Source organism: Sceloporus occidentalis, unplaced genomic scaffold (assembly GCF_023333645.1).
Source record: "Sceloporus occidentalis isolate IW3139 unplaced genomic scaffold, rSceOcc1.0.p SCAF_8, whole genome shotgun sequence".
Classification (NCBI taxonomy): domain Eukaryota; kingdom Metazoa; phylum Chordata; class Lepidosauria; order Squamata; family Phrynosomatidae; genus Sceloporus; species Sceloporus occidentalis.
The window spans coordinates 25,113,606-25,183,243 of NW_028316988.1; the positions used below are offsets into that span (position 1 = coordinate 25,113,606).

Below are 69,638 nucleotides of genomic sequence, written 5' to 3' on the forward strand. Positions count from 1 at the left end.
TTGCTATTTCTTTTGGCTTTGCTTCTGTATGAGCTGGAAGGAATAGTTTTGACAGCTGTCACTGAAATGCCTGGCAAGCTTTTATTTTTATTGAGAGTGTGGGTGCGATTGGAGTGACTCATGGTCCTCTGTGTCAACATCCTATTTCGAGACCCATCGGATGCTCGGCGTAACTCACCCTGCATCCAATGTGCTTATAAATAACGCCGTAATGCAACAATTTCCCCGACATGTGGGTCTATAATGGACCTCTGATCCGGAATGCTTCCCAGCTCATCTTTGCAGTGATTTGCAAAGTCAAATTTATGTACCGCTTCTTCCCCCAATGTTTTTAATGTACAATAGAGGTGCCAGGGATATACAGCGGTCCCTCCATATTCACCAGGGTTCAGGGTGAAGGACCCCCCCCCCCCAAATGAATGTGGCAAAACCACAAATAAAAGTACACTATTCTTTTTATCTCTCTAGTAATTCCCAGGTCCTCTAGTGCAAATCTATGGTCAACATCTGTCAGAGGTTGATCATGGAATCATGCTGGAGGAACTACAACTGCCTAGAGAAGTGTTTTTTCTAAGGTCTCCAGCACAACTCTATGGTTAACTTCTGGCAGAGTTGCGCTGGAGGACCTAGAGATTCCTAGAGAGGACATATTAATCTAAAATGTAAATAATCAAATCCACAAAGAACCAGAACAAAAGTCAAAGCTGCAAATGTGGAGGGCTGACTGTACTGACTGTTGGATTTGGTGGGACATTACCTCCGAGTCCTCGGGCAATGGAAACTTTCTGGTCTAACCAAAACAGGATAGGGTTGTAGTACGACTTTCTTCAATAGCCAGAATGGTGTAGTGGTTTGAGTGTTGGACGATGACTCAGGAGAACGAGGTTCAAATCCCCGCTCGGACATGGAAACCCATTGGGTGACCTTGAGCAAGTTGCACACTCTCAGCCTGAGAAAACCTCAGGGTTGCCATGAATTGGAAATGTCTTGGAGGTGCACAACGATGACTTTTCCCAACTGGGGAGTTATACTCCTATTCATACAGCTTGGAATTACATTGGTCTTTTTGACTGCTGCATCACACTGTTGGCTCATGTTCAGCTTGCATTCTACTTTTGTTTGTTTTGTTGTGTGCCTTCTAATTGCTTCCGACTAAGGCGAATCCATGACTTGAGGGCACACAAAAACAAGAATTTAACAGCTTTAACACAAAGAATTAACAGTTTAAATCAAAAAGGGGAGCCAGCGTGGTGTAGTGGTTTGAGCATTGTGAGTATGACTCTGGAGACCAGGGTTTGAATCCCATCTCAGCCATGTAAGCCCCACAGCAAGTCACACTCTCTCAGCCTCAGAGGATGGCAATGGCAAAACCCCTCTGAAGAAACTTGCCAAGAAAACCTCATGATAGGGTCACCATAAGTCCGAAGCAACTTGAAGACAAACAACACACACAACAACTCAAATAAATAAAGTAAAACTTTGGGCTACATCCATTAGGCACCTGTTGACGATGTCGTCATTGTAGTTGTTTTAAATCTCCCATCTAAATGTCCCTCACCGGAATGTTTTTACGTCTCCATCCGTCGAGTGACACAGCGTGGATGTTCATGGTCAGCTGTGCCTTCTTTGGCTCAGATAACCTCAGTTCCTATTTCTGGATGCGGGTGAAAGTCTATCCTATTTATAAAGTGCCCGCAGGAGCGGAGACTGGAAGTTGCTGGATTATTGGCTCACGGTTCCGCTTCGGGTAACTGAGTAAACAGAAGGTGACGAATCCAAGGCATCCCTTCGTCAAGGCACAAATATTCCATCCAGGCGCGGAGCTGGATAAAAAGGCGAGCGGCTTTGAGAGCGGCACAACAACACAGTCACAAAAGAGGACCACCGCAAAGCCTTCCCAAGAAAGATGCTGTGCCGTCTCCATCTCGCTGCACCTCGGAGTCCTCTCCGGAGCCGGATTTTGTGGCCAAGAGCTGGCTCGCTCTTTAACGAAGTGGAACGAGAGATGGATGCCTTGTGGGACTTTGTGACAAGTAGCTGGAGGCCTACCACCACCAGTAGCAGCACGATGACCACCACGTTCAGAAGCAACGCAGGCTGTGGTTCAGATACAGCGGCGAACCCCGTCGGTGCCACGTTTGCAGTGACCCAAGACATGGCCGGGTTCGACCCTCAAGAGCTGGTGGTGAAGTTGGTCGGAGAGAAGGTGGTGTTGACGGGGAAGAAAGCCACACAGACGCCCGACGGACCCTTCCGCTATGAGATTTTCCGGAGGGAGTGGGACGTCCCAGAGACCATCGACCGAGAGCGCCTGAGCTGCTCCATCTCCAGCGACGGAGAGCTGCGCATCGAAGCCCCGTCGGCCGACCCCGCCATGCGGACAGTGCCCATCACGGTCAACCGGGAAGAAAACAGCGCTCCGGCAGAAGCCGAGTCTGAAGCCAGAGACAACAGCCGGGCCCAAGGTTAAGAGAGACTGGATTCAGAGAGACTATTTGAAATTCCAAAAAAGTTATATTGATCAATGTCTTTTGTGAATAAATATTTCAAATGCAGACCTGGTGTGGACAGTCGATTTGCAGATATCCTATAGGTAAATGAGCATGCCAAGGTAGTAGCTTTAGGGTCTTCGGGTGGCTGGTTTTGGGTCTCTTTGGAAGAAGGAGAGCCTTGAATCATAAAATGCATGTTATGGAAATGGAGACTGAAAAAGTGGGTACCAGATATAACAAACCTGAAGGTGACTCTTGTATATTGATCCTACCATAGATTGGGATTTGCTGGGAGATAAATAGGGGGAAATATGATGTATCATCAAGGGCTTCTTTCTCCTTAAAATGAAAGTAAGTTGCACTGCTGCAGCCGGCTGTATGCTAAAATAGCTGAAAAGTATTCCTGTAAAATGGGTATATTAACCTATTACTCAAAACTCTGGTTCTGAACAGACAATTATATCAGACTTGGCTTATCTCACTTTTAGATTGTTTAAAAATCTCATGTCCTTTCCCTTCTGGATCTGAAGAAATGTGCAAACATATTGTTATTTTCCTAAACCAAAAGCGAACCAAAGTAAAAAACGCTCCCCTTCGATAGTCCCACTGAGTTCAGTCGCAACTCAAAGTCAGTCCTAATTACTTGTGAGTTGCTTTGTTGTTTTCAGATCTGTTTCAATGCCTGGCCAAGTCTGGATCCGGTCCTTTCCCCTGCAAAGATTCTGCTTTGATTCTCCAAGGATCTTTATATTCACACACACACACACACACACACACACACACACGTAAATCTATACACAAACACGTCTGTATACGCATACATACACAAATACATATATATCTATATACACAAATACATATCTATACACACACACACATCTATATAGATGCATACATCTACATGTATACACACACATACATACATATCTACACATGCATACACAAATACACACAATTTATATCTATATACACACATACATATCTATACACACACACACACACAGACACATCTATATGTATACACACACATACATATATATCTACGCATGCATACACAAATACACACAATTTATATCTATATACACACATACATATCTATACACACACACACACAGACACATCTATATGTATACACACACATACATATATATCTACGCATGCATACACAAATACACACAATTTATATCTATATACACACATACATATCTACACACACACATACGTATCTATATACACACATAATATCTGTATACACACACACACGTCTATATATACACACACATGTATATTATATGTGTGTCTCTAGATATATATGTGGCCATGATCTGATATTGCTTGGCCACATCTGTGCAACGTTGGGAGCCCAAGCACTTCCCGGTCTTGGAAAAGTGGAGGTGTGTTAAGTCCTGTGCTTGCTCACCTTGGCTTTGAAGAACTGGAACTTTTCAACAGATGAACTTCCCTTGTTTCCTTCTCCTTCTTTTTGCATTTTGGAATCAAGCCCAGAAGAATGATGCAATAAGGTGTAAGAGATAATGGTACTTTTGACCAACTTGGCTCCCCCCCCCCCCCCCGAAGGAGTTTCCTATGTCAAAACTTGCAAGTGTGAACCAGAGCTTGGAAAAGTAACTTTGTTGGAGTTCGGATCCCAGAATCCCCAATCATCTATCAGGCATGCTGGCCTGGGAAATTCTTTATGGGTGCTATAGTCATTCGCCCAAAAGAATCATTTCCCAAGAAAAAATTCAGGAAATTAGGAAGTACCATTAACTTCTATTATTGTTGTCGCGTGCCTTGAAGTCGTTTCCGACTTGTGGCGACCTGAAGACGAACTGATTTTGGGGTTTCCTTGGCAAGTTTCTTCGGAGGGGGTTTGCCAGTGCCATCCTCCTGAGGCTGAGAGAGTGTGCCTTGCCCAGGGTTCATCCAACAGGTTTATATAGCTGAGCTGGGATTCGAACCCCAGTCTCGAGTCACAGTCCAAAACTCAAAGTCACTATTTTACTATTATTTTTATTGTATGTCATTTTTTCCCTTTATTGTGAGAGCCTTTGTTTTTGGGAAGGCTGGTTCAGCTACACCATTTGCACTATTGCAACGTATGGGAAATCCAGCAATAGAAAATCACTGTGGTGTCCCCCTTTCCTTGAAACCCTACGAGTTTTTGTTTTGCTTAATGGTTAATCCAGCCCTGTATAAAACACCTAACAATGGGTTGCGAGAACAAGGAAAAAGACAACACAGGGTTGTTGTTGTTGTTGCTTTTTTGGAGGCGGACAGGCCTTTTCCCCTTAAAATAATGACAACCAAAAGTTTGATCCGTGTCGGAAGAAGAAGCGGGGAGCGCAAACTGGACAGTGGGTCCCTGGAGTGGGACAAAAGAGGATTTATTTTTCGAGAAGCTGCCAGAAGAGCCGAAGAATGTAAAGCTCCTTTCTCTGTGTGAAGCCGGTTGGAAAGCTGAAGGCTTTGACATTGAGCGGTTTTGCTTTCCTCCTTTTGCCAGCTCTGGCTATCTCTGGAACGGCCGCCTTCCTTCCAGGCGCATGTGGAAACCTCTTGCGAGCCGTTGCGTCAGCTCTTGAACTCGAGCCAAGGCCTTCCCCCTCGCACTGTTTACAAGGCCTGAGTCACGCTCACTGCTTTATAAAAGCACAGCTGCACCATCTTCCCCAAACACACGTTTTTCGCACAGACGGAGAAGCAGATTTGTGCACGGGATTGCACCGTACCGTCATGGCAAGCTCTTCCCGTTTCTGGCTCCGGATGCTGCCGCTACGCCATCGGTGGCCACTGGCCGGCTTAGGCCCCATGTGGCTTGAGGAAGCGCAGCCAGCTTGCAGGGTCCTGTGGCCGGCTAGCCATAACCTCTTCGACCGTGTGGCCAGAGACATGGAGAAACAAATGCAAGAGATGGAGAAGATGAGCCGGGCTTTCTTTCAAGCTTCGCCGCTCTGGGCCTGGGAGCACGAAAGAGAGAAGGCAAGGAGCGAGGAAAATGGCGTCGCTCAAGCCGAGGCGAACAGTCAAGGGGATGACGGGAAGTACCACTTTGCCGTGGACACGGCCGGCTTTTCACCGGAGGAGATGACGGTCAAGTTGGACGGGAGGAAGCTGACAGTGACGGCCACCCGCCACCGGGAGAGCGAAAGTGAGGAGCGCGGCTACTGGCGGGAGGACCAAGAGTTGCGCCGGGAGACTCTCCTCCCGCCCGACGTCGACCTGCAAAGCGTCACTTGCTCCCTGGCCCCGGACGGGAAACTCCGTGTGGAGGCGCCACGGTTGGCTTCGACAGCAACCACGGAAAAGACTATCCCCATCGACGTCAAGCCGGCTGCCCAAGCGACTCCCAATGGTGGCGGAGAGAAAGAACTGGGAGAGAAGCCCAAGGACCCTTGAGGTCATGGATGCTGTTCCAGAACCTTCCGTGAGAATTCGGGTATATCTCTTGTGACTTAGCTGGCCTTTTCCTCCAGCCTTCCTGAGTTCCAGCCAAACTTTCATTTTTATTTGTTCCTTGTGTGCAATAAAACTATATATACATATATCCCATGTTTGGAGTTTTCTAATTTGTCATTGTTGTTTTTGCAGTCTTGGACAGCAACTCCCATCATTCCTTGGCTGGGAATGGTAGTCCAATAACATTTAGAGGGGCTTGAGTTGACCGTCCTTCATTTCAAAGGAGGTACTGGGAAAACAGAGGCAGCAGTGTGAGGATGTGTTATCTGTTTTATTTCAGACAAACACAATTTGGATTGTGTATATATTTCAGAAAGTGGATCTATGTGCACTTACGGTACGTCAGCTAAAATGGTTGCAAAAATTTGCTTTAATATATTATTTTGGGGGTAAAAAGAGTGTAGTTCTTCCCTTTCTGATGTGCACTTAAACTTGGCATTTTGAAAAATTACAAATGCAGTGTGTGGTCCTAGGCTTAGCATGTATTTGGGAGAGGCGCTCCCTCCAATGGTGAGCAATGTCTCTTTGCCATAGCATTGAGTGCTTTGTTTCGTGACTGGATACTCGAAAGAAAACACATGCTTTCTTATCAAATTAGGACTGCATTACAGAGGAAACTGCTCTATGAGAGAGTAGTGGGTTGATATATACTCCCCTTAACACCTAGTTTGTCTGAAATAAAAGCAGCAGAGATAATTTTACAGCTTCTTATTTTGAGAAGGACCGCAGGAAAAGAGAGGTATTTGGGGCTTTGTGGGGGTCCCATGGAAAATCTGGCCCCTGGCACCCCCTAGTTGTCTACTCCTGCCTTAGCACTTACCACATGAGTAGGGAACCTTTGCTTTTACAAAGATGTGCGACTTCAACTCCCAGCAGCCCCAACCAGCATGGTTAATACAAAGGGACTCTGATAACCATATGCAAAAACATGTAGGGGCAAAGGCTCCCCTCTTTGGGCTCAGGATGCCTCAACTTTGCCTTGTAATTATTCTGCCTTCCATAGCTTGCTGCCCCCAGATGTTCTGGACTACAATGCCCAGCATTCCCTAGATAACAGCTAGGAAGAGAAGGGCTAGGAAGAGATCCAGAGACATTATCCCTTGTCCTCTTTTTTCACCTAATCTCCTTAAACGCATCATTGAAAAAAAAAACCACATCTATCTTCAAGTTTACTTACTGATTAATAATAATAATAAATATTATTATATAATGGCATCCAAACCCAAGACAGACCCAGCACAAACAAGGCCATGCTGTTGAGAGGATTTCACTTTATTCCATGACTTTTGTCGGGGAGGAAGAGAGGTGTTGTCGCTCTTTCTTCACAGTTTTAAAAATCGGTGGAAACCAAAAAGAACGAAGCATCTTTGAGGGGGGAAATTTGCACTTCGGCAAAGCTCAGCCGGCTGGGGTTGGCACGGGGTGCTGCCAGTGTTTAAGACTAAGGGGCATGAGGAGGGAGGAGGAAAATGTAGAAGAATTTGGGGTGGTGTGGGTTGACCCCTTATTTTAGGGAGGAGAGGGGGCACATCCACACACTTGCATTTGCCCCCCCCCCACCTGAGATGCTTCATCTACCCGGGAATAAAAGAAGAGGGCAAGAAACCAACAAGCCGGGAGTTGGCAAGCCAGACCGGGTCTGTAGCCCCTTTACAACAGTGTTACACAAAAGAAAGACTGGAGAGGGTGTTAAGCTCTAGTACAGACAACAACAACAACAACAACAACAACGCCTCTCTAGTCAGTGTGCGATCGGGGCTCTGCCACACTAGACAAGCACAGCACCCATGATTCCAGTTTCACTGCCTGTAAAATCCTGGGATTTGTAGTCTGGGGAGGCACTAGAGTTCTCTGGCTTGGAATGCTAAGCACCTGCTGCCTAAAAATCCAAACCCCAGGATTGCATATGGGGCTGCCGTGGCAGTTAAAAATGGGATTGTTGTGCAATAAATGGGCAGTGTGAACTTGGCCAAGGTTGGTCTTACAGCTATATACATCCTTCTCCCCAGCCTGGCTGTTAACAGGATCCCCTCATTCTTTCTTTCCAGCACAGTACCAAACCTTTGGAGGACCACCACCCCCAAACAAAATGCACACCTCAAGTACCCCCCAAAAGAGAAACAGGAAGCAAAGAGGAGAGGGGCTGAGAAATCCCCCATGCAACTGAAAAAAAGAGACAGAAAATTGTGCAGAACATCCCAAAAAAATCCAGGTTTCTTGCCCCCTATCCCGAAAAAAAAAATACACCCACATTTCTGGGTCCTTTTTTTCTCCCCGCACCCAGTAGTCCATCCCTGTGGCCACGGACAGCACAAAGTTCTCCTTTCCTGCCAAGAGGCCTCTCTCGCACATCAGTCCCACTGGTGACCCACATCGACTGTGGGTAGGTGATCGTCTAGGAGGAGCAAAGCCCCACCCCGCCATGTCCCCCCGATCTGCAGTCCGAAGTTGCATACTGGTCATGGAGAGCGGAGCGGAGGGGGAGCAATGTGGGGCATCAGGTGGGGAGGAAGAGGAAGGAAGGCTGGTCTGGTTCCTCAAACAGTAGCAAGTGGGTCGACACTAGTTCCTGGCTGCGATGACGACGGATAAGGCCACTCCTCCTAGGGCCACGGCGGTGGCCCCAAAAAGCCACTTCCACGGAATAGACTGGAACAAAGATTTTTAAAAAGAAATCATGAATGTCCAAACACAGGCAACGTACCATATATGCTCAACTATAAGTCAGCCCCATGTATTTCGAGGGCAGGTTTTGAGACCAAAATTATGGATCTTGATATCATCCTTGGATAAGTCGAGGGTAAAACTTAGGGGCATGTAATGTAGGATGTAAAGAACGAAGGAAAGGAAAACAATGGCAAAGAACTTACAAAATTACAGCAGGTATAACTGTTTGTACTCATACTAAAGGCTGATGGATAGAGAGTGGAAGGAGGTCAGTGTTTCCTGGGCAAAATGGTATACACACACACACGATAAGTACTTATATTGACCCATGGATAAGTTGACTCACGTTTTTGGGGTCAATTTTTAAACCTAAATTTCTAGACTTATACATGAGTACAACTACTGAGTATATACAGTAGCTGCAGCTGGACATCCTGAACCCTGGTATTAACCACCTTGCGTAGCCATGTTGTGTTCCATCCAATTTACATTCCAACATTATTTATAAAATCCTTGATTTATTGGTGATTTATTTATGACCCCCGCCTTTCCTCTGATGAGCTCAAAGTTAGTGATCAAGTTCCTCCTCCTATTTATCCTTACTGCAACCTTGTGAGGTGAGCCATAGAACGGAAGAACTGGAACGGGAAAGGCCACGAGGAACACTGGCACGTCCAAAATTTTAGCACTAGACCCCAGGAGAGGAATAAACCCAATCCCCACCCCCTTATCCGTCCGGTCCTGAAACCACCAGACACATTCCTCTTTGCCACCTACCCACGACGACTTGTCTTTGCACTTGGCGGGGAGGCTGCTGGTCCCAGTGTTGCCCAGCATCTTCCGGTACATCTCTGTCTCCACGCTCTTTTGGTCGGCATGCTTTCTGGCCAGTTTTGAGAGCTCTGTGTGAATGGTCTGGAGGCCAGCGAGAAAGACAGAGGCAGAGAGAGAAAAATGTTCAAGACAATTTGACAGGTTTTTCCAGGGAACCAACATGAAAGTCCCTTTTCTAAACTAGTATGGGGCTGTGCAGACCGACAGTTTCGGCTGGCTTGGGAGCGGCGTCAGGGCGTAGCACCTACAAGACGCACACCCCAGCTCCACCCCCAGGGTACTGTGACGCCGTGTGCCACACGGCATCACAGTGCTCCTCCGGTGCTGAGTCCACACAACGCGGCACCATAAAGTCACAGCGCCGTGGCTATGGCGCCCTGGAAAGGCCAGATCAGGGCCGCAGCATGTGGTTGCCACAGCCCCGATCTAGGTGGAACAGGGCGGCTCCAGGCCACCCGTTCAGGGCTGTGTGTACAGCCCTATGTGTGTGTAAATTCACTGTGGAGGATTAGAAGTCCCAGATTCCCCCAATTACCTTGGTCAGTGGGACATTTTCGTTCTCTCTTTCCCCCAAAAAAGTGTCCCCCCCTCCAGCTTTGATTAAATCTGGGACTTCAGAATGAAAAGCTGGGACAAATGAAGCTGACTCCATCCCTTGGGGTCCACTCCACTGTTATTTTTTTTTAAGCTGCCAAAGCTAGCTGCCATCACCACACCTTGTGGCTTGAAGTTCCACAGGCCAACATGGATGCCAGGTTTTGTCTTTTGCACAGTGGCGGAAAGAAAAGAAGGAAAGGGAAAGCACCTCCTGCATAAGCCAAGAGTCCCAAGTGGCACCATGAGTCCAGTTCTGGCTAATGTTAAATCCTGTTTACAGCGCTCACCTTGTTGGATGGCTCCAGCTTCAGAGCAGCCTTCAAGATGGGGATGGCTTCACTGTATTCTCCTTGCTGAGCCAGGACCTGGAAAGGAACAGAAAACGAAAAGGTTCAGGAAATCCCCAAAGCAGTAGCTGAAGGTGGCAAGCTGCCTCACACTGAGTCAAGTCCTTGGTCCATTGAGCCCTGTATTGTCAGCACAGACTGGCAGTGGTTCTTAAGGGGCCTTGGGCAGCAAATAAAATAACATTTCCAGAAAATGGTGCTGCCCTGCAAAGTCTACTAAGAAACTAACACTCCCATGTTTGTTCGCCAATGGACTACACCAGAGTACTTTGACTGTGTGATTATTTCATTTGCCTTTTTGACTGTATTTCTTTTGGTTTGCTTTTAAAAAAAACAACAACCAAAATATCTTGTACCTTTCCCTTCCGGAAGAGGGCCTTTATGTTGTCCGGCTGCTGCGCCAACACCTGGTTACAGGACCGCAGAGCCGCCTCGTAGTGATCCAGTTTCAGCTGAGAAGCTGCTAAATTGTTCAAGCATTTCACCTTCACGTCCATCAGCTCTGTCTCTTCCTCGGGGCTGAAATCCACTGGAGGAAAGGAAAAGGAAAGTCAAAGCCAAGAAAGGTGAGGAGACATTGTATTGGTACACAGTGGAGATCTCCCAACTATGACAAATGTCACTTCCCTAGCTTGGTGCCAGATAGACTACAACTCCGATAAGGCTGCAGAAGGCAGACATGCAATAATCTTTCAAAAGGAAAAAAAGAGGGGAAAAGGCTATATGACTGCTGAAGGCCACTGGCTTCCAGCTTGTAAGTCAATGTTTCCCCCTGACTTTTAACTGTTGCGTGCCTTCAAGTTGTTTCTGACGTTTTGGCCACCTTATCGCCACGTTTTCTTGGCAAAACTTGTTCAGAGGGGCTTTGTCTTTGCCTTCCCAGAGCTGAGAGAGTGTGACTTACTCAAAGTCACCCAGTTTCCATGGCTAGGTGGGATTGACCCTGGTCTCCAGAGTCCTAGTCTGACACTCAAACCACTGCACTCCATCCTAATCATCATTTATTTAAAACTCCACCATCTCTGAATATCTCCCTTTAGAAAGTGACACTCTTGGTTTCTAAAGGAAAACAAGAAGCAGGATGCTAGTCCTCTTGAGGTCAGCCTTGTGCTGCAGGAGCCAGTTACCTTTCGAACTGGAGCCAACCACCTTGAGGGCAATGTCATAGGAGTTGATGGCCAAGACATAGTCGGCTCGCTGGTAGTGGAAGTTGCCCCGTTCCCTCTTCTGGTTGGCCAGCTCAATCTTCTCTTTCCCGCTAAGGAGCTCCAAATCTGGGGCATCCCGTGCTTCCAGAAGCTCCACTTCAAGGGACAGGTTCGCACCCGGGGGGATATCGGGGCTCCTGATCAGAGAAATCGAGGAAACATTGTTCAGAGGAATTTGGGGAGAACGTTTTTGGATTAGTTCTGCCTTGCACTACCTCTACATTCTACCATTCAGGAATATAAAATCAGGGAAGCGAAAACTCCAGTCTGCACTTATCTCCCTTCAGAGATTGGAGACGAGCACTGAAAAGCCAAGAACTAAGCCCAGCTTTGCTTGGTGGGCCAGAGGTAGAGAAAGTGTTGCCAGTGGGTTGCATTAGGCCAATTTTGCATCCCTTACAAACTTCCCCATGTTCCCAACTAATAAAACTGTGGGGTCCCCTTAAAGCTTTTCTCCTCTAAGATAGCCAACGCTGTCCCCTGATACTAGCCATTTCGAGGGCTTTACAGTCAGCCCTCCTTGTCCACAGATTTTTTTTACCCACGGATTCAAGCATCCACGGTTTGAAAATATTCAAAAACAATACAACTTTCAAATATCAAACCTTGATTTTGCCATTTTATATAAGGGACACCATTTTGCTCTGCCGTTATATTTAATGGGACTTGAACATCCACGGATTTTGTTATCCATGGAGGATCCTGGAACCAAACCCAACGGATAACAAGGATCTATTGTATAGGCTTCTCATGGTTTTATCTTTTTTTGCAGCCTGTGTATTTCTTCTTCCATTGGAACAAGAAGTGATTGTCCAAACTTCACCCACTTTTGTTTCCGGTTTTTATGGCCTGTCTGGATCTTTCCTCCATGAACGGAAAATGAGTGTCCAAACTCCACATTCCTGTTCTGCTTGACATGGGGATGAGGCCCCTGACAGATTCCCTCACAGGACATGGGGCTCTGGATTCAAAATATTTCTGTCCTACTATTCCCAGCCCACTTCCCAGTCTCCTCAGGGTTTGGCAGATCCTCTTTCCCAGGGGAAGAGGTCTTTCCTGAACCCATCGGGATGTCTGCACTTCGCCACATACTTCCCCTGTGGGCCGTAACAGTATTTTGCATCCGAAATAATAAGCGCTGTCTCTCCCATCTCCATCAGCTGTACGCAGAGATCAAGGCCCTATGAGGAAGGAGGGAAAGAGCAAGATTATTTGGAGGATCAACAGGCATCATGGGGTAGAATTGCAGCTAGATTGCTAACACTTGTTGTTCAGGTGCTGGTTTTGACCTACAAAGCCCTGTATGGCTCAGCTGTTTGAAGGACTGCATTCTCATTTTTGAACCTGCCTGTGTTTTGAGATCTTTGGAGAAGGCTATGCTCTCTGCCCCACCACCTTCACAGATAGATCTGGTGGGAACACAGGGCACAGGGCCTTCTCCAAGGCTGCTCCCAGGCTCTGGGACTCCCTTTCCAGAAAGGCTAAGACTGGCAGCCTCCCTCTCTCCTGGGATGATGGCACACACCTGAATGACGTCACAGTCTCCCAGTGTGAAGGTGAGTTTGGGGTCCTCTTCCACCACCGTGCCATCCTCCAACATGGTCTTCAGCCGCACGGTCACATCCTGGCCCTTGACTGGCCGGCTTTCCCGGCCGTGACCCGCCACAAGGACTTTCTTCTTCAACAAGCCACTTCCTGGAGAAGGGGGGGGGGGAATAATAGAGAAACACATTCACAAAGGAATGGGAAAGTCTGGCTCATGGGTCAGATGTGGCCCTGGGCCCCTATGGCAATCCTATGTCCCTTCTCCAAAATAAAAACACAAAAAAACCTTCTGAAGGAGAAATGAGCAAAATCATGACTTCTCTATTGTTAACTGCAACCAAGGCAAAGGCCTGACAGAGGCTGCATCTGCACTGCAGAAATAATGCAGTTTGGCATCAGTTTAACTGCTGTGGCTCAATGCTATGGAATCCTGGAATTTGTAGTGCGGTTTAGCCTTCACTCTTAGAGACCTCCAGTGCCTCAACAAACTACAAATCCTATGATTCCACAGGATGGAGCCATGGCAGTCAAAAGTGGTGACAAACTGCATTAGTTCTGCAGTGCAGATGCAGCCAGTGAAAGGGAGGGAAGGCTTGGACTTTGCAGAAAGAAATCTTCCTCACTTTAAAAACATTCCTTTTTGTGCCTTTCGGGGCCATTTTGACAAGCAGCGAAAACACCCCATGAGATTTGTCCACCCCAGAAGAACCTTGAAAAGGAAAAAAAAAGGGCCCAAAGACAGCCAAAAGGGTTGTGGGCTCAAAACCTTGCTTTGCTACCCTGCTGCGTAGTTGCCAACACATGTCTTAGCAGGCAGCAACTCCCTTGCCCCATTGTGCAGACAACAACCTAACTATATTTTATGTGATTTTATATTATATTTTATTGTATATATTTTATGTGATTTTAATATATAAATGTTCTAATTGTTTTAATTTTATAATAATTTTAAAGGTTTTATCTTTGAGCCGCCTTGGGTCCCTCTGGGGAGAAGGGCAGCAAATAAATAAATAAATAAATAAATAAATAAATAAATAAATAAATAGTGTGGTTGTGAGGCTGGGTGGGAAATCAGCCTTGGTCTCTAAACAACTGTTCCCTTCCCCTTGCTCTAACCTAATACATCAAGCCATTCTTGGGTCACTTCCGAGCCTTCCTCCTGCGCAGGGGCGTCGGGTGCATCTCCTGCGCCATCTTCTTTGGTCTTGCTGGGCGGCACGTCCTCCAGAGGAGGGAGTCCACTCAAGTCCTCGTCTCCCTCTTCGTCGTTGTCCAGGACTTCGAAATCTTCCCCGCTGTCTATCAGGGAGGGGTTGGCCTTTTCCAGCTCCGGGGAGGTCAAGTCGACAATGCTGGCTCCTGCCCAGTCCGGAGAAATGTCATCCACGCCTTCCCCTTCGGAAGCCATGGCGCCGGCAAAGACAGGGGAGCTGCGGGGAAGAAGAGAGAAGTAAAGAATCTGTCCCCTCCTTGGTGGCACAAAAGCAGGGGGCCTAAGGGAGTAGGACCCCTCTGAAAGTGGAAAAACCACTAATAAAAATCCACTAATTTTTTTTCTAGGAGAACACCTCTCTAGGTATCTCTAGGTCCTACAGCATAATTCTGTGATCAACACCCACCAGATTTTAACCATAGGATTGCGCTGGTGGGCCTACAAATGCCTAGAGGAGTATTTTCTCTAGATCCTCCAATGCAACTCTATGGTCAACATCTCTAGATGCTGACCACAGAATTGCACTGATGGACCTAAAATGCCCTTCTGAATAAATCACGCCATGAAAACCCTGAGATAAATTTGCTTTAGGGTTCAAGAAATGATTCAAGAAAAGCAGCAACAACTATAATAAATGTAATATAATATACAGAGCCAGTGTGTCATAGTGGTTTGAGATCTGGACTAGGACTCTGGGAGAACAAGGTTCGAATTCTCAATCAGCCATGGAAACCAACTGGGTGACTCTGGACAAGTCACATTATCTCAGCCTTACAGAAAGACAAAAGCCAACTTCCTCTAAACAAGAAAACCAATAAAACTCCATGGCAGAGCCGCCTTAGGGTCGCCATAAGCCAGAAAGCACTTAAAGGCACACAACCACCACCACCACCAGACAAGTCAGACCTCCAGGCTCTGAGTTCAAAACAGAGCATCAATCCATGCCCCTACAAGCTCACCAACCAGGTCTTAAGTCACTACTAGCTTTGCTGTTGTTGTCATTTTTTAAAAAGGAAGCATTACCTAGAGCCCAGAGGGATCCTAGCCAGTTCTTGTCCTGCGACACCAAGAGAGGATGTGAGTGCAAATCCCCTACCGTCCCTGAAACTCTGCCTTCAGCGCGTGTGGGTTGATGATTTGCCACCAAGAAGAAGAAAACAGCTCAGGCTTGATGAAGACAACTCCACTGGGGAAACAGGTTTGGCCGGATCAGGGCCTGCATCACATCCAGCACTTCTAGGATCTCCCCAGAGTCAGCCTTCACAGCGGCCGGGCGAGATGCAAGAGGCTGATAACTTTAAAAAGCTGAGGAGGTTTTTATCCCAAGCTTTTTGGGCCAAAAACGCGGAGAGAAGGAAGGAACTGTTTCACACTCTCCACAATCCTGTGGGTTTGGTTAGGTTCAGACAGAGAGAGAGAGAAAAGTTAATCCTGTTTGGCCATGGAAACCCACCTTGGACAAGTCACATCCTCTCAGCCTCAGAGGAAAGCCTCTCTGAACAAATCTTGCCAAGAAAACCCCATGATAGCTTTGCCTTAGAGTCACCATTAAGTCGGAAGTGGCTTGAAGGCACACAACAACAACGACAACACAAAAATGCAACAACTCATTTGCACTCATCTGTGCCATTTCCAATGTTTTGTCGGCACGCAAGAACATCAACATCTGGGTCTTTGATGTTTTTACTCCAAAGCCAACTTTGGGAGACTGTGGAGCCAAAGGAACCAAGGCACAGAAGCAATTTAGAAGTTACAGGAGACATTTCGACAATCCTGCATCAAACATGCAGAAGGCCTAGTGAGACGCGAAACGTAAAGAGCCAAAGGAAGACATAAAAACAAAAAATCTTTGGCAAACCCAGAAAGAGCAGAAGGCCTTTGGCCGGCACCTTGAGGACTAGGAGACTGACTGATGGGGGCAAAAAGCTTTTTCACAGATCAGACGGATCGACCCGGAAGCAACTTGCAAAATCCCTAAAACTGTGCATTCACCTGGAGTGCAAGGCTTGCAGGCAAATAGTATGTGCAGCCAGAAAGCGAGGAGGAACCCTGTGCCGTGAATGGAAAGGAAGGTTTAAAGATGGATTTAACTGGGGAGGAGACTGGTTAGGGCTAGCTTTCAGTGATACACACACACAAATACACACACGGCTCCCTTGGCAGAGCTTTCAGCTTTTAAATCCCTAAAGCTTCCTCGGCATTGGATCTAAAAAAAATACATTTAAAATTGGAAAGCCAGCTCGAATGCCAGTCCTTTTGGTGCCTTCTGGAAGGCAGACACTTTTAGCTCCAACGTCAGCACCTAAACCCCCCCTTTGCAAAATAAATAAGGGGCTGAAAGTTTAAGGCAGGCGGGGGCCAAAGCTTGAAGAGTCTACGCAGGCTGCAAAGACCCAGCTGGAGTTGCAATGGGTCCACTAGTCCTGGGCTCCCCTTCTCAGATCTCTGCCTTTTTGCAAAACACTCACCTGGACCCAGGAATTAGCCCTTTCTTCCCACCCCCTTCACTGTCCCCCCCCCCCATAAGTTCAGCTGACAGCAGGCGATGGAAGGGATAGGTTGGATCAGCTGCTTGTCAAAGCTTGACCAGACTAACCTCCACCTCCTTTCGTATCTGAAGCCTCTTAAAGGGAAAGAAACAGAGTTAGGAAGAGCTTGGCATTGCATGCATTCACACTGCAGAATTACAGCACTTTGGCACCACTTTCAACTGCTGGGATTTGTAGCTCGGCGAGGTTTTTTTTGGTCCTCCAGATGTTTTGGACTTCAGCTCCAAGAATCCCCGACTGTTGGCCAAGCTGGCAGGGGCTACTGGGAGCTGAAGTCCTAAACACCTGGAGGGCCAAAGTTTGGGGAATTGCTCACCGTTTTAAGACGTACTGATTTTTAAGCGCTTTTCTCTTTTAAATGGCATTTGGGTTTTTCTTTTTTACGATATGCATTTTAATCCTGTCTTAGTTTAATTCTGTTTTAACGCCCGCTTTTGTATGTTTTTAACTGGATTACGTTTTGATTTGTAAGCCGCTTTGTGTCCCAATTGTGGGGGGAAATAAATATGAATTCTATGACACAGTGCTCTCTGATGGAGCAGGTTGAATAATAATAATAATAATAATAATAATAATAATAATGTCAGCTTGGTCGGTCAGAGAGCTCTGGTGCCTCAGCGAACTACAAATCCCAGGACTCTGTAGGAAAGAGTTGTGGCAGTTCAGAGTATTGTTGTTGTTATTATTTTTATTTATTTAGGATATTTATAGCCTGCTCTCTGACAGAAAGGCTCTCAGAGTGGCTTACCATTATTATCATTTTTAATTAGACGGTTGCTATCGTTGTTGTGTGCCTTCAAGTCATTTCAGACTTATGGCGATCCTAAGGGCAAACCTAGCACAGGTTTTTCTTGGCAGGATGTACACTCATCCCTCCATATTTGCGGCTTTGATATATATATATATATATATATATATATCAAAGCCGCAAATATGGAGAGATGAGTGTACATCCTGCCAAGAAAAACCTGTGCTATATATGTTCTCTCTAGGAATCTGTAGTTCCTCCAGTGCAACTCTATGCTCAACTTTAACTAAAGGTTGCACTGAAAGACCTAGAGATTCCTAAAGAGGATACTCTACTAGTCCTTTGTCGCTCCTCCAGTGCAACTCTATGGACAGTGTCTGTCAGACGTTGACCACAGAGTTGCCCTGGAGGACCTAGAGATTCCTAGAGAGTATACTCTATTAGGCCTTTGTCGCTCCTCCAGTGCAACTCTACGGACAGTGTCTGTCAGACGTTGACCACAGAGTTGCTCTGGAGGACCTAGAGATTCCTAGAGAGTATACTCTATTAGGCCTTTGGCGCTCCTCCAGTGCAACTCTACGGACAGTGTCTGTCAGACGTTGACCACAGAGTTGCTCTGGAGGACCTAGAGATTCCTAGAGAGTATACTCTATTAGGCCTTTGGCGCTCCTCCAGTGCAACTCTATGATCAGTGTCTGTCAGACGTTGACCACAGAGTTGCCCTGGAAGACCTAGAGATTCCTAAAGAGTATACTCTATTAGGCCTTTGGCGCTCCTCCAGTGCAACTCTATGATCAGTGTCTGTCAGACGTTGACCACAGAGTTGCTCTGGAAGACCTAGAGATTCCTAAAGAGTATACTCTATTAGGCCTTTGTCGCTCCTCCAGTGCAACTCTACGGACAGTGTCTGTCAGACGTTGACCACAGAGTTGCTCTGGAAGACCTAGAGATTCCTAAAGAGTATACTCTATTAGGCCTTTGTCGCTCCTCCAGTGCAACTCTACGGACAGTGTCTGTCAGACGTTGACCACAGAGTTGCTCTGGAAGACCTAGAGATTCCTAAAGAGTATACTCTATTAGGCCTTTGTCGCTCCTCCAGTGCAACTCTACGGACAGTGTCTGTCAGACGTTGACCACAGAGTTGCTCTGGAGGACCTAGAGATTCCTAGAGAGGATACTGACTAGGCCTTTGTCGCTGCTCCAGCGCAGTTCTATGGTCAGTGTCTGTCGGGCGTTGACCACAGAGTTGCACTGGAAGACCTAGAGCTTCCTAGAGAGGTGTCCTCTCAGGTAAAAACATGGTGTTTTTGTTATTTGCGGTTTTTCCATATTGACGGGGGTCTTGTGCCCCTAACCCTAGCCAATATGGAAGGACAAGTGTATTACCTACAATGGATCCTTCCTTCTTCAGAGACCTCCAAGCTCTGCGAGAAGATAAAACGAAAAGCCGAAGCTTGTCACCTTCATGGCTTCTGGAGAAAAGTCACACAGACAGACCTTTGCCCCGAAGGAATAAATGTCTGAGGTTTTTAAGCAAATGCAGACTCACGGTTCCTTTGGCGGAGAGACAGCGTCGAGTTATAGATTAACAGTGAAAAGGTTCAACGCTGGCGATGTCTCCTCCGAGCCGATTTCAGACCGGCAGCGTCCATCTTCTAGCTCTCTACCGTTCCAGGAAAGGAAAGGCAGCGCACAAAGAGAAACATACAAAGAATAAAGATAAATTATACCACATTGGATTTTCGCATCTCCAGCATGCGACACACAAAGGTTTGGATTGGACTTTTCGTTCATAGGTCTGTGATTCATTTCTAGGCACTTTCCTCTCTATTGAGCTGGTTCTCAGGTAACATTTCAAATATTAATAATAATAATAATAATTTGATCGTTAGTAATAAATACTTTTGATAGTAATCGATATATTAATGAGAGCCAGGGTGATTTGGGTGTCGAATGAGGTTCGAATCTCGCTTGGCAATGGAAACCCATTGGCTGAGTCACACTCTCTCAGCTTTATAAAGGAAACAGCAAGTCCTCAAGGCGACTGGCTGTCCTCCTTTTCTAGGACATGCCCTACATTTGAACGTTGAGGTTTGGGAAGTAATTAGTTGTCATTGCCGTTGTTATGAACTATTGTAGAAGGAAAGGCACTCTGCACATGCCCAGGAACGCCAAAGGGGAGGTTAATCTTCCCCTATAATTGCCTGGCTGTAAGGAAATGCGCTCTGCACATGCTCAGGAGCCCTGAAAGGGAACTAATTCTTCCCCTATAGTTGACTTGGATGTAAGAAAATGCGCTCTGCACATGCTCAGGAATCCTAAAAAGGACTTGATTCTTCCCCTATCATCGCTTGGGTTGAAAAAGAGGAACTCTGCACATGCTCAGGTACCCTGAAGGGGAGTTAGTTCTTCCCCTGTATTTCCTTGGGTTGAAAAAGGAGCACTCTGTCCATGCTCAGTAGCTCCACCTGGCCGCCCCCGAACACTCGCATTCTGCCCATGCCCAGGAACCCGACTCTCCTTTAAAAAGGGTTAAGAAGGGTTCCCTTTCAAGGAGGCGGGGCCACCTCTCACCTTTCGACCAATCAAACCGTCGCACCCTCCCACCTTTCCACCAATCACAACGCAGCGAGGGTGGGGCCGGCGGAGCAACGCGGAAGCAGGCAGCGTTGCCAAGGTAACCCTCGCCCCTCAACGCACGCACGGCGAGGGCACGACGTCCTGACGTCACCACGCCCCTACCCGGAAGTGAGCCTGTGCCTATGGGAAGCGGCCGCGGCGACGAGGAAGGGAAGCGTTGCCTCACTCCGCCGGGCCTTCCGTCCCACCTTACCGCCCTCCGCTCGCGCTCCCTTCAGGCATGTGAGCCGCTGGCTTGGAAAAAAAACCCTCAGGTACGGCGGTGGGCGGGGCCTCAACGACCGTTTGGCCCCCAAGGGGGCGGGGCCTTGCCCCAACGGTTGCCTCAAGGGGGCGGGGCTAGTTCTGAGGCGGAGGCATTGGAGGAGGAGGGGCGGAGCTTCCCTATCATTGGATATAGTGGAGAGGGGGCGGGGCTTTGCAATAGGGAGGGGCTATGCCTCCTGGGGGCGGAGCCTGTTGGGGACTCTAGGAAATGAGAGAAGGTCCAATGTGGGCGGGGCTTCTTGGCTTTCAGTAGGGGACTGTAGTAAAGGAGAGAACGTCCAATGTGGGAGGAGCTTATGCTGTGGGAGGGGCTTGTTTTGTGGGCGGGGCTTCTTGGCTTTCAGTAGGGGACTCTAGTAAAGGAGAGAAGGTCCAATGTGGGAGGAGCTTGTGCTGTGGGAGGGGCTTGTTTTGTGGGCGGGGCTTCTTGGCTTTCAGTAGGGGACTCTAGTAAAGGAGAGAAGGTCCAATGTGGGAGGAGCTTGTGCTGTGGGCGGGGCTTGTGCTGTGGGCGGGGCTTCTTGGCTTTCAGTAGGGGACTCTAGTAAAGGAGAGAAGGTCCAATGTGGGAGGAGCTTGTGCTATGGGCGGGGCTTCTTGGCTTTCAGTAGGGGACTCTAGTAAAGGAGAGAAGGTCCAATGTGGGAGGAGCTTGTGCTGTGGGCGGGGCTTGTGCTGTGGGCGGGGCTGCTTGGCTTTCAGTAGGGGACTCTAGTAAAGGAGAGAAGGTCCAATGTGGGAGGAGCTTGTGCTGTGGGCGGGGCTTCTTGGCTTTCAGTAGGGGACTCTAGTAAAGGAGAGAAGGTCCAATGTGGGAGGAGCTTGTGCTATGGGCGGGGCTTGTTTTGTGGGCGGGGGTTCTTGGCTTTCAGTAGGGATACACTGGGGCAATACTTGTTTGACTTTGAGGTATACTTTGGCCAAGGAAGGTCTTTTGCCATAAACAACATTGCCAAGTTATCATAATCTGATTATTGTTGTGTGCTTTCAGGTCCAGGGTTATTGTTGTTGCTGTTGCCTTTTTTGCCTCCCTCTGAGGCTGAGAGAGTGTGACTTGCCCAAGGCCACCCAGTGGGTTGCTGTGGCCGAGTGGGGATTCGAACCCTGGCCTCCAGGGTCATAACCCAAGGCTCAAACCACAGCATCGTGCTGAGTGACCTTATAAGGGGCGTCCCTTATTTGGGGGCCAGAAAGCTTGTCCCTTATGGGCCTAGAATGCGTCCCTTATTATAAGGAATGATCAGTATTTGAGTACTGGAAAGCTTGTCCCTTGTGGGCCTGGAAGGTGTCCCTTTTTAAAGGAGATATCCTTTATTTCAGGGCTAGAAACGTTGTCTCTTATGGGGCTGGTGGGTGCCCCTTATTATAAGAGGCATCCCTTATTTGAGGACTGGAACACCTTTCTCTTATGGGGCTGGCATATGTCCCATATTCTAAGGAATGTCCCTTATTTGAGGGCCAGGAAAAGTGTCCCTTACGGGGCTGGGAGGTGTCCCTTATCATAAGGGATGTCCCTTATTTGCAGGCCAGAGAGCTTGTCCTTTATGAGACTGGCAAATGAAGCGTTTGGGGAGCTGTAGTTCCAAAATGTAACTTTCCTTTCTTCTGAGTTCCCACATTGGTGTGCCAAACCAATGACTATCTGTGGTTCCCTCGGGATTTGGTTTTAAAAAGCTGTTTTGGGATTTAATTCTCCAGTGACATGGAGAAAGCGGGACACAGCTTGGCTGGCTTGCTTGCGGGGCCAATTCTGGCAGCGTTTTCGTCCTAAGAACACCCCCCTCTTCTCTCTCTGAAATGCCTTTCTCCTCCAAGAAGATCACAATTGCCAATGTTGGTTCTGCGAAGCTGATGCACAGTTTCCTTGGTCTTTATGTCCACCTTGGCTTCTCTTCACAGGCTGCGAGCCCCTCGGACGATGGAGCCCACCGCCTCAGGCGTCTTCTGCAGCCGGGTGCTCAGCATGGTGAACTCTGAAGACGTTAATGCCATCATTCTGGCTCAGAAGAACATGTAAGTGTTCAGGGAGGTTAACTGAGAAGATGACTACGGCCCCATACAGACAGGCCAAAATAAAGCTGCTTCAGGTCACTTTGGAGGTATGCTGTTTCAATCATGCATGCGTACTAAGAGTCCGGAAGCCGTGCCAAAGCCACAATCCAGTCCTAAGGACTAGAGCATAGCTTTGGTGCAGCTTCTGGACTCTTAGTAGGCATGCATCGTTGAAACAGCATACCTCCAAAGTGACCCGAAGCAGCTTTATTTTGGCCTGTCTGTATGGGGCCTACATCTCTCTTTTTTGTACGTCGAGAGATCTTTTAACACTTTTGAGACCAACTGAAAGGAAGGAGTTGGCTGCATGAGCTTTACTAAAGGCATCCGAGAAAGTAACTTAAATCTGTAAGAGCTCATACTCTTATAGTCCGTTTCTTTTTAACAGACCTGTGAAGAAAACGGAGGCACGAACACGCCAGCTAAATGGAATATAATTCAATTTATTTCATCGGGCGGCAAGGAGCCGAATCAAATCTTCCCAACCCTGAGGAAGTAGACTGAACTCTACGAAAGCTCATGCTGCCAATTTCTTTTTTGAGTCTCAAAGGTGCTACCAGATCTCTCTACACACTGATTCTACAGACTAACATGGCCATATCTTTGAATTCTACATCTTTTTCTTTTAGGAAACATACCTGAAAAGCATTGTACTTGATACATCAAATTTTTAATTAGCTTTTAATGAGTTGTAACTGTAGTACAACTCAGTAAATGTTGCACAAAACAGTTCTTTCCAGATGCATACCGCTCCTCTTGATGCTGCTTATCAGTTCCATTTCAAGTTGTGAAAATACTGATTCAGGACAAGTAGTTGAATTTTACTAAAGGATGGGTTCTAGTCTGGGGGCACAGGGAATTAATTCTTTCTTGATTACTTGTATGTCACAAATTTTTGGCCCCTACAGACAGGCCAAAATAAAGCTGCTTCAAGTCACTTTGGAGGTATGCTGCTTAAATGATGTATGCGTCCTAAAAGGCTGGAAGCTGCACCAAAGCCACACTCCAGTCCTAAGGACTGAAGCGCAGCTTTGGCACAGCTTCTAGCCTCTTAGGATGCATGTGTCATTTGAACAGCATACTTCCAAAGTGACTCGAAGCAGCTTTATTTTGGCCTGTCTGTATGGGCCCTTTGTGAAACAGGAAGAAGCTTAGCAGTGCGGTCATCTGTTAGTCTAGTCCTCTCAAGACCAGGGTTTGTCAATGCTTGACTACTTAGAAGTATATCTAGGACTTAATATCCTGCATTTAGCCCACTAATAGTGATTGATTGCAATACAACAACCCTCACTATGGATAAAGACACACACACACACACACAAGCACTCATATATAAAGTATGGGGAATTTTCCATGAAAAAAAGTAGCACCAGAAAATTTTCTGCCCCACGTTTCTACTTTCCGCTAGTCCTTGCTTCCCTCTCCCTCCATTTCCCTGACTTTCTGCGTTAACCTTCCCTGTCTCTCACTGTCATCTCCCGAGGAATGGGAACTGCCTCCTTTTTATTTATTCCGCTTCTGTCTCTCCTGTCACAGAACCAACAGGCATGAACTTATCAACAAGGTTTTTAAAATGGGCAGCTTTTAGCTTGTGAACACAACCGAGAGGAACAGACCACAGAGATTAATCCCCCTGGGTATGTTTCTGTCAAGCCAGGTATTGACAGTACCTGGCAAGCCAGACCTTTTGGCTCTTTGCATCCAAAATAAGCGTCAGCCAGGGAGCAGAGATGTCTGCTTGGCTGGCTCATTACTTTGCTTACAAAAGCTTTTACCGTGTGGCGGTCTTGATATTTGAATTACCAGTTTGGGTACACCCATGATTCCAGTTGTAATTTGGAGTTGTAATTCAGGGTCTTTATACAAAGGGATTGTGTAGCACTTTCGAGACAACCGTGCAAAACAAGTTGTAGCAGAGGCTTTTGTAGACTTGGGCTATTTCCTCAGATGCAGAAGTAGATGAAGTCTATGAAAGCTTATGGTCTACAACTTTGTGGCACTGTTAGTCTCAAACATGCTACAAGATCCCTTTGCATGCTGATATCCCGGACTAACAAAACTGTCTCTGAATTCTACCCCCATCCATGTCTTTTTCCATGATGGCTAGGAGATTCAAGAAACTGGAGTCCACAAAAGTAGTTGGCTTGACTCAAATTCTAGGATCTTTGACCTCAAGAAGGTGCATGCAACATTTTTGTGCCAGTCTAGTCAAATCGCTTTCCTTCTTGTCCCAGGCTTGACCGGTTTGAGAAAACCAATGAGATGCTGCTCAACTTCAACAACCTGTCTAGTGTCCGCATGCAGCAGATGAATGAACGCTTTCTCCATCACACCCGGACGCTGGTAGAGATGAAGAAGGACTTGGACAGCATCTTCCGGAGAATCAGGTGCGTTTGCTTCTCCACCAGCCTTCTCACTACCACCACCACCTCCATTTGCCTCTCCAGGTTTTTTGCTGAACCTTACTTATCTGTTCCCTTCCTCAGAGATCTCAGAATGAAAAAATAAAACATTAAAATATTAAAACACTCCAGTTACAGCACGCTTTCCTCCAGTATTTTGGATTCTCAGCCAGAGCGCTCTTGTTTCTCCCCAAATTACAAATCTTCAGATTCCACAGGATGCAGCCATGGCAATTAAAGCATTATCAAACTGCTCTAATTGTGTTAATTTGAAAGAGACTTTAGTTTCAGTCCTTATAATAACAATCTCATTTCAGTGGGAAGTATTTGGGGTTGGGTTGGTCTTAGAAAAGGCAATTAAGTCCCATTATGTTTACATAAGATATTCCTCTTTTAGAACTGGTTTCTTGATAGAGATCAGCTCTGTGGCCAACAGTTCCTGTACTCATCTTTCTGGCTTGGCTTTGGGGATTGTTGCAATGATATTCCAAACTTACCATTACACCACTGGTGTGCTTCTTGTTCTTTGCAGGACACTGAAAGGGAAGCTAGCAAAACAGTATCCAGATGCATTTAGCAGTGAGTATGCTCAGTTTGAAGTTCTCTTTTTTCCTCTGCTTGTATTTTTTAAAGCTCCTTAATGACTTCAGGCAAGAACGTTGCTGAACAATTAGTAATGGCACCAATCATTAGTACAAAAACATATTATGTAACATTGTTTAGAACACATCACACATTCAGTGGTTGTGCTCCAGTTCTGGAGAAGGTGTGGCTCTCTAGAGGTTTGTGGGCAGTAGCTACCATCATCCCCCATTGGCTTGGTAGGATGGGAGACCAGCAACCTCTTCTGGATCACATAATCCCTTTTGCACTCCTTGCTGTCAGTCTGTTAAGTCAGTCCAAATTATTAAGTAGATCCGTGTTGTAGGTTGAAAAAAGCTGAGGCTGAAAGAGTAGGACAGGCAGACATCTCAGTATCTTGTAGAATTGTCATACATGTAGGTTGGTTTTATTTATCCTGCATTACATATATCAGCTTAGATCAAGACTGAGCAAATGCCTTTCTTCCGGCGACCAGTTGATGCCGAGCACTTTACCCTTTCCATTTTGCCCTTCATTTTTTTTAAACAGATCTTTTCTCCATCTTCTTCTGTCCTTTTCCTTTTCTCCTTTCCAGATATTCACGAATCTCCCATCCTGGAGGATGACGATTTCACCCCGATCCCCAAAAGCACGGCCACAACCATTGCTACCTCGGAGCAGAGCACCGAGTCCTGTGACACAAGTCCGGACATCATCTCTCCTGCCACCAGCCACGACTTTGAAGACCTGTCCCAGGGTCCTTATGACTCTCCGGCCATGAATGGCCAGAGTGTCACGGATGATGACAATGAGACGGACTAGTTCGCTGGCTGAACTTTCAGGTGGGCCTGTCTCCCCACCTGCAGCCAGATGCTTGAAATGGAGACCTTCCTGGTTTGTTTTTCTGTTTTTGTTTTTAAATATGTATTTTCTGCATAGTCTTGGTCAACTTTTTCTGTGACTGGGAGAAAAAAAGAGGCGAGCATGAGCGATGCAGCTTTTGCATGAAGCCACCGTCTTCCTGACCGTGCTGAGCTGTGATTTATGCCCAGTTGGCAAAGCCTTGAGAGGGCGTCTCATACTTTCTGTAAAACCCAAATTGTGGAGATGGGTGAGAGTCCAACTGAAATAACTAGATTCTGCGCAAGGGACGGGGAATTTCTTTTGGGGCTACAACTTCCAGAATTGGGACTTGGCCGTGCTGGCTGGGGGATTCTGGGAACTGTAATCTCAAAATAGGTTTTCCTATTTCTGAACTGTTGGGCTGCTTAGAAGCTTCAGATCAACAGCAGTCACTTTGGACACTTGCCTACTCATATTGTCATGCAAACGCTTGAATGTGGATACAGCCCAAAGGCAAGCAGTTTCACCGAACACCCCTGTAATTCACAATTGGCTCCTATGATTATTCTCCAAGGGGCAGCGTTAGCCCATGAAATGCAACCCCCTGGTTCAGCTATCTTGATAATAAAAAGGGAGCTAATGTTCAGGAGCAAAGTTCCCACTGAGAAGAAGAAATATCTTTCTCCAACCCCACCCCACATGGTTTCCCTTAAAACATCCATGGCCAAGCCTCTCGGCTTCATTCAAATAAGCCCAGTTTGCAGATCCTTCTCTCCTTTGGAGTTCACTTTGTTGTATTCCTTCGTGTTCTCTATTCATGCATAGGACTGGAACAAGTGAGGTGTCCAGGTACCTTTTTGTTCCAAAGAGCATCCCATCACCACTCTGGGGTTCAGCCAAGCTCAGTTTCCTTTTCCCCACAGATCTGCTTAGTCAAGGTTCACAGTGCTGTCATCTCAACACCACCTGTGCTCCGAAAGTACCTTTCCCCTCATGTGACCTCTTTGATCGTCTAATGATGCACCTTATAACAACTACGTAAAGGACTATGCGCCACTTGCATTTGCCTGCGCCGGCTTCTTACACGGAAGCTAGTGACTGTTGCCTCTTTCGTGTCATGTTTTACAGTCCAATAGTTCTTTCTCCCCTTCTGTTCAGACCTTTTACAATGCCTTCAGTTACTGTAACGCCAGCGTGCGTCTTATGTTCCCTGCTATGGTTTTAAAACCCTCTCTGTCTAATATTAACGGTTCCCTTTGCCGGACCTTGGTACAACTAAATGTGTTGCACGGAGGTTGGGGGCAGACTGCTTCCTCCCTCCATTCTCATCTCCTGAAATGCATTATAATTCAAAGAAAAAGAAAAATATTTTTGTACTGCTACAAGTTTACAGAGGTGACTAAAGGAAGTAATAACCAATAAAAGATTTAAGTTAATTGATAGCTTGGAAGTGGCTTGTCTTGTCTTTGGGAGTATTAATTGATTGCATCTTTTAAAGATGGAAATTTGATGGGCTAAAAGCAGAGCTCCCCAAACTGTGCCCTTTAAGAGATTTTGGACTTCAGCTCCCAGAAGCCTCTGTCATGTTGGCCAGGATTCTGGGAGCTGAAGTCCAAAATCCCTTAAAGAGAACAGTTTGGGGACCGCTGGGCTAAAGGGAAAGAAAATAAAGATCTTTTCAATTTTAATATACTTCGTTGTTTTTTGTGGGCCTTCCAAGTTGTTTCTGACTTACGGTGACCCTAAGGCGATTGAACCTATCATGTGGTTTTCTTGGCAAGATTTCTTCAGAGGGGATTTGCCATTGCTTTCTTCTGAGCGTAGTTCACCAAAAGCCACCCAAGGGGTTTCCATGGCCAAACGGGGATTAGAACCTTAGCTAATGGTAACAATGGGAGAGCCATAGAATCTGTAGTTTTACCTATATGTTAACTGACCAAGTGATTCAACCTTGTGGCTTGTCCCAATCCATCAGTTCAGCCATTGGTTCAATCCAACCACTAGCTCTTCTCTAGTCAGGTCTGGCAATTAGATTAAGGACCTAGAAGTAACTTTACCAAGTTCCAGCCTGTGCACAAAGTCTTACAGTGGCCTCTCCTATCCTGGAGTACCACCCCCATCATCCATACTAGCTACTCTGGCTGGGGATGGTTATGCTATTATAATCCTATTATAATTACCGTTTATTCATATAGTCCCATCAATTCACAAGGCACTTTACAGTCAATTGGTCTTTATTGTACCGTCACAGACCACTGCGCTTTACAAGTACGACAGCAAAAAACAGGCGTTGTTGTTGTGTGCCTCCAAGTCCTTCCCGACTTATGGCAACCCTAAGGCCCACCTATCAGAGGGTTTTCTTGGCAAGTTTCTTCAGTAGGATAGTTTCTTTTATTTTTATGTGGATAACCTGTTTTATAATTATGCCAAAGGGTCTTGTAGCACTTTTTGATATATTGTATAATTTTATATTTAAATATTTAATATTTTTTTCTTCAGGGGAGCTTTGCCTTTCTCTGAGGCTGAGAGAGAGTGACTCGCCCAAGGACCCAGCAGGTTTCCAGGGCCCAGATGAGATTCGAACCTTGGTCTTCCAGTGTCCTAGTCCTAGTCCAATGCGTAAACCGCTACACTATGCTGGCTCTTATACTAATTATTAATTTTTCAACACTGATTATTATTTTTGACATAGCACCTGAGTGTAAGCAGGCATACAATCCAAAATTTATCTGTATGTGCAAATAGAGGGAAGGTCTTGTAGCACTTTTTGATATTTAATATCTCATTTTTCCTTCCCTCTGTATGCATATACAGATATACTTTAGATTGGATGCTTATTTGTAGGTGCTGCTTCAAAAATAATTGGTACACTTGTCCCTCCACATTTGCTAGCGTTAGGGGCACACAACCCCTGTGAATGTGGAAAAACTGTAATTAACAAACCACGTTTTTACTTGACGCCTCTCTAGGAATCTCTAGGGGTCCTTCAGCACAACTCTGTGGTCAACATACGACAGACACTGACCATAGAAGGGCACTGGAGGAGCTACAAAAGCCTAGGCTTTCGGTGAAACTTTTAAAGTTGACCATAGAGTTGCACTGGAGGACCTAGATATTCCTAGAGAGGACATACTAATGAAATCCGTGAATAATCAAATCCGCAGATATCAAAGCCGCAAATATGGAGGGATGAGTGTATTAAATAATTAATAACTGTAATAAAAGCCAGCATGGCATACTGGTTTTGAGCGTTGGAGTGGGTCACTGGGAGACCTGGGTTCGAATCCCTGCTTGGCCCTGGAAACCTGCTGAGTGACTGTGGGCAAGTCACACTCTCTCAGCCTCAGAGGATGGCAAAGGCAGACCTCCCTGAAGGGGGAAAACCTATTAAATATAAAACTATGCAATACAGTTACTAAAAAGCTGCTACAAGAGCCCTTGGCATAATTATAAAACAAGTTATCCCCATTAAAAAAAGCCCAGTGCAAAATGAAGGCAACTATCCAATACAAACACAGCACTACAGAGGCCCAAAACACGTGGCAAGGAAACCTCCATCGCTTTGGTTCCCTTATCATAAAAGGAAAGCGAAACCGGAAGTCCCTTCTAGGAGTTTTTCACTCTATGGTCTCCGCTGAAGCGGCTCTTTCTGTGGAAGAAAATTGAAGTCCGCGCATGCGCATTTCGGCGCGAGAGGGGACAAAATGGCGGCGGCCAGCGGCCCTGTGGAAGTGGCGGTTGTCTCGGCGGCCGAGGTTTCGCCGGGGGCCGGAGGCGGCGGGTGCTGCTCGGTGTGGGAAGTCGGCTCCGGGGCGTCGGTGGCCGGCTACCGCGGGGGCTGCTGTGCCGCTCGGGGCCTGGTTCTCCTCGGCGGAGAGCATCTCCTCGGGGCCCAGCTCGGGAAGGCTTTTGTGGGCGCCTGGGAGCTCCAGAGGAAGGTATGGGGAAACGCGCATGCGCGGACTCAGAGCCGAGCGGAATGCGCATGCGCGCGCTCAGGAATAATAGAGTTGTGCGCATGCGCGGCCTCAGCTGCTATAAAGCTACATCCTTAATGCAGAAATGATCCTGCAATAGGGATCCAGAGCAAGATTCCCCAAACTTTGGCCCTCCAGATGCTTTGGACTCCAGCTCCCAGAAATCCTGACTTTTAACCAAGCTGGCTGGGGGCTTCTGGGAGTTGTAGTCCAAAACACTAAAGTTTGGGGAAATCCCTGATCTACATTGTAGAAATAATTGATCTAAATTATATTTTATTAGTGTTATGTTGGATTTTTAAAATGTTTTTGTGTAAGGAAGGAGGGAATAATGGGATTTATTTATTTTATGTTGTATGAATTTTATTATCCCTGTGGTAATAAAATAAAATAATCCCCTATGGAAAGGTGGGATAGAAATAAAATTATTATTATTATTATTATTATTATTGTCAGACTACAACTCCCAGGATTCCCTAGAATGGAGCTGCCACACTTAAAAGTGGTGTGTTTTAAAAAACCCTCTTATTTCTACAGCTCAAAAGCATCCTTAAGTCTGCTTTGGGTCCTAGACTTGGGAGAAAAGTGGGATAGAAATAAATACAACAACAATAATAATACTAAGTCTCATGGAGAGGAATGAACTAAGGTCTAAACACACTGCAAAAATAATCTTAATTTGAGACCGCTTTGACTGCCCTGGATCAGTGCTAGGGAATCTTGGGAATTGTAGTTTATTGTGGGACCAGAGCTCTCTGGCAGAGGAGGCTGAATGTCTCACAAAACTACAGTTCCCAGGATTCCCTAGCACTGAGCCAAGGCAATTAAAACTGGATTATTTCTGCAGTGTGTTTTGGACCCGAAGGTGCATCTACATTGTAGAAATAATGCAGTTGTTGACACCACTTTTAAGGTTTTCAAGTTTAGAAATAATGCCGTTTTGGGCACCACTCCATGTAACACACTGCAGAAATAATCCATGTTGAGACTGCTTTAACTGCCCTGGATCAGTGCTAGGGAATTCTGGGAATTGTAGTTTATTGTGGGACTAGAGCCCTCTGACAGAGAAGGCTAAATGTCTCACAAAACTACAGTTCCCAAGGGCAATTAAAGCGGTCTCAAACTGGGTTATTTCTGCAGGGTGTTTTCGATCTTAGTGTATTCCTCTCCATGAGACTTTCCCTTAATATTATTGTTGTTGTTGTTGTTATTGTATTTATTTCTATCTTTGCTTTGCTCCCAAAGCGGCTTACAGTCTAAAATACACTATACAGTACAATTAAAAGCCTTTAATGACAATGAAAATGGCATTAAACTGTTACAATATTCTTAAAAAACCATTCGTTTAAATTCCACACTAGGAACACATTCTCTTTTCTGGGAACGCCGCCACAGAAGAAGACTTCCCTAGATCACCTTCTTTATTTTGAACCATATTATTGGGCCCATACAGACAGGCCAAAATAAAGCTGCTTTGGGTCACTTTAGAGGTATGCTGTTTAAATGACACACACATCTTAAGAGGCCAGAAGCTGTGCCAAAGCTGCGCTCTAGTCTTTAGGACTGGAGCATAGCTTTGGTGTGGCTTCCGGCCTCTTCGGACGCATGCATCATTTAAACAGCATACCTCCAAAGTGACCCAAAAGCAGTTTTATTTTGCCCTGTCTGCACGGGATCATTATATCCCCATAATATTACAGGTGGAAAAGCAAAGGCCAGAAGTGTAGCTTGGAGGAAGCTTCTTTGGAAAAGGACTTTAATACAGCAGAGCCTTATGGGTTTTAAAGAAGGAGCCCTATATAAAGATAGGATAATTTTTCCACCCATGGTTTGGAGTTTGCAGCAGACTTATTTGCTCCTATTTTCTTCCGCTGAAAGAGATTTTTAAAACATCAAGCCTTTAAAGCAGCCGGGGAGCCCATCTTCCCCAGGGGGCTCTAGATCCTCTTTTGGCTTTCCCCCCTGGAATATAGTTCACTACTTTAAAGTGCGCCTTTCTCTCCCTTTCTCCTGTCATAATCTCCTTAAACTCCTACTTTCTCTCCCTCGGATGTACTTTGATTACATTTCTAAGGATTTCCCCAGTATGGAAAATCCTTATTTTTTTTTATTCTTATTAAAATGGGTGGGATGGGGGCACAGCAAAAGCAGCCTCCTTTCTGAGATGAAATGCTAATAGCTAAAGGCTTGGCCTATTTAAGAAAAGTTCCTCTCCTATTATAGTGTGGGTATAAGCTGTGAAGTTTCTGATGCTTCAAGTGGAAGGGGCAATGAGTCTAAAAACACACACTGATCCCAATAGCCTTTTATTTTAAACAGGTAGGTAGGTCCTGTTGTTGAGATTGTGTGTCTTGAAGTCCTTTGCCAACTTATAGAGACCCCTGGAAACCCGCTGAGTGACTTTGGGCAAGTCACATTCTCTCAGCCTCAGAGGATGAGGCTCATGTGGTTTACGTGTGGTTTACAACCATGACTTTCATCGCAACAAGAAATGGCAGCAAGAAGATGCTGTGAATTTTTTGCTCTTTTCCCCTATTGATCTGAAAAGCCAGCTTGTGAGGACAGCCCCTGCTGACAAGTTACATGTGGTATCATGTGCAGGATTATTTATTTAGAGGAGGTTTGCCATTGCCTTCCTCTGTGGCTTAGAGGCTGTGACTTGGCCAAGATCACCCAGTGGGTTTCCATGGCCAAGTGGGGATTCGAACTCTGGTCTCCTAGAGTCCTAGTTCAACATAAATGTCAACACCATGCATTACACACAGCCTTGGAAACCACTGGGCAATTTTGTGTAAGTCACACTATCTCACCTACAAAGGAAGGCCAAGGTAAATCAGCTCTGAACAAATCTTTGCAAGAAAACTCCATAGGTTCACCTTAGGATCTCCATAAGTGAGAAATGACTTGATAGCACACAACAACAACAATTCTGTGTTTATTCAAAGATTTAGCTGTTTTAGTCTGTAGAATCAGAGATGTAGAGAAATCTTGTAGCACCTTTAAGACTAACTGAAAGAAAGAAGTTGGCAGCATGAGCTTTCATAGACTAAAGTCTACTTCCTCAGATGCATCGTAGACTTCAGTCTACAAATAATCATGCTGCCAACTTCTTTCTTTCAGTTAGTCTTAAAGATGCTACAAGATTTCTCTACATCTCTGATTCTAGGGATGGATGGATACATAGATAGGGTGTGTAAGATTTTCCTTGGAAAACAGCATCACACCACCCCACATTTCTGACTGGAGGTGTCAGAGATTGAGTATGGCATCTTTTGCCTGCAGGAGCATGTGTTCTACCTGCTGTTGTCCATCCCCAGGGAAGCTCATCACCCCAAGTTTCAAATATCTACCAGGTGCGTTTCTGTGATCTTGAAACACTTAGGAGGTTGAGTGCATCCTAACACATCCACTTGTTTTTCTCCTGCCTCCCTAGGACCAGCTCCAACAGAAGATCATATGCCCTGGCCTGGTGTCCTGCCTGACAGCAGCTCCCAATGGTCTTTACATCTTGGCGGGGATTGCCGATAGCATCTACCTCTGGGAGGTAAGGCAACAGAAAACAGGGCAGCGAGGTTTGCCTTTTCTCTATCTCAGTTTGGCTGGTATGAGGTGATATCCGAAACATTTGGAGACCTCACCACAAGAGGGCAGGCTCTTCCTTCATCTCAATTCACAGAAACTAATTTCATTTTGTTAGTGAGGGAGGTACGGGGGGGGGGGGGGGCAGATCTTGGATTCTCAGAGCTATGTGTCTGTCCTAAATTGGATATCTTTATCCTAATTCCTGTGTACCTGGCATTTGAAGGGCTTTTTTTGTTAGGTGTCTTGCAGAAGGACAAGGAGGAGGTGGAGGCTTATATCTCCTACACACTAGCTGTTCCCCCTTTGCCTTCCAAATTCCCCTTTGAAAACTCTCATGATCCTATTGGAGAGGTGCAAAACTGGAGAGAGCAGCAGAAAGGGGCGGACAGGAAAGAAGATTAAAAAACAGGGCACCCAGCTCAGACAACTAAGCTGTAACTTGTCAGCAGGGGCTGTCCTCATAAGCTGGCTTTTCAGATCGATAGGAGAAAAGAACAAAAAATTCACAGCATCTTCTTGCTGCGGTGAAATTCAGGGTTGTAAATGTCCTTGTTCAAGACAAAAGAAAAGGGCTCTTTGCCCGTGTTCAGACTACAGTGGACTTTAGCATTAGCTCCCAAGTTCACTTGCAATCTGTTCACCCCTAAGCCTAGTAAATCTTGCATTTAGGAGGTCCTGCATGCAGGGTCTGCTGTCTCCAATTTAGAAGGATCAGAGGGAAAGAGACATGAGACATTTCTGTACATCTGTTGGTCTTGGGGATAGATCATCTGTCCAGCTGTAAGGCATCGTCCTTCCCTTCCCACTCACCTCCAACTGTGTCTTCGTCCGAAATTATATTCTTCAGAGTCATGCTCCACTTAGCTATGAGTTCTTTTTCTTTCAGCTTCACAGCCTGCTCTCCAAGGGTTCCTTTCTGCCTCCTTTTTTTCCTGCACAGAGAAGCAGAGGAGGGGAGCAGGGTCAGGGAGAAGGATGAATAATCCAGAAGCTGAGCCTCCCAGAACTGCTGATGCCTTCTCTTTTATTTTGAAGTTGTACATGCCAGCCTGGTCTGTACTTTCGGCAACCTTTCACCCAGGGTTAAGGAGTACCGCATGCATTTAATTCCAAACGCTGGCACGTTTATTTCCTTGGAGAACTGATGAAGCACGCATGAGGGGAGGAGAGATTGTAGCTCCTTTTGATTTCAAATACAGGCAAAACTCAATTGACAAAGCCTCTGACAAAGAAGTGTTAGTGTCATAAGCTTGACTCAGAATATGTCAGTTCTTTTGCCATCCTCAGAAGTGCCGGCATCAGCAGCCATGAGACAGCCGGGCCTTGGTCTTTTGTCCAGGTTGGGTCCAGACTCCATGTGGCTCTTCTACCAAACCAACCTCCTTCAACTTCTTCCTGTATCAGCAGCCTTTCCACTTGGCTGCACTGGGAGAAGATATCTCCTTCCCATACCAACCTCTGTCAGCAGCCATTCCACCTAGCTACCTTTGAAGGAAAGCTGAAGTGTACATCTGCCTGGAGAGACCCAAATGCTGTTGGGGTACCTGTCCTCCCAAAGCTTCTTCCATCAACAGACTTTCCACCTGACTGCACTTGGGGAGAGACAGTAGGCCCACATCTGGGGTTATGCTGACTTGAGCCATCTGTTCTTTGGATGCACAGACATTTAGAATTGGAAAGACCCCTCAGTGTGGGAATATGCAATATCCACAATCATAACCATGGACTCCATCCTCTGTCCAGTCTCAGAAATGTCTTCTGCTCTGGCTGTGATCATCCTGGATTTACTTACTCCACTTTCCCTTCTGTGTTCCCCCCTCCCCCTTTGTGCCTTGTCTGTGAAGTTGTGAGCCATTGTTTTAAACCAGCAATGGGAGGCTGCAGAACCTGGGCCATAGGCGCCCCAGGACGTAGTCCCTGGACTGTCCTTGTGGATAGGTCCTGAACCACTGGATTCAAATGACAAGAAAGAAGATTCTGTTAACATTAGGAAGAACTGCCAGAGGGTAAAAGCTGTTCCAACAATGGAACAGACGACTTTGCATACGAAGGATTCTTTGCCTAAGACAGCACTCTGACTTGCATGGGGACTCCATAAATCAACAGGCAACTTGAAGGCTATATATACACACACACATAGCAGGTGTCCTTATAGTAGAGTGAATAGAGTAGTGCATGTTTAATTCTTTCACCCATGCCTGACTTAGAAGGGCAGAGGTGTTGGCATGAGCATTTCCCCTCCAAGAAGCCTGATGGGTAGAGCATTAAAACCAGTAAAACTGAAGACTCTGCAGTATTTAGGGCTTAAAGGTAATTGGCACAGACAAATTTTTACTCTTAATTTCCAGCTGCTGAGTAGCTCAAGATCCATGCTGCATCATTGTGAAGGGATACCTCCCAAATCCTTTGTTTAACTTTGATTTTGGAGACTTTTAGTTACACTACAGCTATCCATTGGCTTATGAAAGCAACCAGGACATGTCAGACCTTCAATTCTTCTATTTTTCTGTTCTCCGACACCTTCATAAATGGCAGAGGTACATTAATTGGCAATAACAAATGTACTGTTGTAAAATGGTAGCACGAGGCATTTCATCACCACCATGTGAATCATCATATCCTTGAGAACATAAAATACATTTATTTGATTAAAATTTCTGAACGAGGACACTTTCCTCAATTCCCCTGAAAGTAAATGTGCAGCGAGCTGGTGTCAGTACATTTCTATAAAATCCAGCTTATCTCAAAATTGCTACAATCCTTGAAGTAACAGTAACTCCCAAGTAACTATTTTAGTTACTTTTGAAAAAAAGCTGCATTTTTAAAAGGAAACAATAATGGCCAACTGGAGAGGGCATCCTGTATTTCAGCCATTGCAATAAAAGTAATTTCCCAAGCTCTGGTTCCTAGACAAACAAGTTGCCTGGCCTTGGGCAAGTCGCACTCTCTCAGCCTCAAGACGAAGGCAAAGTCAAGTTCAATCTGAACAAATATTGTCAAGAAAACTTCATGATAAGCCTTAGGATCTCCATAAGTTGGAAACAACTTGAAGTCACACAACAGCAGCAGCCGTTCACACTACAGAATTATAGCACTGTGATTCAACTGTAACAGCCATGGTTCCATGCTATAGATTTCTGAGACTGGACATTTAAGGGGTGGGATTTGGACTTCTCAGCCAGGTTGCTCTAGGGCCTCCTCAACCCAATGGAACCTGAGTTAGTTTAGATTCAACTCCATGTCTTCGACATTTTAGTTGTTTCCAACTGAGGGTTTTTATTACACTTGGCTGGTGGAATTTGTCTTTGCATGAATCCTTTGGAATATTTTTATTCATTTTGATTCTAATGGCAAGGAAAGTTCCTGGGCCTCTGGAGTACCTGATCTCTTCTCTTTATTTCTCTCATTCATCCCCCCCCCCCCCAAAAAAAAAAACCTCTTCCCTGTCTACAGGTATCTAGTGGAAACCTGCTTGCAATTCTAAACCGACACTATCAAGACCTCTCTTGCTTGGCCTTCACAGACGACAGCAGCCATTTTCTGTCAGGGGCTAAGGACAGTCTTGTGATAGTCTGGAACCTTTACAGGTACAAGTTGGGCCCACTTCTATACATCTCCTCTCCCTCTGTTGATACATCTGTGCTTCAGGAATACACTGGACCCTTTGTTATACACTGGGGTTTAGTTCCAAGATCCCCCATGGATAACAAAATGCTCAAATCCCATTAAATATAATGACATAGCAAAATGGTGTCCCTTATAAAAAAAAAGGGAAATCAAGGTTTGATATTTGAAATTTATACTTGAACATTTTCAAACTGTGGATATTTGAATCCATGTATAAAAAATCCGTGTATAAGAAGAGCTGATTGTAATATGGTTTGACACCACTTTAACCCCCATGACTCAGTGCTGTGGATTCTTGGGATTTGTAGTGGCACTAGAGTGCTCTGACAGAGAAAGCTGAATATCTCCCAAAACACTCATGACTTCCTTGGCTGCTCTCTTTTCCCACTACAACCAGGAGAAGCGGCAGTGGTGATAGGGCTGAAGAGACAAGCTTCCTTCTCCAGGAACAAGAGGCTCCTCTGTTCCAGAAGTTTCCGCCAGGGATGTTCTGTTCTCTAGAGCAGCATTTTGATAGATGCTCGAGGGAACACAGTGCTGGAAAGCCATCCCCTTGGAGCATGCTGGACGCCAGCACTTTCCTGGCAGCTTGTGTTTTTAATAAGCCAGGATGTAGGATGACAGGCACTCACTCTCGGCTCCTTTGCTCTTTTTGCAAAGGCGACTTCAAAAATCAGAATTTGGGGGTATTACATTTTTGGACTAGAGGTCCCATTGTCTTCCAGCCAGTATAATCATACTAGCTTGGGAGGAGAGTGGGAATCCTGCGAACTGCGGTCTTGAAAAGTAACTTCTGAAGGCTCCTCCTGACTGCAATAAGCAACCAAATGGTGGCCATATTGACCGCTCATTTTGATGGTAGCATGCGATCTCCAGGTTTAGAAGTAGCATGCCCCTGAGTTGTGCTGAAGAGCAACGATAGGAAAAGACTGTTTGTTCCCTGACTGTGAGTTTCTTGATTTATTTATCGTTTTAAACTTTTGTATTTCTTTTAAACACATAGCTAATACCACCAAGCCCTAGGAGGAGCAGCTTAGGGAGCTAGGTATGTTTAACCTCCAATAGAGAAGGTAAAGGGGTGACAGGATAACCATTGTTAAATATTTCAAGGCATGCCATAATGAGGATGGAGCAAGTTTGTTTTCTGCTGATTCAGAGACTAGGGCACAGAGCAGTGAATTCAAGCTGCAGGAAAAAAGACCCTACCTAAACATTAGAAAGACCTTCCCGACAGTAAGAGTTGTTTGGCAGTGGATTATGCTTGCAGTATGGTGTAGTGTCCTTCTTTGGTTTTCCAACAAAGGCTTGAATAGGGCTTTGGTTTTCCAACAAAGGCTTGAAGTTGGGTTGGATGGCCCTCGGTTTCTTTTCCAGCTCTATGATTTTATGAATTAGGAGAACCATGGCCTGGTCCCCACTGAGCCATGAAACTAGGTGACCTTGGGCCAGTTTCTCTCTTCCGTCTTCCTCACTGAATTGTTGTGAAGATAAAGCTAGACACAGGGAAAGCCACGTGGAGTCTCAATGGAGTAGAAGCGGAGTGTAAATGTAACCAGTAAATGCCATTAGAAATAAGTAGGTGATAGTCATTAGAAACAGGGTGGTGAAAGCTCTGTTTGGAGAGAAACATCCCTGCCTGCTTGCTTAGAGGCAATTCTAAAGCAGTCGCAGTGAGCCATTTCTTCTGTGCACCAGAAGGTAATGGCATCAATCACAAAGACACTAAGTAAAAAATTACCTGCCCTTCCAATGGGTTCTGATTGGAAGGAGACAAGACGAGAGCAGCGACTTGTGCAGAAACACACAGCAGCCTCCTCTCCCTACCTCAAAAGCCCTTAATTTAAATAAATTATATTGATGACATGCAGGAGGAAGAATTATGGCTCCCCGCGTCTTCCCTTGCCAGCAAACAGCCCCCTCCTATTCAATCTGCCTGAGCAGCTCTGAACCTCTTGTTGGACAGAAATAGTTGTGTGGCACAAGCATCCACTATACTCTCCAAGATGTGCCTGGGCCTTTTCTCCCTCCGTGGATCAAAGATGTCTCAGAATTTTTCCTTTCTGTCTGTAAAGGGGGGGGGGGGAAAACCCAGCCTGAAAAACAACAATGCAGTTCCTCAAATATAATATGCAGAGATTAATAAAAGCTATGTCTCATTTGTTGCTGTTGTGTCAGTTCTGTTGTATGACAACCCTCTCCTAGGGTTTTCTTGCCAAAATATCTTCAGAGGAGATACGCTTTTGTTTTCCTGAGAGACTGAGAGTGCAGGACTTTTCCAGTGACACCCGGGCATTTTTGTGACTAAGCAAAGATTCGAACCTGTTTCTTTCTCAGCGTGCTCCAGACTGACCATGTCCAGAACCCAGATCCTCGCCACGTGTGGTCGCAACACAGCCTTCCCATTACGGACCTCTACTGTGGCATTGGCGGACCCATGGCACGAGTCGCCACAGCCTCACTAGACCAAACTGCGAAGGTAACAGTGAGGCCAGGTAACATTCAAAAGAAGTCTGTGAACTGGCCTTGTTTAAGTTGACACTGATCCAGTGGTTATAGCTTGTCCCAGGAGTTATAGGGCTTCATATGAAGAGTGCCAGATGTTCCAGTGAGGATGAAGGACTAAAGAGAAAGGTCTCCCCAGAAGATATCAAAACATGGGCAGGCTCATACAGGAGAATGCACTGCTTTAGATGAAGTGTACCTGAACCTAAAAGGCTTTTTAGGTCATAACCTACCCTTTGAACTGTGTCCAGAAGCAGACCAACACCATTAAAGCTGTTTCAGCAAGATTAATGTGTATTCCCTGTAGACCACAACTCTCAGAATCCCTGCCATATGTTTGAGAAAGGAGGTATGGTCCATAAAGTTTGTTTTCCAGACTTCTGACCAAGGTTAATGAGAGTTGTGTTATTTATTTGCTTACTTAACATATCTGCCTCACCTTTTCCCAACTCTGGGAATCAAGGTGGCTTACAAAAATGAGATACAAATAAAGTCTCAGATCCCTAAAAACATAAAAAAGTTAAAATATGATTAAACTCCATAGAACGAAAACCAATTTAAAAGCTATTAAATTGTTTTTCTAGGCCATCGCATATGGGGGGAAGGGGAATGCAGCTTTCTAGTTACTCATCTCCTTCTGTCCATCCAGCCTTACTCCTTTTTATAGCATCCAAGGGATCTTCAAATGATGCTATTTTAAAAAGAGAGTGTTAATTATTCGTATAAAAGCCAACCTTCTGCCACATTGCGTTTCTGTCTGTCTGTGCCATGTATCGAGGGATGTTCCAAAGTGGTCATACCTGGTAGCTAATTTTGTCTTTTGCTTTGTGGGGCTTGTCTATAAAGTCTTGGCTAATCCTTGCTCTCCTATTTCCTTAGCTGTGGGAGATCTCTTCTGGCGATCTCCTCCTTTCTGTCGTCTTTGATGTGAGCATCATGTCAGTGACCCTTGATTTGGCTGAGTATCATATGTTCTGTGGGGGAATGGACGGCTCCATTTTCCAGGTCGACCTTTGTTCTTGGGTAGGTCCAAGCCTCGGCAGCATTTAGCCAATATATCAAGCTGGTGGTGAGGACAGAGATTATCAGAGAGAAATCTTGGTGCCCTGTTTACTTCTGGTCTGATTTCAAGGTGCTGGTATTGATGTTTGAAGCCCTTAATAGCTTGGGACCTCCATACTTGAAGGAGTGCCTCTCTGTCTATATGACTGCTTGAAAACAGATCTCAGGTTTCAAGTTATCTCTGATTTATGGCAACCATAAGGCAAACATGAAGTTTTCTGGGTAAGAGTGGTTAAGAATAGCTTTAATTTGGGACTGAGAGAGTGTGAGTTGCCCATGGTCACCCAGTAGGTCTCCATGGCTGAATGGGGATTTGCACCCTAGTCTCCCAGAACCCTAATCCAACACTCCAACCCAAGTATGGTGCCTTCAAACATGGCTTGTAACCTGTTTCCTATGCCTCCTTGCAGCCTGTTCAAAGGGAGAGAGGCTTCCAGTCAGACCAAGAGAATGGGAAGATCTTCAAAGGGCATAGGTGAGTGCCATCTAGGGTTGCCAGGTGCCCCCTTTTATAAAGGATGTCCTCCTATCTGAGGGAAAGAAACCTATCCTTTTTTTTTTTTTTTTTTTTGGACTGACAGGCATGGATTCATATAAGTAGAAGGGGATAGTGGGAAAAGACACACACAGTTGAAGAACTTCCAGATGTTTTGGCTGTGAGGGCTACAGTTCAGATCTCATGTGAAAATGGGCAGTGAATGAATCAACACAGGGCTACTAAAATTTGGTTCTGTGGACTGGTGCCAGTCTGTGAGGTATTGAGTGCTAACCTGTGCCAAGTCTCCAGGAAAGAAAGAAACAGATGTAGTCAGTGGGCACAAACACAGTGTCAATCCCTGTCTCGGTTGTGGGGTAGGGTGAACCTTGCTAGTCTCCTCCATTAGATACCTAAAGAAGCACTGAATTAGTAGATGCTCTGAATTCTGGCACAAAGAAGCAACAGATGATCCTCATTCCTGAAGACATAAATGCTGACGTAACTAAAATTTCTCCCTAGCCTTGGACAACATGCACAGGTCAGGGACGTAGCCAGGATTTTAGGAAAGGGGGGGGGGGGGGTCCAGACTAAGTGCCACCATTATATTGGGGCTTGGGTGCAGCGGCGCAGCAGCATGCACCATTCATTTTTCTAACGGAAGGGGGGGTCTGGACCCCAAGAACCCCCCCCCCCCTTGGCTACGTCCCTGCACAGGTCCCTGGCTCAACAAAAAAACCAGAAGCAGATGTAGTAAAACCAGCAGCAGTGTTATAAATGGACCTCCCTCCACTCATTCAGATGGCGTTGGAATCCCGCTGTGAGGAAATCATGCTGCTTTCTGAATGCTGTCAGACTGCAGCTCCCAGCATCCCTATCCAGTGTAGCCAGTGTTGAAGGCTGCTGGGAGTTGGAATCCAGCCACATCCAGAGGGCCGGAGGATTCCCACCTCTGCTTTGCACCCTCTAATGAAGGCCTTTTCCTCTATCCCCCAACTGCCGTCCCAATCAGGAACCAGGTGACGTGCCTCTCCATCTCCACCGACGGAAGCCTTTTACTTTCCGGCTCTCATGACGAAACCGTTCGGCTGTGGGATATCCAAAGCAAACAGTGCCTGCGCACGGTCAATTACAAAGGTGAGTGTGCAGGTGGATTGAAAGAAAGGCCTCCTGAGGATCTCTGGACCTCATCTGGGGAGAAATCTGTCTGGTAGCGCAAACCTAAGCTGTTATCAGGGCTTTATAGGTCAAAACCGGTACTTTGGCATTGTGCCCGTTAGATCTTTGTGGATCCTAAGCAGAGTCTGATCATCTCTGAGTCAGACTAGATTAGAAGGCTTCTGTACTTGTCAGTCTGGAGGTAGTGCTGAATCATTTTAGTTCAAACAGGAAATTGCTGCCGAGGGAAAAAGGTAGACCTGATGTCTGGAGACTGAAGAGCCTCCCATCACGTGCATACAAATGGCTGCGCTTGGTGCAGAAACACCTAACAGCAGGAAATCTTGAGCTTCTCTGCTTTTCCCAAGTCTAAACATGAAATTCATTTATGTTTCCTATACACCTGATACACATAGCCTGGAGGTAATTTTATACACAATTTTTATCAATGATTTTGCCCATGAAACAGAGTTTGTATACACTGAACCATCAGGAAGCAAAAGTGTCACTATTTCAGCCTACCATGTGAACAGTTTTCGAATTCCAGATAAGGGAGACTCAACCTGTATTGGAATTCTTTCACTGTACTTTCTGCCTCTGGTACTCAATTTTCTATTAAAGTAGTAATGCCCAGGCACACACTGACAGGTTTCCTTGTACAGCTCTGAGGAGTTGTTGGCAATTCATACGCAAATTTTCTGCATTTCAGCACTAAAGGAGACATTTCAGGGGTGGGAAGCAGCAAACGGTTATAATCAGAGACGCTGCTTCCTTGAGTCTCATAATCTTTCTGTACATCATCTTCACTTTAATGAGCTTCATGTCCAAGTGCAGTGTTGTTTCCACTTCATTACCAACAGCAACATGATTTACAAATTCTCTTAGCTCTCGCTGTTTTTAAAAAGAGGCCCGAAAACGTTCCGTTAGCTAAGAGGGCATAAAACGTGCATGACTGGATCTTAAATGCCAGGATGTGAGTCGATACTATCAATTTTTCATTGTGCCCGATTTGCACTTGGGGTGCTCTGCCCTACACACTTTAGCCCGTAAGGCATTGTAGGGAAAAGTTAAGTGCAAGAAGGGTTCTTTGGCTAGTTCAAAGTCAGCTGCCATCCCATCCTTCCTCTAAAAGAAGAAAACTCCATGCTTAGAGGCTATAAGGAAAAGTCAAGCTGAATGACTCATATATATTAAAAAATATAGGCATCTATATAATTAGTAAGGAGCCAGGAGTAGTCTGAGGGCTCTGGGAGACCAGGGTTCAATTCCCTGCTTAGCTATAGAAACCCACTGGGTGACCTTGGACAAGTCATACTCTCTCAGCCTCAGAGGAAGGCGAAGAGAGTATGACTTGGAGTATACTCCAGGTATTGCTGGATGGCATATCCCAGCAGCCCATAGCCAACATACCAATGTGCAGAGGGCTGGGAATGGCCACAACATCTGGAGGGCTGCAAGATCCCAGACTTTGTACTGCATGATTTTCCTCCCGTTCCACCTTCCATGATTGTCCTCTTTTAATTTCGTACCCATTATCCTTTCTTGTTCCCTTTCCCATTGGGAATGGATTGTGGGTTTTCTCCTTCCAGCCTTTCCAGAGCAGTTACAGTATAGATCACATTTTGAGGGGGGAGCCTTTAGCTTGGGCAGATCTCTTTGCTATATTCCCCTGCTCTTCCACCTCCTTGTTCTAGTTACGGCAACCTGACTTGGCATACCTGACACCTCTCTGTATCCATGGTCCTTTTCACCCCAGTGGGAACCTCCATTTTAGCTCTAGAATTCCCTTTGGGCTGAAATTTGGCCCCTTCCTTCTCAGCCGCCCTATGAAACAGTTCCTTCCCTCTGGGGTTCATTTCTTGTTAACTGGGAGAAATATCCACTCTTTCTGAGTTTTATAACCATCTTCTCCCCGCTCTCCAATTTTAACCCGCCTTCAGATATCTAATTACTTTCCACCCCCTCCGTCCTGTTCAAGAAAAATCCATCCATGCTTGTGAGCTCTGGCAACCAACCGCTATTGTCACTGTCCCCGGGGGAAGCATTAACATCCTTTATCTCAACAGAGCAGAACACCCGATAAGAAGCTGGCACCGGGCAGCCGATGTCTCTTTTTTCCTCCCGACATCCTTGTACATTCCCCCCCCCCCTTTTATTTTTCAGTATTTCCCTATCCTTCCCCCTCCACTCGGCTTTAGAACAGCCACTCGGCTGCCTATCTTCCACGCTCCCTGGCACCGCTGGCCTTCCATAGCCTCCGCTCTGACACCCGGTGGCTTGATCTCTGCAGGGCAGAAGCCAGTAAATCCTATGCGTGGAGCGGCCACTAGACAGCCCTAATAACAAGGTTCGAAGTCGTGTAATTTAATAAGGCGCCGGCGGCCGCTGCTCCTAAAACAACCTATCCTTCGTATTTTTAACAAGCAGTGGCCAGTTTTAAGCATTTGGTGGCTGCCAAGGTACTTTTCAGGCTCGTCATCCCCACGCTGGAAATGGTTGCTGCGGGAAGGGGACTAAATTCAACAGCTGAAGGCTCCCCTGTGGGACTGAGTCACTCTGGTTGCCCTCTGATTGCACAGTCACACTCTCTCAGCCTCGGGAAAACAAAAGCAAGCCCCCTGGGAACAAATTCTGCATTCAGCCATGGGATGCACCACAGAAATGTAACACTGGGACTTGTGTCTGCTGCCCCTCTAGATGAGTTGCTGCTCTGCTTTCATCGTCTAACTAAAAGATTGTATGTACAGCGCTGTGTAAATTTACAGCGCTTCATAAATAAAGGTTAATAATAATAAATAATAATCTCATCATGCCTGGTAAATACTAAAACAGAGGGAGGCAAAATAGTAGGCCTCATAGGATCATAGAGTTGGAAGATACCCCAAGGGTCACCCAGTCCAACCCCTTCTATGCATGTGGTGTCCAGGGCCATATTTGGGCTCCCAAGGGTCCAAATGCCCTTGTGCCCTCTAAGGGGTGAAGAAACCATTCCCACCATGTTTGCAAATGTCTCCAGATGCCCTTTACGGGGTGTGGGGTGTATTTCCATCACATTGTGGCCCAACTTTTAGGCCAAGGAGAGACTTTTTGCCCCCCCCCCCCCAAAAAAAGGGAAGTGACCTGCTAAAAAATAAATAAATTTAGCCTCAAAAGTGATCACCTAAGGATGCATTTCTCCATTTAAATATTCCCCTCCTTACATACACACTCATACACAAACAGAGGGACACATCATCTTTAGGCCCCAAATTGCATTTTTACAAAAGCCAGGGTCGTTTGTGGGAGGAAAATGGGGTGACACCCCATCTTGAAAAGCTTGACTTCCAGTGTGGACAAGATTTGAGCAAGTCAGGCCATTGGTCTGACAGTGTCCTTAAAACCTGGTTGTGGGAGGTCCATTCCCATCTGTTCTCCACTGTTGTTTCCAAGGTATTCTTTTGGGTTTTGCTCCTGGGAGCAGGGATAGCTGTGGCTTCATACTTACAGAGAAGGTGGAGCATCGTTTTCAAAGAGCACCAGGCTTAGCCAGAGATCCTCCTTTTACTGGAGAGAGAGGTGTGCATTTCTGCATGCAGAGGCCAAGGACAATTAGATTGGAACTCGAACTACAGACAGCTGCAAGCAAGCAATGACCAACCAATTTTGGAGTGGCATCCCTCATCATTTTGTTTGAACTGAAGGCAGGGAGGGGAGTTTGGGGCTGCCTGGCTCTCAGTCAGCCAGCAGGGAGGACGAATGCTGGAAAAAGCCAGATGCTGAGTAACACTCTGCTAGTTTGGCTGGCACAACAGCACAGTGGCCCTAGTGAGGGCAGTGCCCCTGTGGTACAGACCAAGTTTGTGTTATAAATAATCCACCTTTTAACCCCAAACCATGGTTTAAGGCATCTTACAAATTAACCCAAATTTTTGTTTGTTATGTACCTTCAAGTTGTTTCCGACTTATGGCGACCCTAAGGCTAACCTATCCTGGGGTTTTCTTGGCAAGATTTGTTCAGAGGAGGTTTGCCATTGCCATACTATGAGGCTGAGAGCATGTGACCTACCCAAGGTTGCAGTACCTGACAGTTAAACCTGGGCAGCAGTTTACTCCATGCATTTGGGGGAGCGAGCCCAAGTCTAGGAAAGCTTATACTATGTCTTTCGCTCATTTAGCCTCCAAGGTGCTCCAAGATCCCTTTGCATACAGATATTCTAAACCAATGGTTCCCAAACCTTGGTCCTCCAGATGGTTTGGACCTCCCAGAATTCCTAACTATTGTCCATGCTGGCTGGGGTTTCTGGGAGCTGAAGTCCAAAATATCTGCAGAACCAAAGTTTGGGAACCACTGTTATAGACTAACATGGTTATGTCTCTGAATGCTATCTCTGACCGTTAAAATATACAGAAAGGTAGCATTAAAATGGCAATCAGTGGGTTGCACAGAGCAGTCTTTTGATGGAGATGGTAGTTTGCTGAACTTTCCCTGGTCCTGCAGCCGCAACATTGTGAGTTTGATACCAGGGACTCCAAGGTTGACTCAACCTTCCATCCTTTCGTAGGTTGGTAAAGTGAGTACACTACCAAGCTTGTTGGTGGCAATTGGGTCACAGATTATAAACCTCTTAGAGAATGCTAAGTTCACTAGCAAGAAGTATAGAAATGTAAAAGCTAAATGCTATTGTTCTGTTAGAGTTGTTCATACCTTCTCCAAATCTTGTTTGGTTGCCTGATGGATACAAGTGTGTGTGTATGTGTGTTTGAGAGAGAGAAAGTATGTATTCTGTGTATGTGGGGAGGCCCTCAGAGGTGATTTAAGGTTGGATTTGCAACTGGCGGCAGCCAGCCGCCTGAGTGGTTAAATGCGGTAATTAAAGCGCTCATTAACTCTGTGGCGCGGGTGCGTGTGATGGATTGTTAGTGGGAGACAGCTGCGAGAGCCATGGCCCGGTGATGGATAGCTGAGGCCAGAAAGCTGCGGCACCTCTGGGTGCCCAGGGGAGGTATAACACACAGCTCCTCCCAGGCTGGCTTGAGGTATGTTGCTTCAAGGCTGGGCGCTTCACCTTTCCGGCAAATTGAAGCTGCACAGGTGACTGCAGGGGAACCACACAGGTACCCCACGTTTTGAGTTCTGGCCAACTCAAGGGGAGCATCTACTCAGGGCAAAGCTGCAGCCCCATTAGTTGCTGGTGTTATTGGTTATGCTCTGTCTCCATGCAGGTCACAACCTCAAAACTCCGTTGCAGAGCTGTAAAATCCTAAATTATCTGAGCAGTCATCATCCCCGCTTGCTTCGTTAGCAGACGCCTTAACATTTAATATCCCAATCTTCCACGCTGGGAAGTTATAAAGTGCAATTAAGCAAAATTGCAATGATCACTAAAAAACAAAGAGACTGACGCATAAATTCCGAGACAGCGCAGTCTGAAGGCATCGACCATTTTGAAAATCCATTAAAAATGCCAGAAGAGTGGTGTTGAAATTAAAAAAAAAAATGCTTGGCTTCGTTTGGAGATAATGAATGAAGATTGTGATGAATATCAACCTGAGGCAGGTTGGTGGTTGCGAGGTGCAGAGGTGCCACCAAGAAGCCACTGCTCAGAGCTTGGAAAAAGCAGCATATGGATGATGATGATGATGATTGTTAGTAGAAGTGTACTTGGAAGGACCATAAGCAGAAGTCGAGCCTCTGCTTTTCTCTGAGAGGTTCCCAGGTTCAATTCCTGATTTCTCCACTTGGAAAGAAAGCCAGGGAAGGAACAGCTGCCCTTACCCTCTGGAGGAAGCGTCTCAGTTCCTAAGGCTATCAACTTTGTGGGACATCCAGGATACAGTTTATATTGGCTAATTAACCACTTACATTGGATGTGTCCACACAAATAGATAGATCTCTATGCAGTTATAACAGCTAACTTTTACCACTGAAGAAGATGCATGGTTTGGTTCTATTTTTAAATATATATATATATATATTTGTTGTTGGCTTCCATTGTTATCCCTTCCATATGTTCTTTTGGAAGAGCTTAAAGCCTTATTTACACTCTGATTGCCATATATTTTTATATATATATTATTCATTGGTTGAGATGTATAGTTTTTAGCCTTGCATATACTGGAAATCCTTGTAATTTGTACAAGACATTTTATATTCTTTATCACTTTCACCTTCAGGCCTAGCACACAACCTTTATATGATTTTTGTTTGCCTGAACGTTTGGTAATATTTCTGACATGTTATTCTTTGAATACTGCCCTTAATAAAACTGAGCTATCTCTTTCAGTAATGCTATTTCCCCCCTAGACTTTTCTTGTTTGGCTACAATTCCTTGTGTAAGCAGAAGCCAGTGAACTCGAGGGGAATTTGTCCATGTAGACAGTCACTCTGTGTGTTCTCATTAACCTTGGAAGTCTGTCCCCAATAACCCAAATCCTTTTATTTTTATCTCTTCAGGTCCAGTCACTAATGCTTTCCTCACCCTGGCCCCCGCTAACATGCTCAACCCGGACAGCAAACCCAGCATCCCCCTGCCAAAGTTCAGCCGTCACCTCCATGGAATGGAGACCTCTGAAAACCCCACCAACGATGGGCTGACGCTGTGCTTGGGGTTGCATCAGAAGGTATGGAGGTGGTGCTCTGCTGGGAAAGAGATGCTCTGCTAGAATGGTGCACTGAGCCTCCGAAATATTTATCCTGCCTTACGAAGCAAAGAAGACACATCAGCAGATGGCTGGTCCCTGGTGGGGTGATGCAGATTTTCAAAATGGGCAGAGCTTGACCGTTCTGGTACAGTGGGCCCTCTGGGAAGGGGAAGGAAAAGATTGGCATGTGCAGGTTATATTTCTTTGCATACCTTCCAACATTTCACAGATGAAAACGGGGACAGGTGTAGGCAAGAGTTTGGCCAAGATGACAAAATGTACGCATTAGGAAGAACAGGGAGGATGCAGCAATTTGCTTTTGCCCAAGCCAACTGGGAAGGGCAAGCTTCTGTCTCCTTTTGTTTTCTTCCCTTGCTGAGTTAGTTAAGTTGGACTGAGTTGAATTAACTGGCTGCTTTTCCTTTCTGGTTCTCTGCCCCCATGCAAACCTGCTGACTTCCCTCACCAGAAATGCATTTATTTCTCAGCAGCAGTTCAGTGGATGTCCTTCGTCCTTGGCTGGGAGGGAAAGTGGGGAAGGAAGAGACACATGATGGAAAAAAGGCAAAGGAAAAAGTTTTTTTCAGGCAAGTTCAATTCACAGACTGGTTGCCTGGGATTTCCACCATCTTCCCCCTCAAAGGGTGCTTCGATATGTTGTCTCTCCTACCTGTCATCCCCTTCCCCATGAGACTGATGGCTCTGCCAGTCTTTGATGGATTGCTAAGGGAGGCTTTACATTTCCCAGCACCTGACATTTCTTCTATTTTGGGACAGACCAAGAAGCCCACCTAAGGAACATGTCAGGTATCACATCTGGAATTACAGAGATTGATTTTCCAAATGGCCCCAGCCCATTCACCTCCTCTTTTCTGACACTGAGCACAGTTCCTGCTGAAGCCTTGTTTCGTGAAAGGGCATTCCCAAAATTTGGAGACATGTGCCCTAGCTTCCAAAACCAGACAGGATCTGGTGCCTTCAGGGTATTTATGTTTGCCCTCTGTGCAGGGTATTGATACTAAATATTGGACAGCTGCTTCTAGCAAATGGAAGGTTTTATCTTTTTAAAACCCACCCAGTCCAAAAAGGGTCCTGTTGTTTAATGCTCCTTGTATCCCAGTCCTGACACTGGCAATCTTGAGTTACAGTTGTTGTCGTTGCTTTGGTTTCAAAAAGGACAGTTTGGGGTTGGAATTGATGGAGGCTCATAAAACTGGCACATGTGCTTCAGGCTCATTTGCAGTCATGGTCACAGTGTCAAGCAGTGTCGCGGGATCTTTTTATCACAACTTGAGACTGATGACCTGGCAGATCTCTTCCAGGCAGTTGTCTGGCTTTGCCCCAAAATCCTTCTATGTAACTAAGTCCCAGGTGTGAGCAACTGAACAGATAATTATCTATTCTTCCTCCGTTTCTCCCTGCCTGCATTTCCCTTCCTTCCCTCTGTTCTCTTCCCTGCATCTGTTTTTGGACTCCAGGACCCTTGAGGCAGAGATCTGTGTCTCCTCCTTCTCTGTAAAGTGCACGGATCATGCTCTGTAAATATTTAAACAGGTTTTAGAGACTTATTTACTCTGCTTTTAGGTCTTTTAAATCCCTGCCGTTTTAAAATTAAGGAGTTGCGTGAGCTGGTTTAGTATTTTTGTTTTATGGCGTGTGCCATTTTTAACCTGGTCTCTGGCATAACCATGATTTTTTTGTGTCACTATCTACTTATGGTGTTTGCTTAATGAAATTGTGTTTTATATCTGATATGCAACATGTGATGCAAGTCACTTTGTGGAGACAGTTTTCAAAAAGGCAATAGTTTGTCTGTTTCAGTATAATAAAGCGTGGGGACCACAGAGGAGGAATCTAGTGGCATCTTTTAAACTAATTGATTTATTTTAGCATGAGCTTTCATGCATTTGAAGTCCATTGGTGGAATGCCGTAAAGAGAAAAAGTAAGATTGAATTCCATGAAAAAGTTAGGCTCAAAGGTTGCCAGTATAAAGCCTCTGTCTTTTCCTTACAATGGAGAAAGCTGACATGAAGAGAATCAATTCATTTGAAATGTGATGCTGGAGGAGAGGCTGACAGATACCAAGGACTGCTAAAAAAGACAAATGAATGGACCCAAGAGCAAATCACACCTGAACTCTCACTAGAAAATGACTAAACTGAGGCTGTTGTACAAAGTACAACATGAGATGGCAAGATTTATTGGAGAAGGAAGTAATACTTGATAAAGAGGAAGGCAGTAGGAGGACAGGTAGGGTGCATTGATATTGTAGAAATAATGCAGTTTGATATCAGTTTAACTGCCATGGCTCCATCCTGCAGAATCCTAGGGTTTGTAGTTTGATGAAGCACTCTTTGGCAGAAAAGGCTAAAGTTCTTGTAAAACTCCAAATCCTAGGATTCCATAGGATGACGCTCCAGCAATTAAAGTCGAGTCAAACTGCATTATTTCTGCAATGCAGATGCTCCCTAAATTATCCGTATTAACTTTTGGGTCTTCTATTTTTCTTTCCTGCCTTTCTTGTGATTCCCCCCTCCCTTCACTTTAGTAGGAACTGTGTTTGCAATTGATTTACTTCAGCACGTATATCGTATTCCTGTAGCGTTTCATAATGGATGTTGTACCGTAGACAAAACTAATCTGAATCTGGAGACTAGGTGGTCTATTACAAGGGAGAGCGAAGGCCACATGCATCCACCTGAATTGTGTCTGCGGCTCCTTATGTGTGTGTGTGTGCGTGCGCGTGTGTGCGTGCGTGTTTGTGCGCACCTCCACAAAAAGCAAGATGATATCTAGGGGGCTTGGAAGGCATTTCCATTATTTCCCCTAGAGTACATTTAGGGATAAATCAATAATATTTTTGTGAAGTTTTTTTGTTTTGCTTTTGGTGGGAACTGTTGTGATGGAGGGGTGCTTCCAAAGTCTCATAGAGGACTGATGGGACCTCCTATGCTTCAACAGTTGTGGTTGTGGTTGTAGCTGTTGTTGTTGTTTTTCCCAGGGAGGGTCTTTACTTTTCTTCTTAAGAGTTTCTGTGATCAGCCCCAGGCCATTTCCAAACCAAACCCAGGATGGAAACGAAGTTGAAGCTGATAAACAGTTGTCCGGGGAAGCGGAGCCAAATTCATGCAACCTTCACAGAGAGCGCGGCACAGCCTACCCGCTGTGTAACGTTGGGATTGCAGTCCCGTTCTTTGCCTGTTTCTGCCTTTCCCTCGTGGGAGAGAAGCACAATGACACGATGTCTTCTGTGTGGGGAAACACAGGAATAACAATCAATGGGGAAGAAAAGGGGGTGGGGTGGAGGGAACAAAAGGCGCTGCAGATTGCAAACCTCCACCCCGATGGGGATAAAGATCTCTCCTATCTCCTGTTATCGGCGGCCTGTCTGCTCCGAAATTAGAACAGCATCTTGGGGCCGCCGTGACTGGAGTTCCTGATGAGCCTCTGCAGAAGATGGAGGTTCCTCACCCCATGCTGAGCAAAGAGGGGGCAGAGAGAAAGCCATATCGCGGCACGTTTTGGGAGCGTGAAGTATCTGGTCCAAATCATTTGTGTTTGTCTCCAAAGGTGACCTTCCAGGCAATGGCCCCACTCTCTCTTCTCTCTCCATCCAGCCTTCTGGACTTCTATCTCCTCATACCTGCTGCAGTCCCTCAGCAAATGGGGGGCTTATCTCCCCTCCCTTTCCCCCGCGTCAAAATGGCTAAAAGATTTTCTGTGCCTTTGCTCGATCGTCCATCAAAATGGGGACTGCAATCAAGAAATCAGAGAAGGATTAAGATTTGGAAGGGGCAGTTCTCTAAAGGAACTCGATAAGACCTCCAAGTGTAAAGATACATCACCGAATGCCAGCGTCCAGGCCATGGCATGTTTGGTCTCTACAGACAGATGCGGAAGTTGGATAGAGAAGAAAGCTGACAATTGGCAGAAAAATGTAATTAATTTGAAATGTCATGCTGGAGGAGAGTTCTGTGGATTCCATGGACCGCCAGAAAGACAAATGTATGGGTCTGAGAGCAAATCGAGTCTGAAGGCAGAATGATTAAAGGGAGGTTATTGTACTTTGGACATACCACAATAATAATAATAATAATAATAATAAATGATTCATTACGAGTCATAACCATGTTAATCAGGAATATCAGTATGCAAAGGGATCTTGTAGCACCTTTGAGACTAACTGAGCAAAACAAGTGATAGTATAAGTTTTCCTAGACATGGCCTACTCCTTCATTCATGGAATGAATACATGACAAAAGACAATAATGTTGGGGAAAATTAAAGGCAGTAGGAAAAGTGGAGGTGGATTGACTCAACGAAGGAAGCCATGGCTGAGCTTGCAAGACCTGAGCAGAGCTATTGATGATTTTGGAGGCGTCTTGTTAAGCTGAAGCGGACTTGGGAGCATCTAAACAGCATCACCAGGTGACCATACTCACTGCCCATGTCTGGAGAGGAAGAAATAAGTGCTTCCATGTCTGCAGCCTCGTCACACGGTGGTGAGATGTACAGTCAAATTACTGGTTGAAAGAATAGCTTTGGGATGATGGTGGCTGAATTGAGTTTCCAGTCACCCTGGAAAGACAGTTGGAGAAAAGATGGACAAACTGCACCAAACTGTAGACTAAGGGAAGCTAGTCTCAAAGGTACTACAAGATCCTTTGCAGACTGATATTCTGCTTTTGACTGCCATGCAGCAGCTGATAACAGCCATACTGGCAGCTAATAACAAAATAATGATAATAATAATAATAATAATAATAATAATAATAATAATAATAATACAGTAGTACTTGGTGCAGTCCACCAAAGGCTTTGAAGTTCCAGAGTTTAGGGAAATTAATTTTGCAAACTATACTTCCAGCAATCTTGTTGGAGGATTATGAAAGTTGTAGTCCAAAAAACAGGAAAAATTTTGAAGTGGAGAAAGCCATTGATTTAGCCAGACTTTGGCCTGTAAAACCCTTATCTTATCCCATGATGTGGAGTGTAAAATAACCATAATCATAATAAAAGTGACGCATTTCATCTGTGTTTCCATAAGAGGGTTGGTTGTGAGCCATTGGCGTCTTAACAGACCAGTGGGTTTGAGTGGCAAGGATCTGTTCAGTGCGTTGTCTGCCTTGTCCGGTCTTCTTGATCTTATCGTTCCTCTCCACAGATTGCCTTCTTGAAAAACCCATTTGTGCCTGTTATCTTCCCCGTTCGGTGCTTTCCTCTCCTGGATTCTGAAGCCAGCAGTCAGAGGCTGTCAAATTGGCTGGATTCCTCTAAGGAGATTATCAGTTAGCTTCTCCGTTGCACTTTTGTCAAGAAATACTCGGGGGCTCGTTTGTTCCCAATGCCGGAGAAGAACTTCGCTGCTGGGGAGACTGATTTAACTGTGCGTTTTCTTGAGCTGGGTCTTTCCATCTTTGCAATTTTGAAATGAAGGAGTTCCCCAGACTTGCTTAGGGATTGGTATTTATTATGGCTGCTGTTTCCTCTAGCAATTTTTTAAAACAAAAAGTGTCCTAAAACCATTTTTGTCTTTCCTACTCAGACTGTGTACTTTGCTTATAATTGCATTTTTATAAACGGCTTAGGAGACTGGGACTGGGACACCCAGAATCCCCTAGTCAACCTGGCCAGTGGCTGAGAGATTCTAGGAGCTGTACTTGGAAGTGTAACTTTCTCAAGCCCTGCTTTTGCATTCCTGTTTTGTCTTCCGCAGGGCTCTGGAGAGAATTACTTGGAGAAAGCCGAACGTTTGTATGCACAGATGTGTTCCACAAGAGAAAAGGTGAGTGTCGCCCTTCATACACACACTGTACATTTACATGATGGGGAAATGGTCGGGCAGGGGATATCAAAATCCTACAGGTCCCCATTAGTTCAGCCTACTGCGGTTGTAAGATAGTCACATCTTAAAGCATCTGGCGACCATCAAAACCTTTTGAAAACCAGCAAGAGGGGGAGCCCAAGGTAAATCTATTCAGCCACCATTTTGAGAAGGATTGCAGAAGAAACCAGATAGTCGAGGGTAGTGGCGTATTTATGGTGAAGTGTTTTCACACATTTGGAATTTTTGGGGTGCATTTTTCAGACAAAAAGGGCTTTAGCATCGTGTGTGTGCCTTCAAGTCACTTGTCGGCTTATGAAGAAGCCATGAATTTGATAGGGTTTTCTTAGAGAAGGAAGGCTCAGAGGTGGTTTTGCCACTTCCTTTGTCTGAAACAGAGCCTACAGTGCCTGGTATTCCTTGGCAGTCGCCCATCCAAGGACTAACCATTGCTAACCGTGTTTAGTTTCCAAGATCAGATGGGATCTGGTGCCTTTATGGTAGATTTTTAAAAAACAATAGGGGTACTTCTGTGGGGGCAAGTCAGGGTCCATGAAAATATGTTCTGGGGATGAATGTGGGCCTCAGTCTGCCCACCCCTGCTGTATTATAATAAACCAATCTCCATTCTTCACAGAACCTGATGGGTGACCAAGAACAGCTGAAGATCCAAGTGACGGAGCTCGAAGAGGAAGTCAGAACCCTCCGGAAGATCAACAAGAGTCTGTTCGACTTCTCCAGCCACATCATCACCAAGCCAGGCAAATAGGGCACTCTTCTGAAGCTTGGCTTGAGCTGGCAGGGATGCAAGGCCAAAAGTCAGACCAGGTAGCTGAGGTCAGGTAGTACCTATCTTACACCTGAACACATTAACTGCCCCAGACATGCAACACTGGCTCCTTGAACAAAGTTTCTGTGCATCCTTTCAGACTGTTACATGTACGCACTCGCAAGGCTGGACTTGGGAGTGTCTCCTTTTCCCCCAGATGCTTTAAAAGACCTCTCACAAAGACCTTTCAGGTTCAGAAGCATATGGTGGAACAGAGAAAACTAGCCAGAGGTTTTCTTGTGTTTCTATCTCCCTCCTTTTTCCCTCCCAACAATCCAATACACTTCATTCTTGGTCGATCTTAGTTGTGGCAGAGGAGCGGTTTGTACAGATATTTGGTGGGAAATAAGAATTGCTGCTCAGATCTCCTTTTGTACGGAGGGCTGATACTTTGTGGATTGTGTTTGAGAATCCTGTGCTTCTTCTGCGGTGCTGAAGGTGGAGAGTAGTGTTTGGGTTAATGATACCTCAGATGCCTTGCAATCCTTTCAGAATTGCTAGCTAGGGAGAAACTACAGCTCCCCAAGGAAAGCATAACACAGCTCAGCCCACTAAAGTAAGCTAGCATGTCAGGGAGTGTGCTTCTTGCCCTGAAATGTTAGTCTTTTCCATACGGGGAAATCATGGTAGGTTTTCGTGTTTAGCAGCCTGAAGGCAGGGAGGATTCTCAAAACACAATCCACAAAGTACTGTAGTAAATACCATCTCATTGTACATAGTGTCCTGGACCAGATTTTTTGGTGTGTCCTTCAGATTGCCCTATATCAGCCATTTTGATTGTGATCCAATTAGAAGTTCCAACACCCACAGCAAGCTGCTTTTGCGGCGTTGTTTCCATCCTTTCTTTATTTCCAGTCTTTCTTTGTTTTCTTTGAAATAAGAGGAATGTCTCTGATTCTGTCTTGGAATATATGTTGTTGTTTTTTGTATTGTGTATTTTTTGTAAAAAATAATAACAAAGAGACTGTTTACAAACTCACATTGTGGTTCTTTCATTAATCGGCAAACTCACAGCAGAATGACAGAACTGGTGTTACGCTGGGCTTGAAACTTGAGGAAGGATATTTTACACTTGACACTGAGCCTTGAAACTGACTGGCTTGATTTTGGGTTTGTTCAGCCTGCCCTGACCTACCTCAAAGGGGCGTTGTGAGAATAAGTACAGGGAAGGGGGAGAGGAGAGCCATAGATATGGGATATAAATGAATGTCACTATTATTATTATTATTATTATTATTATTATTATTATTAGCAATATTAACATACTCCACATGTGATATGAAACAACCAGATCAGGTAAGCCTTGCATATACAAAGACCACTTGAAGGTTTCTTCTTACTCTAAACACCACTTGAGGTTGTCTTCTTTCACTACTGTCCCCTTTCCTTATAATTTTGATTTTAGTGGCCAAACTTATAGAACATGCTGGGAGTCGCTGGTGATAACTTACCTGTTTGCCCCCCCTTTTCTCCGTTTTGCTGTTCACACACGCTCACTGAGGGATTCTGGAAGACAAGTGCTGCTTATGTTGTCGTAATGGGGCACGCATGGCTACAGTAGGATCAGCTAGAACAGAATCTTGCTCTTCCCCAGATTTTTTTGATCTGTTTATTGCAAATGCACTGCAGCAACCTAATACAGCAGACCCTCGGTATCCATTGGGGTTTGGTTCCAGGACTCGCCATGGATACCAAAATCTGTGGATGTTCATTGCCCATTAAATACAATGGAATACTGAAATGGTGTCTCCTATATAAAATGGCAAAAACAAAGTTTGCTTGTTCCTCCAAATGCATCTGAGGAAGTAGACTCAAGTCTAGAAAAGCTCATGCTGCCAACTTCTTTTTTTCAGTTAGTTTCAATGGTGCTACAAGATCTCTACATACTGATTCTATGGACTAACACCGCTATTTCTTTGAAAGTTTGCTTTTGGAATTTATATTATTTTTGAATATTTTCCAGCCAGTGAATCTGTGGATAAAACAACCTGTGGGTACAAAGGGCCGACTGTACCTAAAATCTCTGTTCCTCCAGACCTTCTTTCACCATCCTCCTAATGGTGATGCCACTAAAAAAACAAACAGGAAAAGGAGATGGAGGCCATGGAAAGACTTTCATTGTGGATACTTGCATTGCAAGGGGTTGGATTAGATGCCCCTCGTGGTCCCTTCCGACTCTGTTTCTATCTTCCATGCCAGCTGGATGATATTTGGAGTTTTCTGCTTCTTCTGTTCCTTAGCCAAGCAAGTAATCTTTACCAGCTTTATCTCAAATTGTTGCTGGAAATGTGAGTTGCATTCCCATAGCCCTTGGAGCCACTGGGCGATGTGTCCTCACTTGCCTTGTGCCTCTGAACCAAACTTGGGCAGGGTGAATAGGCGAGAGACCCACCTCTGGCCTTGTGTAACCCACACCAGCTCCCTCCCCAAAGCAGCTGCTGTCTGAGCACATGTGAATCTTTTTGTCTTCTCTCTTGGACTCCTAGAACAAGCCTCCCAGGAAATCCAGCCCTCTCTTTCCATAGTGGAATGGATATGATGCCCCGAAGATCTGAGACGTCATTTTGGATTTTTCATCTCTGCAAGAGGCAGCCTCCCAGGGCAGCCTTCATCAGATATTAGAAACCTCAAAAAATCACAGCAGGCTGGACTCTGGCTCCATTTGGCCCCGTATGTATTTCTGTGCGTATGTAAATACCATGCAAACATATATCACGGTTTGCAGCCCTCTGAAAAACTCTGGAGAGGACTGCGTATCAGTAATTGTTTTTAAAAAGCAAGTCAAGTATTACCTTCAGGCTTCAAGATCTCATAAATACACAACACAAAAGGAAATGGGACCAAGCAGGGAAATGGAAAACAAAAGTCAGGACCAAGTTAAGAATTGCAAGACTGTTAGGCTATGGGAATATTCAGGAGAAATGTTCCTTTTTGCCTGGATGACTGCTTGTTGAATGGGCTCTGAGAAGCCAAAGTCCCCCCAAAAAGTACATAGAGAGATCTTGTAGCACCTTTCAGACTAACTGAAAGAAGGAAATTGGAAACGCAGCTTTCCTAGACTTAAGTCTACTCCCTCAGATGCATTTGAAGTACACTTAGAGTCTACAAAAGCTCATGCCGCCAACCTGTTACTTTCAGATAGTCTCCAAGATCCCTCTACATACTGAGTTTACAGACTAAGATGGCTACTCTATATACTCATGCATAAGTCTAGAAATTTAGGTCAAAAATTCGACTTATCCACAGGTCAATGTAAGCACTGTATCTTAACTCTTATTTAAAATAAGGAACCATCCCCTGGTCAAAGGCAAGAGTTTAATCTGTTCTGGAAGCACATACCCTCTCATCCATCCAGCCTTAAGACTAAGCACATAGAGTTATGTCTGCTGGAATTTTGTAAGTTCTTTGACACTGTTTTACTTTGCTTCATGCTTTAGATCCTTTGCTATATGCCCTTGACTTATCCATGGGTCATAGCAAAATCCATAATTTTGGCCCCAAAACTTGCCCTCGACTTATACATGAGGTCGACTTATAGTCATATATATACACACACACACACACACAGTATATAATTCCCACTAAAAAGGTTATTTTTTTCCAGACTCTGGTCAGCAGGGACTGCAAAAAAGTCATCTTGCTGGAAAGCACCAGCCTCAGCTGGAGGAAAAGAAAGAAAAAGACAAGGAGACTTGATGTTGGAGCCTTGAGAGTTTGCCTTTTTAAAAAATAAACTAGCAACAAGGCCAAATAAGCTATTAAGCAAATTCCTGGGATGGATAGTTTATCTGCTCAGCAGCAGACAGTTAATTAAGGAGATTGATGGCAGCCAAGTACAAGAGGTGACCCCTCCCCTCTTTCCAACCAGCATCTCTCCCCCTTTTTGGCTTCACTTGTGTTTAAGAGGTGGCAGGGAAAGACCTGACCATCAAGTAAGAGTGACCCCGGCTTTATCAAGAATTGGGGAGGGTTGGAGGAGGAAGAGGGGGCTTGTCATCTCGTTGGCAGAAGCGATGCCAATTTCCCTCCGAGGCCAAGCCTGCCTCCAGCAGCCTTTTCTTCTTGTCCATTCCTTTCAGTGCTCTGGCAACGTTAAATGAGATGGATAGGGTGGCACAGAGGGCATTGATTGCCCATGTTGGGGAGCAAAGGAAAGGGTGCCCTTCCATAATGTGCTACTACATCTACTGGGATGCGTTAATACGTTGACCTGGTACCCAAAGGCACCAGCATGGTGTAGTGGTCTAAGCGTTAGATGCCGTAGACCAGGGTTCGAATCTCAGCTCGGCCATGGAAACCTACTGGATGGCTTTGGGCAAGTCATGCCCTCTCAGCCTTGAAGGATAGCCATGGCAAACCCCCTCGGAAGAAACTTCATTTGAAGGATGAAGCGAACAGAAACAGTTGACAAACAGAGTGAAAGAAAGGGTGATGGAGAAAGTGGGTTTCCTCCACTTCTCAACTTCAGTCCTGCTGACCAGTGACCCTCAAGAAACTGTGGCCTTCCATCTCAACCCAAAAAAATGAGACAGAGAAAGCCCACTACCCCCAAAAAACCTAAGGCAAATCCTCCAATCTATCCAAAATACAACCCTGAAAGCGAAAAACACGTTTGATTTAACGTTTGGTTTAATAACCCAGAGTGTCTGGGCTGAGCTTTCCCACTGGCATGCCAGTAGGCTTAGATAATGCTTTTAGTTTAATAAATGTCATCCCTTCTTTGTTTTGTCTTCCATCTTGGAGCTAGAGAAAGATCTATGCTGCACTAGAGGGAGCATAAAAGACATCCACACTCTGTTTATCAGAGACTCAAACAGCGCTATCCGAAATCTATCTGGAGGCAGGGTTTCAGCACCTGCAGGGAGCTCTCATACTATACTTTGTTCCTTCGAGATCTTGGAAAGTTCCTTTGTGATCCCTAGACCAAGTCCAATGCCAAGTCCAGAATTAAACCCAATGTGGATTCACTGCACCCTGAATGTGGAAGTCACCAGCAAAGAGTGCCTGTGGATAACTTCATTGCTGGATGGAATTGCATTGCACATCCACTGTTAAGGGGGTCCATCCCCACTCTTCCAAAAGATTAACCTTTAAAAATACCCAACAGCCCATTTTAGAGGCCTGGAACTGAGGTAAGGGAGCATGTGGTCCTCCAAAAGTAGTTTGACTGTAACTCTCTGCAAACCCAACATAACCCAAGGGTGCGTAGGAGTGGTGGCATCTGCACTCCAGAAACATCTGGAGGATCGTACACTCTCTGGCCCTGGTCTTGGGACTACTGTCAATCTCAGCAATGTTCAAAGCCCAAGGGAACTGCACTCCAGAAACATCTGGAGGATTGTACACTCCTCAACCATGGTCTTCTCATCAATGTTCAAACCCCAAGGGTGCGTAGGAGTGATGGGATTTGCACTCCAGAAACTTTGCCTCCCAGAAGCCCCAGACAGCTTAATCAACAGCCAGGAATTCTTGGGACAGAAGTCCAAACCGTTTGCAGGACCAAAGTTTGGGTATCATTGCTTTTATGGAACTTTCTGGTGGGCTGAACCAGTTTAGAGATTGGATCTGACACCATGGACGTCTCCTTGAAAGCCTGGATGAAACTGGAGGGCTCAGCACCTCAAAATGCTCTGATAACCACTATTAAAACAAGGGCATTCAGCACTTCGGAGAGCAAAGTGCAACCCAGAGTGTTCACCCTTTCGACAGTGTGTTAGTGTTAAAATCTGGAATGGATTCACTGCCCCACTGACTTGGGATCCACCAATTTTCCCTAGCAAGGATTCCACAAGTGAGCTGCAGTGCATTTGTGTGACCTTCCCATGTGCACCAGGAATGCTTGTGAGCCTCTGTGGCTGCATTTCACCATGCGAGGAGTTTTCTTTGCAATGATATGCATCACTGGACCTTGCTGATGGATCTCAAGTGTCAGTAATGCTGTCCATCGGCAGAAATTTAGTGGACGGAGGAGAATGCAAAAAGCTCAGTTCGTCCTGCCCCTCTTTGCTTCCTTCCAGCTCTGCGGCTTCATCAGCGGGTGACCCCAAAATGGGAATGCACACACACACAAACAAGGGTTGGCACAACCAAGACATTCTCCTGGACCAAGAGATAGCGCAAAACAGAAAGAGGTGGCAGCTCCTTTCTTTTATGTTGCCATCTCATTCATTTCGGGAAGGGAATCAGGTGGTTTGAGTGTTGGACTATGACTCGTGGAGACCAGGGTTCAAATCGCGGCTCGGCTGTAAAACCACTGGGTGACCCTGTGCAAATCACACTCTCTCAGCCACGGGAAGGCCATGGCAAGAAGAAACATACCAAGAGAACCCTATGATAACTTTGCCTTTGGGTCACCATATGTCAGAAATGAAGGCACACAACAACATAGAAATTGGAGAGAGCTAGCATGGCGTAGTGGTTTGAGCGTACAAATAGGACCCTGGAGATCAGGGTTCGATTCCCGCTTAGCCATGGAAACCCTTTGAGTGACCATGAGTGAGTCACAGCCTCAGAAGAAGACATAATAGATCTGCTTTAGGGACACTATAAGTCAGAAACGACTTACACAACAAAATTGGAGGAGGAAGAAATCAGGGCTCTGTTGGGGGAAAAGCAAAAATAAGGGGGAAAGCATCCCTCTAAGACCAATGTATTGGAGTACATGCTGCTTGAGAAGATTCAAAGTTGGAATGAATTGGGTCCATTTTGCTTCACTTTGACACAGCGTCCACAGGTACTGAATTCCAGTTTCCTCCATCTGCGCATAAACGGCGGGGAAAGAATCCCGTGTGGGTTTCTCGCCTCCCGCTCAGCTCCTTGTTCTTCTATTACGCCGGTCTTTTCTCCCATCTATCTCCAAGATTTAATGCCTGGGGGTTTTGCAAAAAGAAATATATATGATGGAGGAAAATAGGGACAGAACAGGCTGCACCGAGGGCCTAAGACAGAAAAATAAATACTATAATAAAGCAAGGCAAGGGAAAAGGGGGGAAAACACCCGAGAGGAAAATGAGAAAAGTTTATGAACTTGGCTTTGACTCACATGGGCTAAACATCCGCTGCAGCTTTGTGGAAATACAGATGATGATGACGATGGTGGTGATGATGATGATCATCATCATCATCATCAAATTCTGCCTCTCGAGAATTGCTTCTATTTCTAGTCCTTAAGGTTTTGCTGTTGTGTGCCTTCATGTCGTTTCCGACTTACGGCAACTCTATCCTGAGGTTTTCTTGGCATGTTTCTTCAGAGGGTGGTTTGCCATTGCCATCCTCTGAGGTTGAGAGAGTGTGACTTGTCGAAGGTCACTCTTAGTGGGTTTACATGCCAGAGCTGTGATTCGAACCCAGGTCTCCGGAGTCCTAGTCCAATGATCAAACCATGCTGGCTCAGTCCTTTCTTGCCTCTTCACTAGTTCCCAACTTTGTATTGCATTACATCTATCATCATCATCATCATCATCATCATCATCATCATCATCATCATCATCATTTTTCTTCTTCTTCATCATCATAAACTTTTGTTGTTTGTTCTTGTGTACCTTCAAGTCGTTTCCAACTTAACGGTGACCCTCAGGGTTTTCTGAGGCTGTGGATTCCATAGCATGGGATTTGTAGTTCGTCGTGGCACCCAAGTCCCTAAATATCTCACGAACCTACAAATCCCAGGATTTCATAGCATGGAGCCATGGGCAGTGAAAGCGGTGTCAAAGTGCCTTGTTTCTGCAAGGGAATGAGGAGTAAAGTTGTCTGAAAGTAAAATGAATTCCCTGAGTAAGTCCTCTTAAGTAAATAACTCATATCTTTTTGATTTGATAAATCTCTTAATACTCAGAAATATGTGACTTCTACATTTGAGTGCATGGAATAAACCCTATGTCCAGACCGAGTGCTGTAATGGGTTCATTAACAATATTATTTTGTGCCATGGTTGTACATTATTTTGTACAGTACATAGAGACCATAGCATTGCAACGGCTTTAAATTTGTCATAGGTCTGTGCAGATTAATAGTACAGCAGCAGTACTGTTTTACTACCAGGACTTCTCTTCATACTTAAAATTTATCTTATTTAGGGTATTGATGTCCAGTAACTCCCATCAGCCTTAAACACAGAGCAAGAAAAAGCCCCACTAGTGAAAGTCTCCATAGCCAAGGGACAATGGGAGTTGCAGTCCAGCAACAGCAACCAGGCTAGGCCTGATTTTAAAACCTTTCTGGCCTTGGTTTCCCAGCTCCCTGAAAGCTCATATTTCCCCCATGTTTTCCAATGCAAAGTGAGGAGGAGAAGGAAGGCTTGGGATTCATTAGCTCATTGAAACTCATTACATTTGCCTGCGGGCTGATCGATATTTTTTCGGCGCTCGGTACTTGGCCATTTTTATTCATTTTCCCCTTTCTTGGAGTGGTTATTATTGTAATTGATTTTTTCATTCCACCTCCCTTTTGCTTGAGCTAAAAAGGAGGCTTTGCTGGCATCGGCGTGGCAGGGAAGACCCAAGATGGTTTGCTGCCTGAGTCCCTATGCAATAATAATAATAATAATAATAATAATAATAATAATAATAATAATAAGATTGGATTTCCATCTTCTTCCAGCCTTGGAATAAGGAAAGCATCCCTCTCTACATTTTAGGACAGTTAGGTACTCTCCAATTTTGCCTTATTTAATTAACTTTAACTTATATTTTAGTGCTGTTCTTTTAGTTTTATATAGTGTTCTTATTTTAGTTTTAGGCTAAGGCGATATGCAATTTTAGTTATGTATGTATTATGTATTTGATTTATGTGATTCTTGATCCTTCTAGAAAGGTGGGATATAAACAAAATCTATTATTATTATTATTATTATTATTATTATATAAAAGGAGAAATAGCCCACTCAATGAGAAAAGTCAATTTCATTTTCCTTATGGTCTCGGGCACTTCAAGTTTAGTAAGGATGGATAGGTATTAAAGCCAGCGTGGTTTGAACATTGGACTACAGGGATTACATGGGACTACAGAGACCAGGGTTCGAATCCCCACTTGGACCTGAAAACCCACTGGGTGACTTTAAGCAAGTCACACTCTCTCAGCTTCAGAGGATGGCAATAGCAAACCCGCTCCAATGAAACTTCCCACGAAGGCCCCATGATATGGCCTTAGGTTCGCCATAAATCGTAAACAACTTGAAGGCACACAACATGTAGTCTTTGCTGCTCTCTTCTTCCAATATGTATTTTGGAAGAATACATATTTTTGGAGAGGGTTGCAAAGATAGTCAGGGATATGGACTACAAATCCCATGAGGAACAGAGGAAGGAACTGGGTACGTTTGGCCCAAGAAATTGGGATGGAGAAAATCATCAAAGGTTTCTATTGCTCTGGAAATGAGGATTCAAATTACTAGAAAAGAGATTCCAGCTAAACATTAAAAAATGATCTTTTTTGACTTAAAGGAGTTGTTTGAGGGTGAAACAGATTATCTCAGACCTTTGGAGATCTTTAAGACGAGGCCAGATGGTCATCTTTCAGGTCTATTCCCTGCATGGGATGGAGATGGACTACATGGCCCTTGGGATCCCTTCCAACTCTGTGATTTTTGGATTCCACGAACATTTATTCCCCTAAATTCTATGGTTATTAATCATGTTTCAACTTGTGGGTTGCATTGTTGTGTTGTTCGTAGTGGGAGGGATTTTTGTGTGTGTGTTTTGATCTCGACAACACGGACGGACGCATTTTATGAGCTGATATTTATTGTTATGTATTTCTCTGTGTATTACGAGGCAAGATTGAAGATTGTTTTATGTAGACTTTGCTCCTTTTTTTGTTGTTATATGGCTTATGGATTTTTGTCTTTTGCGTGCACCATAAATCACTCTTGTCTTTTTGCAGCGGGGAAGAGACGCGTAAATCCAACCCGTTCATTCAAAATGAATGAAAATGGAAACACAACCGTCTGCCCCTTTCCTAGAGTGCGTCCGCACCAGATAAAGCAGTTTCATCCTGTTTTAATTCTCATGGCCGCCATCCTCTAGTATCCAGGGATTTGTAGTTGTGCGAAGGGATTCAAAATCTCAGAGCTGTAGCTCCAAGAGAGGGAACTAGAGCTCTCTAGGCACAGAATATCTGGTTGAAGGGGTTTCTTCGTCTATTATCTCCGATCATTGTTCAAAGATTGGAGATAACAAGATATAAAAATTGGAGATTGGAGATAAGAGCTGTAGAAATTGTAGATTGAAGATAAGAAGCTATAAAAATGGAGCTGGGAGATAAAAGCTGTAAAGATTGGAGATAAAAGCTATAAAAATAGAGATTAGGGTAAGAAGGTATAAAAATTGGAGATCAAAGATAAGATATAACAATATGAGATTGGAGATAGGATATAAAAATTGGAGATTGGAAATCAGTGGATATAAAAATTGGAGATTGGAGATAAGAACTGCAAAATTAGAGATTGGAGATAAAAGCTATAAAATTGGAGATTAGAGATAAGCTATAAAAATTGGAGAATTGAGATTAGAAGCTCTAAAAGGTGGAGATCAGACGCTCCAAAAAGTGGAGATTGGAGATAGGAAGCTATAGAAATTAGACTGGAGAAAGCAAGCTATAAAAAGTGGAGATTAGAGATAAGAGCTATACAAATTGGTGTAACTTTTTGTTGTCTTCCATCTGATAGATTGCCTTCAACCTGTGCTTTTGGGAGCATTACACCAGGCAGAAATCTGACGGGTGTAGCTTTTGGTTATCTTCTGTCCAGCAGATGAGAAGGCTGCCTCTTACTGATACTTTTAGGGGCTTTGCAACAGGCAGAAATCCCACAGGTATGGTTGTTTTTTGTTGCCATCTTCCATCCAGGAGACTTATTTGCTTTAACATGCAGAGCTTTATGTGTGTGTTTTGTGTGTGTGTGTGTGTTTCAGTGATCCAAATGAAGTGACACTCCATAAAGTTAATTTCCCCTCTTGGGAAGCAAAGGTCGTCTGGCGCCGAGGGATCGATAAGCATTTCACAAACCGTTGTCTATTTAAGTCCCCGAATCCATTAAAACAAGAGGTTGGAAGACAAGACAAAAGAAAATAAACCTATCCCCCAAATGCGAGTTGAATAGCACAATAACAAATTAACAGCTTTAGCCTTGTTCTCTCTATATATATATTTATGTATGTATATATATTGATTTGGTAGAGGAAAGGCTTAATATGAAGATTCAGGATCTGTTTTCAGATGCCGTGCCATCAGATCTCCACCTTGGAGTGTGTGAGGTCTTAAAAAAGGAGCCCCTGAGCATGTGCAAAGTTGAACGTGAGCCAGCAGCGTGATGCGGCAGCTAAAAAAGCCAATGCGATCCAAGGCTGCATCAATAGAAATGTAGTGTCTAGATCAAGGGAAGTCATAATACTCCTCAATTTCTGCTTTAGTAAAGACCTCTCCTGGACTATTGTGTCCAGTTTTGGGCACCAGATTTCAAGAAGGATGTGGACAAGCCTATGATACTTTTTTTGTTGCTCTTATCTCCGATCGGGGATCAAAGACACTTCCAAACAGAGCTTGGGTGGCCATTTTAGTTGGGTATTCCTGCATGGCCGGGGGTTGGACCGGATGACCCTTGGGACCCCTTCCTGCTCTTAAGATTTTACAGAGTCCCCTGTCCTCTTAGCAAGTATTTCCAAGGACCGCTTTCCTTTATCTGGAGAAGAGTGTGTTAGCTATCAGTCCTGTTTGAGGTTTCTGGGGACGCGGACGCTCTGTCTTCCCCATCTTAAGGCGAAATTGATGAAGGGAGTATTTTGTTTAAAGATGGAGAAACGGAGTCATATTTTACGAAGACGAAGCAGACCGATCTCGCGCGTCTCGTTGGTTAGACAAATGAAGGCTCGCCATTATCTATCAGGAAAGCACACTGTGATTTGATTCCACTTAATAGGGGACTCCCGCTAGGTTAAAAAGGGCCTTCATCTGGATCAGAAAAAAGGGGAATCCTCAGGCAAGGCGAGAGGTGGAGGGTGGACAGTGATGTCCAGTGATGGCTAGCCAAGGTCTCTGCCTCTAAGAGGGAAAGGGATGGCTGGCCAAGGTCTCTGCATCCAGGGTTGCAAGTGACAACTACTAAGGTCTCTGCATCGGAGTAGCCAGTGACGTCAAGTGATGGCTAGCCAAGGCCTCCGTTTCCAGTGTGGCCAGTGATGTCAAGTAATAGCTAGCCAAGGTCTCTCCCTCCAGGGTGGACAGTGATGTCGAGTGATGGGCTAGCCAAAGCTTCTGCCTGTAGCATGGCCAGTGATATTGAGTGATGGCTAGCCAAGGTCTCTGCCTCTAAGAGGGACAGGGCTGGCTGGCCAAGGTCTCTGCATCCAGGGTTGCAAGTGACAACTACTAAGGTCTCTGCATCGGAGTAGCCAGTGACGTCAAGTGATGGCTAGCCAAGGCCTCCGTTTCCAGTGTGGCCAGTGATGTGAAGTAATAGCTAGCCAAGGTCTCTGCCTCCAGGGTGGACAGTGATGTCGAGTGATGGGCTAGCCAAAGCTTCTGCCTGTAGCATGGCCAGTGATATTGAGTGATGGCTAGCCAAGGTCTCATCCTCCACTGTGGACAGTGAAGTTGAGTGATGGCTAGCCAAGGCTTCTACTTCCAGCAAGGCCATTGATTTTGAGAGACAGCTACCCAAAGCCTCTACCTACAGCATGGCAAGTGATGTCAAGTGATGGCTAGCCAAGGCCTCTGCCTCCAGCATAGCCAATGATTTTGAGTGATGGCTAGCCAAGGTCTCTACCTCCAACGTGGCCAGTGATGTTGAGTAATGTCTACCCAAGGCTTCTACCTCCAACAAGGCTAGTGATGTCAAGTAATGGATAGCTAAGATCTCTGCCTCCAGCATGACCAGTGACGTCTAGCCACTGCATCCGGGATGGGAATCGTATCATGCTCCAGACAGACTGCAACTGCCAGCATTCTCCACCATTTGTTCCACTAACCAGGGATGCTGGGACATACTGCTGGGACAGTTGTAAGTATATCTTTCTTTCTTTCATAATGAACACGAACAGCTTTGGCTTTCCAAAGCAACACGCGTCAGTGCCGTTGCTCGCCTTTTGCCTGTGTCCTCCTCCCTTTTTATGGCCGCCATGAGCTTCTCTCCTCTCCAGCAAAGTCACTCTCTCAGAATTACGTTCTCCGAAGTAATTCTTCCGAACAATTGATTTGAAGCTGGGATGATTATATGCGCGCTCAGCTCCCTCCTCGGAGCCTGGCAGTTCAGGGCCAAACAAGGCCATTGAGAAGGACTGGATATGTCCTCTTTCTCTCTCCCCACAAACACATCTAGAATCATAGCGTTGGAGGGAACCCAAAAGGATATCTAGCCTAACCCCATATCATACAGAAACCTACACCTTACAGTGGGTCTTGGGGGCCATTTTGCAGCCACAAGACGACTAAAATTACCCCGTCCCCAAATTTCAAATGGATATGTCCAGATTTACTTATTTATTTCACTTCTACACTGCCTTTCTCCCAAAAAAGGGACCCGAGGAAATTATTTTCTGTGGCTG

General features: G+C 45.3%; 5 protein-coding genes across 12 annotated transcripts; 4 read left to right on the forward strand and 1 right to left on the reverse strand.

Annotated features, from left to right (window-relative positions):
- The first annotated feature begins 1,738 nt into the window (after nt 1–1,738).
- On the forward strand, nt 1,739–2,555 carry LOC149308331 (alpha-crystallin A chain-like). Its single transcript, XM_089535635.1, has one exon. It carries the CDS (start codon nt 1,907–1,909, stop codon nt 2,468–2,470), a length of 564 nt encoding a protein of 187 aa, XP_089391761.1. The 5' UTR covers nt 1,739–1,906; the 3' UTR covers nt 2,471–2,555.
- Nucleotides 2,556–5,112: 2,557 nt separating this feature from the next.
- LOC149308332 (heat shock protein 30C-like) lies at nt 5,113–6,039 on the forward strand. The gene has a single exon (XM_089535632.1). It carries the CDS (start codon nt 5,229–5,231, stop codon nt 5,889–5,891), a length of 663 nt encoding a protein of 220 aa, XP_089391758.1. The 5' UTR covers nt 5,113–5,228; the 3' UTR covers nt 5,892–6,039.
- Nucleotides 6,040–7,202: 1,163 nt separating this feature from the next.
- LOC149308333 (peptidyl-prolyl cis-trans isomerase FKBP8-like) lies at nt 7,203–20,656 on the reverse strand. 8 transcript variants are annotated; one of them, XM_089535586.1, is made up of 11 exons: nt 20,493–20,656; nt 19,209–19,320; nt 19,046–19,083; nt 14,266–14,579; nt 13,130–13,299; nt 12,697–12,785; nt 11,524–11,741; nt 10,753–10,925; nt 10,337–10,414; nt 9,396–9,533; nt 7,203–8,600 (listed from the first exon to the last, which is right to left on the reverse strand). In XM_089535586.1, exons 4-11 carry the CDS (start codon nt 14,555–14,557, stop codon nt 8,514–8,516), a joined length of 1,245 nt encoding a protein of 414 aa, XP_089391712.1. In that variant the 5' UTR covers nt 14,558–14,579; nt 19,046–19,083; nt 19,209–19,320; nt 20,493–20,656; the 3' UTR covers nt 7,203–8,513. The 8 variants fall into 8 exon arrangements, with proteins under 8 accessions (XP_089391712.1, XP_089391713.1, XP_089391714.1 ...); XM_089535587.1 differs by having other exon boundaries at nt 20,461–20,540; XM_089535588.1 differs by lacking the exon at nt 20,493–20,656 and adding an exon at nt 20,050–20,133.
- On the forward strand, nt 20,471–26,540 carry LOC149308334 (kxDL motif-containing protein 1-like). The gene is made up of 5 exons (XM_089535636.1): nt 20,471–20,553; nt 22,466–22,579; nt 24,853–25,005; nt 25,553–25,599; nt 26,198–26,540. Exons 2-5 carry the CDS (start codon nt 22,485–22,487, stop codon nt 26,422–26,424), a joined length of 522 nt encoding a protein of 173 aa, XP_089391762.1. The 5' UTR covers nt 20,471–20,553; nt 22,466–22,484; the 3' UTR covers nt 26,425–26,540.
- Nucleotides 26,541–30,110: 3,570 nt separating this feature from the next.
- On the forward strand, nt 30,111–57,069 carry WDR18 (WD repeat domain 18). The gene is made up of 10 exons (XM_089535594.1): nt 30,111–30,383; nt 33,856–33,966; nt 37,458–37,591; nt 39,966–40,107; nt 41,013–41,156; nt 41,606–41,670; nt 42,683–42,807; nt 49,262–49,428; nt 55,167–55,235; nt 55,912–57,069. The coding sequence occupies exons 1-10, from the start codon at nt 30,150–30,152 to the stop codon at nt 56,041–56,043; spliced, it is 1,323 nt and encodes a 440-aa protein (XP_089391720.1). The 5' UTR covers nt 30,111–30,149; the 3' UTR covers nt 56,044–57,069.
- Nucleotides 57,070–69,638: the final 12,569 nt, after the last annotated feature.

What these genes read in the sequence shown, in the direction of transcription:
- LOC149308331 (XM_089535635.1), top strand. Translation starts at nt 1,907, where the DNA reads ATGCTGTGCCGTCTCCATCTCGCTGCACCTCGGAGTCCTCTCCGGAGC.
- LOC149308332 (XM_089535632.1), top strand. Translation starts at nt 5,229, where the DNA reads ATGGCAAGCTCTTCCCGTTTCTGGCTCCGGATGCTGCCGCTACGCCAT.
- LOC149308333 (XM_089535585.1), bottom strand. Translation starts at nt 16,886, where the DNA reads ATGGGGGGGGGGGACAGTGAAGGGGGTGGGAAGAAAGGGCTAATTCCT. An exon ending in TGTTACGGCCCACAGGGGAA is followed by an intron (nt 11,742 to 12,696) that starts GTATGTGGCGAA and finishes TTCTCTGATCAG; the next exon opens with GAGCCCCGATATCCCCCCGG. An exon ending in GGTTGGCTCCAGTTCGAAAG is followed by an intron (nt 10,926 to 11,523) that starts GTAACTGGCTCC and finishes CCTTTCCTCCAG; the next exon opens with TGGATTTCAGCCCCGAGGAA.
- LOC149308334 (XM_089535636.1), top strand. Translation starts at nt 22,485, where the DNA reads ATGGAGCCCACCGCCTCAGGCGTCTTCTGCAGCCGGGTGCTCAGCATG. An exon ending in ATTCTGGCTCAGAAGAACAT is followed by an intron (nt 22,580 to 24,852) that starts GTAAGTGTTCAG and finishes TTCTTGTCCCAG; the next exon opens with GCTTGACCGGTTTGAGAAAA. An exon ending in AGCATCTTCCGGAGAATCAG is followed by an intron (nt 25,006 to 25,552) that starts GTGCGTTTGCTT and finishes TGTTCTTTGCAG; the next exon opens with GACACTGAAAGGGAAGCTAG.
- WDR18 (XM_089535594.1), top strand. Translation starts at nt 30,150, where the DNA reads ATGGCGGCGGCCAGCGGCCCTGTGGAAGTGGCGGTTGTCTCGGCGGCC. An exon ending in CACTAGACCAAACTGCGAAG is followed by an intron (nt 40,108 to 41,012) that starts GTAACAGTGAGG and finishes CTATTTCCTTAG; the next exon opens with CTGTGGGAGATCTCTTCTGG. An exon ending in TGTGTTCCACAAGAGAAAAG is followed by an intron (nt 55,236 to 55,911) that starts GTGAGTGTCGCC and finishes CATTCTTCACAG; the next exon opens with AACCTGATGGGTGACCAAGA.